Source organism: Lissotriton helveticus, chromosome 5_1 (assembly GCF_964261635.1).
Source record: "Lissotriton helveticus chromosome 5_1, aLisHel1.1, whole genome shotgun sequence".
NCBI classification, from domain to species: Eukaryota; Metazoa; Chordata; class Amphibia; order Caudata; family Salamandridae; genus Lissotriton; species Lissotriton helveticus.
The window spans coordinates 1320058870-1320130958 of record NC_136065.1 but is presented as its reverse complement, the minus strand read 5'-3'; the positions used below and the strand labels follow the sequence as shown (position 1 = coordinate 1320130958).

The 72089-nt window shown below is 46.0% G+C and overlaps 1 pseudogene; it reads right to left on the bottom strand.

The window, feature by feature from the left end:
* Positions 1-48494: 48494 nt before the first annotated feature.
* LOC144752654 (uncharacterized) lies at positions 48495-52016 on the bottom strand (annotated as a pseudogene).
* Positions 52017-72089: the final 20073 nt, after the last annotated feature.

The following is a 72089-nucleotide window of genomic DNA, read 5'->3' as shown; positions in this document are numbered from 1 at the left end:
TTTGTGGGACCAAATTGAATGCTCACCATACTAAATGATGGTATGCTCACCTCGTTCTTGAGGGGTGTCCCTACTGGCAAAGACAATACGCGCCCACACCGTACCGAAGTTACGATCACTGAGCAAAACAAGGGGGGGGGGGGAGAGGCAAAAGTAAGTAAGTAGCTGAGTGGCACCTGTAGCTCGCGCCGGAATAGTCCTAGAGTTACAGGGCACAAAAATCCTCCATGGGGCTTAATAAACACTTACGTTTTTGAGGGTGCTTCTGGAGCAGGCACGGAAGATACCCCTTAATTTTACACAATTGGACCTGCCTTGGCCTAACATTGTGAGTGGTACCTATATTTCTAATACCACCACCGTTCGTTAAGGAACCCTTTAGTATTCTGAAATACTGTCCCATCATGGTTCCTATCCTTATAATACATTAATATTTTCGTATTTTGAGTGGTCTACTAGCAGCTTATTACACTACACATGTTTTTGTTTTTTAGTGGGCCTGCGTATTCTGTAGGCTCTCACCTGGACTGCAAGACGTAGTCTGCGTTTATCATATTATTTTCCATTTAATTGAGAGCACGTATGGAACAGGAAGCTATCCACCTAGCCCAGGGACCTACATAGTGTCTCCCGGCTTTTTGCTCCTGTGAAACTAACACTCTGCGCATGTGCGGAGGATTAGTTATACGCTTTGTGCGCCAGCGCACCTAACTCGTGTATCCCGCGCAGACGCTGGTCTTGCAGTCACCGGAAGCTTTCTGGCAATATGCCGCATTCTGGGTGCATTCCTGCCCTATTTAACAAACACCGAGTTCCGGGCTTATTCTTCACTGGCCTCGGGACGTGCAGGTGCTCCCTTTGAAGCACCCTCAAAAACGTAAGTGTTTATTAAGCCCCATGGAGGATTTTTGTGCCCTGTAACTCTAGGACTATTCCGGCGCGAGCTACAGGTGCCACTCAGCTACTTACTTACTTTTGCCTCTCTCCCCCCCCTTGTTTTGCTCAGTGATCGTAACTTCGGTACGGTGTGGGCACGTATTGTCCTTGCCAGTAGGGACACCCCTCAAGAACGAGGTGAGCATACCATCATTTAGTATGGCGAGCATTCAATTTGGTCCCACGAATAACGAGCATTTGTTCTGGTCCCTGAATATTGTTACTACTATGTGTTCTAGGGGACAATTTTACTTGCATTAGGACCCCTACAGGCCATTCTACTAACGAGTCGTTAAGACTTTGTCCTTAGTATAGGGCGCCCTCACTTTATTCTATACGAACTGTGTTTATGGTATCTCGCGTGCTTAGTTTCCTGTTTTATCTCTTCTGTGTTGATAATGTGCACGCTAAGGTGGCACACGGTATGGCATCAAGTAGTTACTGGTGCACATATACATATATACATATATATCTGTGTCTTTCTTCTATTCTAGGTGTTACAGAAGCGGGACACTTATTGAAGATATAGCCTGTTCCAAGGTATATAATCTTTTTGCCCGCCATGTTAAATCCAGAGGGTTTTAACACATTTCACGTGCACATGTTGCTTTAAGCTTTTTGGTCCTGATGAAACGCCAACGACCACCCTGGCGATAAAGGCGTGAAACATGTCGACCTATGATACTTTGGGGTTAACATGCCTACAAAAACAAGCCATCACAGCTATAGGTACACCTATATGACAAACTGTTGCATATGTACCTTTTTACTACCCTTACCTTCACTTGGCACGCACTTTCCCTCTATCAACTATACCCCGCACACCCGCATGCACCATCCGGCTGTCCTAAAAGATCTCCGCCAAAGTGTCCCTGTATGGGGCCCGTAGGGAATTGCAGCGCCGGCCCTACGTGGAGCAAAATGGCCCGATGATGAAGCATGACATCCTATGGGTGTGTGAGGGCTACTATGGACAATATTGTCTCTTTTCACACCTAGTCTTTTCTTCCCCTCTTTTTCCTCTTACTTTAGACTGAATGGGTGACTTTTTGCATCCTGACGTTTCAGATGACTTTTTGCATCTCACGTCTAGGTACAGTGTCCTCTTTGTTGTTAAGATATTGGTTTGGGAGCACGGACACTGGACCTTCATATAGCTCCTTGGGTCTCCCTTTTTGTATTTATAAGTATTTGCACGGCGGATCAGCCGTAGACCCGTATGTATTTTTCTTCTTTCTTTTTTCTTTCTCTGGAGCAGGCACGCAAGATACCCCTTAATTTTACACAATTGGACCTGCCTTGGCCTAACATTGTGAGTGGTACCTATATTTCTAATACCACCACCGTTCGTTAAGGAACCCTTTAGTATTCTGAAATACTGTCCCATCATGGTTCCTATCCTTATAATACATTAATATTTTCGTATTTTGAGTGGTCTACTAGCAGCTTATTACACTACACATGTTTTTGTTTTTTAGTGGGCCTGCGTATTCTGTAGGCTCTCACCTGGACTGCAAGACGTGGTCTGCGTTTATCATATTATTTTCCATTTAATTGAGAGCACGTATGGAACAGGAAGCTATCCACCTAGCCCAGGGACCTACACAGTGTCTCCCGGCTTTTTGCTCCTGTGAAACTAACACTCTGCGCATGTGCGGAGGATTAGTTAAACGCTTTGTGCGCCAGCGCACCTAACTCGTGTATCCCGCGCAGACGCTGGTCTTGCAGTCACCGGAAGCTTTCTGGCAATATGCCGCATTCTGGGTGCATTCCTGCCCTATTTAACAAACACCGAGTTCCGGGCTTATTCTTCACTGGCCTCGGGACGTGCAGGTGCTCCCTTTGAAGCACCCTCAAAAACGTAAGTGTTTATTAAGCCCCATGGAGGATTTTTGTGCCCTGTAACTCTAGGACTATTCCGGCGCGAGCTACAGGTGCCACTCAGCTACTTACTTACTTTTGCCTCTCTCCCCCCCCCCTTGTTTTGCTCAGTGATCGTAACTTCGGTACGGTGTGGGCGCGTATTGTCCTTGCCAGTAGGGACACCCCTCAAGAACGAGGTGAGCATACCATCATTTAGTATGGCGAGCATTCAATTTGGTCCCACGAATAACGAGCATTTGTTCTGGTCCCTGAATATTGTTACTACTATGTGTTCTAGGGGACAATTTTACTTGCATTAGGACCCCTACAGGCCATTCTACTAACGAGTCGTTAAGACTTTGTCCTTAGTATAGGGCGCCCTCACTTTATTCTATACGAACTGTGTTTGTGGTATCTCGCGTGCTTAGTTTCCTGTTTTATCTCTTCTGTGTTGATAATGTGCACGCTAAGGTGGCACACGGTATGGCATCAAGTAGTTACTGGTGCACATATACATATATACATATATATCTGTGTCTTTCTTCTTTTCTAGGTGTTACAGAAGCGGGACACTTATTGAAGATATAGCCTGTTCCAAGGTATATAATCTTTTTGCCCGCCATGTTAAATCCAGAGGGTTTTAACACATTTCACGTGCACATGTTGCTTTAAGCTTTTTGGTCCTGATGAAACGCCAACGACCACCCTGGCGATAAAGGCGTGAAACATGTCGACCTATGATACTTTGGGGTTAACATGCCTACAAAAACAAGCCATCACAGCTATAGGTACACCTATATGACAAACTGTTGCATATGTACCTTTTTACTACCCTTACCTTCACTTGGCACGCACTTTCCCTCTATCAACTATACCCCGCACACCCGCATGCACCATCCGGCTGTCCTAAAAGATCTCCGCCAAAGTGTCCCTGTATGGGGCCCGTAGGGAATTGCAGCGCCGGCCCTACGTGGAGCAAAATGGCCCGATGATGAAGCATGACATCCTATGGGTGTGTGAGGGCTACTATGGACAATATTGTCTCTTTTCACACCTAGTCTTTTCTTCCCCTCTTTTTCCTCTTACTTTAGACTGAATGGGTGACTTTTTGCATCCTGACGTTTCAGATGACTTTTTGCATCTCACGTCTAGGTACAGTGTCCTCTTTGTTGTTGAGATATTGGTTTGGGAGCACGGACACTGGACCTTCATATAGCTCCTTGGGTCTCCCTTTTTGTATTTATAAGTATTTGCACGGCGGATCAGCCGTAGACCCGTATGTATTTTTCTTCTTTCTTTTTTCTTTCTCTGGAGCAGGCACGCAAGATACCCCTTAATTTTACACAATTGGACCTGCCTTGGCCTAACATTGTGAGTGGTACCTATATTCTAATACCACCACCGTTCGTTAAGGAACCCTTTAGTATTCTGAAATACTGTCCCATCATGGTTCCTATCCTTATAATACATTTAATATTTTCGTATTTTGAGTGGTCTACTAGCAGCTTATTACACTACACATGTTTTTGTTTTTTAGTGGGCCTGCGTATTCTGTAGGCTCTCACCTGGACTGCAAGACGTGGTCTGCGTTTATCATATTATTTTCCATTTAATTGAGAGCACGTATGGAACAGGAAGCTATCCACCTAGCCCAGGGACCTACATAGTGTCTCCCGGCTTTTTGCTCCTGTGAAACTAACACTCTGCGCATGTATGGAGGATTAGTAATACGCTTTGTGCGCCAGCGCACCTAACTCGTGTATCCCGCGCAGACGCTGGTCTTGCAGTCACCGGAAGCTTTCTGGCAATATGCCGCATTCTGGGTGCATTCCTGCCCTATTTAACAAACACCGAGTTCCGGGCTTATTCTTCACTGGCCTCGGGACGTGCAGGTGCTCCCTTTGAAGCACCCTCAAAAACGTAAGTGTTTATTAAGCCCCATGGAGTATTTTTGTGCCCTGTAACTCTAGGACTATTCCGGCGCGAGCTACAGGTGCCACTCAGCTACTTACTTACTTTTGCCTCTCTCCCCCCCCCTTGTTTTGCTCAGTGATCGTAACTTCGGTACGGTGTGGGCGCGTATTGTCCTTGCCAGTAGGGACACCCCTCAAGAACGAGGTGAGCATACCATCATTTAGTATGGCGAGCATTCAATTTGGTCCCACGAATAACGAGCATTTGTTCTGGTCCCTGAATATTGTTACTACTATGTGTTCTAGGGGACAATTTTACTTGCATTAGGACCCCTACAGGCCATTCTACTAACGAGTCGTTAAGACTTTGTCCTTAGTATAGGGCGCCCTCACTTTATTCTATACGAACTGTGTTTGTGGTATCTCGCGTGCTTAGTTTCCTGTTTTATCTCTTCTGTGTTGATAATGTGCACGCTAAGGTGGCACACGGTATGGCATCAAGTAGTTACTGGTGCACATATACATATATACATATATATCTGTGTCTTTCTTCTTTTCTAGGTGTTACAGAAGCTGGACACTTATTGAAGACATAGCCTGTTCCAAGGTATATAATCTTTTTGCCCGCCATGTTAAATCCAGAGGGTTTTAACACATTTCACGTGAACATGTTGCTTTAAGCTTTTTGGTCCTGATGAAACGCCAACGACCACCCTGGCGATAAAGGCGTGAAACATGTCGACCTATGATACTTTGGGGTTAACATGCCTACAAAAACAAGCCATCACAGCTATAGGTACACCTATATGACAAACTGTTGCATAGGTACCTTTTTACTACCCTTACCTTCACTTGGCACGCACTTTCCCTCTATCAACTATACCCCGCACACCCGCATGCACCATCCGGCTGTCCTAAAAGATCTCCGCCAAAGTGTCCCTGTATGGGGCCCGTAGGGAATTGCAGCGCCGGCCCTACGTGGAGCAAAATGGCCCGATGATGAAGCATGACATCCTATGGGTGTGTGAGGGCTACTATGGACAATATTGTCTCTTTTCACACCTAGTCTTTTCTTCCCCTCTTTTTCCTCTTACTTTAGACTGAATGGGTGACTTTTTGCATCCTGACGTTTCAGATGACTTTTTGCATCTCACGTCTAGGTACAGTGTCCTCTTTGTTGTTGAGATATTGGTTTGGGAGGACGGACACTGGACCTTCATATAGCTCCTTGGGTCTCCCTTTTTGTATTTATAAGTATTTGCACGGCGGATCAGCCGTAGACCCGTATGTATTTTTCTTCTTTCTTTTTTCTTTCTCTGGAGCAGGCACGCAAGATACCCCTTAATTTTACACAATTGGACCTGCCTTGGCCTAACATTGTGAGTGGTACCTATATTTCTAATACCACCACCGTTCGTTAAGGAACCCTTTAGTATTCTGAAATACTGTCCCATCATGGTTCCTATCCTTATAATACATTAATATTTTCGTATTTTGAGTGGTCTACTAGCAGCTTATTACACTACACATGTTTTTGTTTTTTAGTGGGCCTGCGTATTCTGTAGGCTCTCACCTGGACTGCAAGACGTGGTCTGCGTTTATCATATTATTTTCCATTTAATTGAGAGCACGTATGGAACAGGAAGCTATCCACCTAGCCCAGGGACCTACATAGTGTCTCCCGGCTTTTTGCTCCTGTGAAACTAACACTCTGCGCATGTGCGGAGGATTAGTTATACGCTTTGTGCGCCAGCGCACCTAACTCGTGTATCCCGCGCAGACGCTGGTCTTGCAGTCACCGGAAGCTTTCTGGCAATATGCCGCATTCTGGGTGCATTCCTGCCCTATTTAACAAACACCGAGTTCCGGGCTTATTCTTCACTGGCCTCGGGACGTGCAGGTGCTCCCTTTGAAGCACCCTCAAAAACGTAAGTGTTTATTAAGCCCCATGGAGGATTTTTGTGCCCTGTAACTCTAGGACTATTCCGGCGCGAGCTACAGGTGCCACTCAGCTACTTACTTACTTTTGCCTCTCTCCCCCCCCCTTGTTTTGCTCAGTGATCGTAACTTCGGTACGGTGTGGGCGCGTATTGTCTTTGCCAGTAGGGACACCCCTCAAGAACGAGGTGAGCATACCATCATTTAGTATGGCGAGCATTCAATTTGGTCCCACGAATAACGAGCATTTGTTCTGGTCCCTGAATATTGTTACTACTATGTGTTCTAGGGGACAATTTTACTTGCATTAGGACCCCTACAGGCCATTCTACTAACAAGTCGTTAAGACTTTGTCCTTAGTATAGGGCGCCCTCACTTTATTCTATACGAACTGTGTTTGTGGTATCTCGCGTGCTTAGTTTCCTGTTTTATCTCTTCTGTGTTGATAATGTGCACGCTAAGGTGGCACACGGTATGGCATCAAGTAGTTACTGGTGCACATATACATATATACATATATATCTGTGTCTTTCTTCTTTTCTAGGTGTTACAGAAGCGGGACACTTATTGAAGATATAGCCTGTTCCAAGGTATATAATCTTTTTGCCCGCCATGTTAAATCCAGAGGGTTTTAACACATTTCACGTGCACATGTTGCTTTAAGCTTTTTGGTCCTGATGAAATGCCAACGACCACCCTGGCGATAAAGGCGTGAAACATGTCGACCTATGATACTTTGGGGTTAACATGCCTACAAAAACAAGCCATCACAGCTATAGATACACCTATATGACAAACTGTTGCATATGTACCTTTTTACTACCCTTACCTTCACTTGGCACGCACTTTCCCTCTATCAACTATACCCCGCACACCCGCATGCACCATCCGGCTGTCCTAAAAGATCTCCGCCAAAGTGTCCCTGTATGGGGCCCATAGGGAATTGCAGCGCCGGCCCTACGTGGAGCAAAATGGCCCGATGATGAAGCATGACATCCTATGGGTGTGTGAGGGCTACTATGGACAATATTGTCTCTTTTCACACCTAGTCTTTTCTTCCCCTCTTTTTCCTCTTACTTTAGACTGAATGGGTGACTTTTTGCATCCTGACGTTTCAGAGGACTTTTTGCATCTCACGTCTAGGTACAGTGTCCTCTTTGTTGTTGAGATACCATGTTAAATAGCCTTTTTGTCGGGCTTTGCTATTCACAAGTGTGTGACAGTCTGCCAGGGGGTGTGTAGTCAGGCTTGAACGTGTCCACCTAGCAGCAGTCACAGTACCATCTGCTGTTACTAAAGGGAGACTGTTACAGCCATTTTTTTTATTTGCATACCGAAAAGCCACTGCACAGCCATAAGATGGCCTGTTTCATTATCACAGGTAAAATAGTATTAATGTTTTTGTATTGAAAATCCCAAGCATGGTTATGTAGGTCTGTCGATAACACAGTGACACATGTTTTTGTTTTAAAGTTGCCGTAATATTTATAGGTTCTAATCGTAACAATAGTAAGCAGAGGTAACATCATGTCTTACACTAATACATGAAGCACTGTGTAACTTACAATTTATAGTCCTTGTTAGCAGTGGAAACTTAAAAATGCACCTGGATGTTTTGCATATGCAATTTATGCCATGTCAGAAAGCAAGACCCTTATTATGGGTAGAGTACATCCAAATAGGTAATTGGTGTTATTTACTTAAAATTGTGGTACGGAATTTCCACTCGCAACAACGTGGTTTGTTTAAGATTGCATTTTTCAGGAAGGAGCCAGCTCCTAACACTAAATGAAGGTACATATGATGGATGAATGATGCTACGGTCCAGGAATGACCGCAGGAGGTGTAAGGCTCCTTTTTGGTTCTCCAGAGCAAAACAAGCTCTGTTGATTGTAAGCTCCACAATCCTGTGCACACAGAACACTACAGCATGGCATTTCACAACATTAGAGACAGATATTTATTTGCTGGAAATTGCGACCTTTCAAAGCACACAAACAACAGCTGTTATCACACAGTTCAGGGGTGCACAGTTGTAATGCCAGGATATCTATTTGGCATCGAGTAAAACAATTGTTTGCTGAAGGTACTTGTGAATGCATGATCTTAAAATATTTCTGTTCCCCTTTTCTACTTTACTAATCTTTCTTCCTTATCTTTAACCCCTTGCGTGCTGGTGACGGGGAACCACTCCGTCACCAGCCACGGACGGGCTGTGCTAATGACGGAGTGGTTCCGTCACGGCGTGGCCGCCCCGCTTGCGCGGCAGCGATTTTGCGCCGGCGCGGGCGTTCTAATGAGCGGGCGGGGCTGTGACGGAACTACTCCGTCACAAGCACAGCGCGCCCGTGGCTCGTGACGGAGTGGTTCCGTCACGAGCATGGCGGCGCGGCGCGGTCCCCCCTCCCCCCCAGCGCCACGGCGGAATTACCGCCGCGGCCAAGGGGTTAAAGCTACACTTGGGACCCAAGGGTGCAGTGTGGTTAAAAGGCTAGGACAATTGACTCTAAAGCGGTGAACCAGGTTCGAATCTGGTGGGAGGCTCATACACCCTGGGATTCTGGGCAAATAGCTTAATCTCCCCTTGTCTAAAAATTGATGTGTCTGTCTGCAATGCAACTGGTGCTCCTGTAAAGCGCTCTGAGACCTTCCAGTGGAGTTCCCACTACAGAAACCTGAACACACACAAAACAAGCATTGGCATAGCTAATAGGTCTCGCCTTTGGGACCTTTTTAGTGTTTAGGCATGCACTAGTTAATGTTGTTGCTGTAAGGATATTGTACTGCATAACTAAATACTTATAAGGTCCCAAAGGTGAGACCAATTGGCTATGCCAATGCTTTTTTCCCTAGAGATGGTTCTTCTTTCACCGCACTGAGCAGGAACGTTTCGTTCCTCATAGCCAAACTTTCAAATGGGGTGCGAGTCATGAAGGCTTGTTCTGTGAAAGTATTGCTTACTATTCAGGTGATAGGTGATAGCTGTGAGCAATCAGAGGTTTGGAGGACTACGTAGGGAGCACTCCACCAAAGCATAAAAAGTCTGTAGCTTTTCATATTCACTATTGATTTGTTTTTGTGCTTGTATCTATGCGCGTATGTCAAGGGTCCCCAATTACCACACTAACCGAGGCTTATGCTGAGGCAAACGTGAAAAACTGCCATAAAGAGAAAAGAAGAAATAAACATGGAGCTGCGCTAAACATGACTGAACGTTTATAATGGGTAATGCTTGTCTGTCTGTTATACTGCGGTGATGGCTGGAGTCTCAATTAAAAAGATGAAACCATATGCTCTGAAATCGGTAAATGATGTGCTCCTACTCCCTGTGGCTTCCCTTTTAACTTCTCCCTCCGTTCGCATAGCCCAGGATAATTCGCATTTTTGATGCTATGATTCATGGTGGTTCAGTTTGTCCCAGTCCTATATGCTCCCACTTTCTGTTCAATAGTTTTAACTATACCCAATATGCACCCTGATATCATGTTTCCTCTTCTTTCTAAGGCAATACTTGCTGCATGTAGCATGTAATAAAATCGTGGATAAGCACCCTAAGTATTGTAAATGGCAATGCCTTTTATTTATGTTTTGAAAACCTGCAAGCATTGTTCACGCACTGCTTGCAGGTTGTCAGAACGCATCAATAGAAGGCATGGCCATGTGCAATGCCAATAGTTCAAACTCTCACAAATGTGAGACCTATTGCATTGCAAATGCTTGTTTTAGGACGTGTGCCGTGAGTAAGGGGTATTTAAGGTTATGGGACGGGTAAGTTTACAGGGTAGTAAGGGGTATTTAGGTTTCAGGGGTGGTTAAGGGTAAGATATAGTATAGGGCTCTAGGGAGTCGAGGGTTCGGGACACAGGCCTAATGGGTCTTTTGCCTGTTATTACCACTTAAGCACTGCATCGCAAAAGCACATTACAGAACCCCTTTTGAAGCTGAAGATGAGATCTCTTGTGAAGACCAACAATGGCGGGACATTTTTAGGAAGCTCTTGCAGTTTACAGTCACATCGTACTGCTTCTGCCTAAGCATTTACAGATCTTCCTCCTTTTTTCCATGCTCCCTTCCCAGGTCTAGTCATACTTGACAGTGTTTCCTACCAGGCTCCAAAGGTTGCTTTCTGTCCTGCTCCTGTCAAAAAGCTCTAGCAATTTAGCACTAATTTCAAGCCCTTCTCTAACACAACTTGCCATCAGGCGTGCCTCCTGTGAGCAAAGGGCGGCTTCACATCAGCCCTGTGCCTCATGTGCTTTAAAGTGAAAGGGAGGTCTTTTCTATTGATGCAGTGCACGGCTTTCACATTGCTGATTCCAAGAGAGGTTGTTCAGTGCCTCTGAAAGTGCCGCTTTTATACACTTGCATCAAAGTAGAGAAGGAGAATGTTCCGATGTTGTGCTGTTGATCCAATCGTATCTCACTACATTTAATTATTCATATCCCTTTCAGATGAAAACATTCGTATTAGCGGCACGTGATGCAATCACATTGCCATCTACTGGGTTTAGTAGTTTACAGAACTTTACAACATTGCAGAGCTTGTGTGGTGAGAAGGCCAGTCTGTTGTGTGCCGCTGTTTCTTTCCGCATCTCCCCGTTTTGTCTCCTTCCCTCCCCCTCCTCTCTGATTCTCTTGATGCTAACTGCTGTAACTATGTATCCTGTAACTCCCTGTTTCAACTGATGTAGATACCTCCATCGGAGCCTGAGCAATCTTGTCTGATGCTCGGTGGAGCTGTCCTATACAAGTATAAGAGGAGTTTGGCCCTGGTTCTCCACCTCAGCCATCACCTACCCAGCCAGACATCTGACATTGTTTTCCTCGTCTCCCCGTTCGGTCCCCTTCCCTCCCCCTCCTCCCTCCTCTGTGATTGTCTGGATTCTAACTGATGTATCTATGTATCCTGTAACTCACTGATTCAACTGATGTAGAAACCTACTGCGGAGCCTGAGCAACCTTTGGCGCTGCCCGGTGGAGCTGTCCTATGCAGCTGTAGAGGAGTCTGGCCCCTTGGCCGTCACCTACCCAGCCTGACATCTGACATTGTTTTACTCGTCTCCCCATTCGATCTCCTCCCCCTCCTCCCTTCTCTGTGATTCTCTGGCTTCTAACTGATGTAACTGTGTATCATGTAACTCACTGATTCAACTGATGTAGATACCTACTGCGGAGACTGAGCAACCTTGGCCGATGCCCGGTGGAGCTGTCCTGTGCAGCTATAGAGGAGTCTGGCCCCTTGGCCGTCACCTACCCAGCCGGTCATCTGGCTTTGTCTTCCTCGTCTCCCCGTTCGTGTCTCCTTCCCTCCCCCTCCTCCTCCCTCTGTTTCTTTGATTCAAACTGTTGTATCTATGTAACCGGTAACTCGCTGACCCAACTCATATAACTATGTACCCTGTAACTCGCTGATCCTCATGTAAAGCACTCTGATACCTTCGGGTCTAGCCAGCGCTATATAAAACTTTGCAAATAAAATAAAAAATATCATCTTCAAAGCAATGGAAAAGTCGACCTCTTCAAGCTTTTGTTGGGTATGTTCAAACTATGTATAGGTGCAACATGAATATGGATGCAGCTATTAAAGAATTAGTTTGGTCTTACTGCAGAACACCACATGGGGTTACTGAAAAAAGTTCTTTTGAATTGATGCATGGAAGGAAAGCTGCAACAGAAATGTATCCCTTTTGGATGGTCATTATTTTGCTCATATTTTGATGCTTGTAAGGGTTGGATGTCTGCTCAACACAGGTCTGATTTGACAAACATTGGCAAAAGGAATGTTGGAAGAGAAAAAGTAAGCAGGGTGAACGTAGGAGATTGGGTGTGTGTAAAAAATCCTAATTTTATGAGTAAAGGTTTTTCAAAATTTTAAAGAGCCTAGGCTAGTGTTCGAATTGAGGAAAAATTAAGTCAAATTGACAGATGTGAGAACTGCTTGCATTGCTCCAGATCCCAGCCACCATAGAGATTGTTTTGCATTTAAATATTTGTCTGGAGGAAGTCTTAGGGGAAACACAAATGGAAATGTAAGAAGAACTGACTGCTATATGTGTGCTCCCAAGAAACTACAAGATTTTGTCTGCAAGTAAACCATGCTATTACATAATGATGAACTTTTTCCTTATTCTTCTTTTGTGCCATGCCTATGTATATAGTTTTCCTTTTTGATAAAGAACATGGGTGTTCCGACCTTTTTAGAACATTGTCAGCCATCAATGTGTTGTTTACACTTTAGTTGTAGTAATTGCAATGCTTTAGAAAAGGGGGAGAAGTGTGGTGATGTGTATTATGGAATGTAGCTATGTGATTGAATGCAGGTTGTCATCACAGCATTCCAAACATAGCAGTTGGTATCTGGCCCCTATTGAGAGAGGCACAGCATTCTACTCCTTGCATAAACTTCATCAACCCTTCATCGTTGTCCGCCTCTACCTCAAATCCCATGGTGCCCGATCCAGGTCAATGAAAAATCGACATTTGGGAAATGCCAGAACATTGACAAAGTAGTTGAGTAGATGTAGAAGGATAACCATTTTCGAAAGAGACTCTCTCCCCGCCAGAGCTGGTGGTAACAGCTGCCAAAGCTGCATCCGAGATTTGAGGCACATAGCAGCCTGTTGCAGGTTGCCCTCAAATGGGTCTTGCTGAATATAATAAAGCCGGACCCCGAGCTATCTAACCACTACTGGAGAACAAGTTAGTGCTTCCCCACCTTTCTTATTACCTGTGGTGTAGCATCATGACTAAGTGGGAAAAAGCATGATTTCCACCATTTACCGTAACCCCGCTCCTTGCTCAAACTCTCTGAATGCCACTGAGATGGGGGCCACATCGCTTGTTGTATTACAGCGATATAGCAGCACATCGTCTGCATATAGGGACACTACGTGACCTCTTCATTCAGTGGGATGCCACAGCATTGTCCAGCTAATTGTAGTCTTTGCCCTAAAGGCTCCATCGCTAGAGTAAATGGGATAGGTGAAAGAGGGCACCCCAGCTGTGTCTTACGACATATAGAATATAAGTTTGAGAATAGCTTCTCAACACACAGTCGTGAAGTAGGGTATGTATGCAATAGCTTTGTATAGATTACACTACATAGAAAAATCATCTAATATTGTTTGATGTATTAACCCTGGGACAAATCCATTGTGAATGGATCAGCGTAGGCAGCAATTGCACATAATGCTCTAGTAGTACCTTCCAGCTGATTTTAATATCTGCTCCCAATTTACCTACTGGCCTATACGAAGTAAGTTGAGTGAGATCTTTATCTGGTTTTAGCAGGGGAACTAGAAGGGACTCTCGAAGAGAAGTTGGAAGTGAGCCTGTGGTGAGAACCTCATTATAAATTTGTACTAATTTGGGGGCCTGGAGGGAGGAAAATTGATCATAGTATTCTAACAGTAATCCATCCAAGCCAGGGATCTTATTTCTGGCCACATTTTGTATTGCACTCTTCACTTCTTCCACAGTGATCAAGTCATCAGGCTCCTCTCGTACAATATGTATATGTGGGGGTATTTATAGAGCGTGCTGTTACTCCAACGAGCTCAGAGCTGAAAGGGTAGCAGCAGGGAAGGAAATGTTATGGGCATGAGTAGATCCAGGTTTTCAGTTTCTTCCGGAATAGAGGTGTTCATTCAATGTTTCTTAGATGGAAGGGCATTTGGTTCCAGAGGGCAGGTCCAAGGTAGGAGAGAGTCTTGCCCCCTGTCCTCAACTTTCTAACTCGGGGGGTGTTAGCTAGCAGGAGGTTGGAAGAACGGAGAGTTCTTCGTAGGGCATGAAATGAGATCTTGCGTTTGAGGTACTCTGGTCCTGTCCCAGAAAGGGCTTTCTGGGTAATGAGCAGGGTCTTAAAGATTACTCTTTTCCTTACTGGGAGCCAATGAAGACTCCTTAGATGGTGGGACACATGCACATTCCAGGGGAAGCACGAAGATGGTACAGGCTGCTGCATTATGGACAAGCTAAAGCCTGTCCGGCAAATACCTAGGCATGCCCAGATAGAGGCCATTCCCGTTATCCAGCTGGGATATAAACAGGGCTTGAATCACCTGTTGACTGGCAGCTCTCGACAGAAAAAAAAAAACGCAAGAGGCTTAACAGGGTAAAGCAGGTGCCTACCACAGCGTTGACTTGGCACGGAATAGCAACTGGTTGTCCACTATTAACCCCAGATTTTTCACTACCGAGTTGTTATTAGCTGTGGGGGCCGGCGCATCTGCTGGCCAGAAGACCTGCAGCGGTGTCTCAGTGCCCTTGCAGAAGAAGAGTAACTCTGTCTTCCCTGCATTACATTTCAGCTGATTCACAGCCAGCCACTTGAAAAACACTGAAAGGCAGGCACTGATTGACAAACCAGGACAGGGCTCGTTGGTCTTCCATGTAAACAACAGCTGAGTGTCATCTGCATAAGACACAATTTTGGCCCCCAGTGATTCTGCCAATGCGGCTAGGGGTGTGAGGAAGATGTTAAACAGGGTCGGACTCAAGGCCGAACACTGCGGGACCCCATCCTTCAGCTGACGCAAGGCGACAGAGTAGGGATGGCACCAGACCTCCTGCCTCCCTCCCCCTCGAGAAAGGATACCAGCCATTTTCAGGCCTGACCCCTGATGCCAATTGAGTGCAGCTGAGAAAGGAGCATCTGGTGCGAGACCGTACGAAAGCGGCTGATAGGTCTAACAAAACCAGCAACGTTCTCTCACCTATCTCCAGGCTCAGCTGAATGGAATCGATCACTTCGAAAAAGGCAGTTTCCGTACAATGGTTCGGTCGAAAGCCTGACTGGCTCAGGTAAAGTAGGCAGTTCATTTCAAGAAAGGAAGATAGCTGCTGATTCCTTGTTTCTCCAGGAGGTTTGAGAAGGCTGGAAGAAGGCAAATAGGCCAATAGTTGGCAGGGTCAGAGGGATTGGCGTGGGTCTTTTTTACCAAATGAATAACCTTTGCCTATATCCATTTAGTAGGAACCATAGCAGACGATAGAGTGGAGTTTAATAACTGGTTCATAGATGAATTTATGGCTTCTGCTCCAGGACCAGAATAGAGGCGGGGGCATGGTCCACTGGAGAACCAGATTTAAGGCTTTTTATGGCTCCCAGAGAATCTTCCAGGGAAATAGGGTCAAAAAAGTTCATAGAACAAATTACTGTTAAGGGCGGGGAGCAGTGATTAAGTGTTTCCTGATCATTGCCCACCTCTAAGGCAGGGCCTGATGTAACACCTCCCATCATGGTGGAGGGAGGCTAGCTAGGCTATTTTTCCTGGAAGAATGAGGTGAGTGTCTCACACCTTTCTCAGAGGGCGGTTTCTCATTGGAACCAACTTTGGGCACGGAGAAGGACTTCACAATTTTAAAAATGTCTCTCGAATGATTGCCTGCCCTTAGGATTTTGGCCTAAAAATAGACTTTTTTTGCTAACTTTACTTCTTTATAGTAGCTTCCGAGCACTAATTAATAGTCTGCTTTGGCTGCCGGACAGTAGTTTTTCCTCCATAATCTCTCTTTACGTTTACATACGAATTTAGATTCTTTTAGAGACAAAGTGAACAACGGGCTAGGCACTTTTGACCCCTGCTGTTTAGTACTACTTTTTGGAGCCAGAGCTAGGCAGGCACACTCAATCCAGCCCTCAACCAGGTCCACATCCTCGTTAATCATGCCAGTTAGTGAGGGTCTAGTGTCATTAGGCTTGATGCTCAGTGAGTCCGATTTGATTTTACTGAGGGCCCTTATCGTGCGGGGAAAGTTGCTCTCTTTGAAAGGGATGTTACTGTGTTTTGGCCATCTGAACCTTGGCATAAGATGGTTGGACCAGACCAAAGGAGAGGACGGGTCGGCATCAAGGGAAATCGACATGAATATTTCGTCTAGTGTATGCCAGGCCAAAAATGACGGGCCATAATGGTAGGCATAAGGCACATGGCTGTACAGCTCCCCATAAGTGCAAGGCTGTCCTTTAGCTGTTCACAGTCCATGTGTAAATTAAAATCACCCAACAGGATACAATGACTGTACCTAAGTGTCAGCAGGGATACCGCCTCACAAAGAACGGATACAAATCCTGCAGACATGCCCGGGGGTCTGTATAAAAGGCACCGGAAGTGATTCTTTAGGAGATAGAGAAAGGGTAAACCCCAGTATCTCTGCGGCCTCCATATTCACCTGGGGCACCTGGGTCAGGGTGTAGCAGTCTTTTTAAAAATAATGGAGGAGTCCGTGAGCCAGGTCTCAGTTAAGAACAGAGCATCAAAGTCTTCCTCCTCTAGAAGGTCATATACATCAATTGCATGCTTTGTGTGGGAGCGTGCATTAATTAATGCCACTTTAAATGGAGAGAGCTGCTCAAAGTGACATCGGGGGCAAGTTTATTAACCTTAAAAGTAAATTTACAGGAGGTACATGAGTCTACAGATGGACCTTGAGTATCCAAGTTCAGCAATGTACAACTAGGGGTAATATTAAGAGCATGGAGTTGTGATGCGCTATAAGGATGACGATGCTTACCAGTTGTGCTCAATTGGGCATAGTGGGTGGCACTGAATGCTTCCGGGAAGCTGATGGGCCCAGACAGGCTTGCCTTTGGCACTCCTTTGCAGTGCCAGCAATGTTGTTTTGCATCTGACAATGAGTGGCAGGTTGAATCATCTGATGGATAGCGATTGTCCTCATTCGTGACCTCCTCTTCTGCAGCTTTCAAGTCCTGATTCAATTCCTTGAAAACTCCATCTATATTCTGCATACAAAAACCCCTGGTTACCTCCTTGAAGGAATCCCATTCTATGGCATTTGTTTGTTGCAGTAGCGTGATTCTCTGCAAAGTAGTTGATAATATGTATGCACTTTGCCCTCTCGAAAACCTTTTACCTTGTGAGAATCGCCAGGAAGGAAAAGAGGGATGTGGCGTGCCACATCTAATGTTTACAAAGTCAATCAATCAATCAAAGTATTTAGTGGAGAGCGTGATCAGGGATCAACCACCCTAGAAAACCAGAGTGCACAATCTGGGGATAAATTCTGGAGAACACAGGAAACTGTCTAGTCTAACATATAGGTCATGTGGGGCCAAGTAATTTGAACAGAGATACAAGCCTGAATTATGAGATCTCAATGCATCTAAAAGGGACCACTGCTGAGTCCATTGAGTGAACTGTTGTGAATACTGACGGACTGGGGCACAGTGACGGGGAGGGTGCGAGTGATCCAGGAAAAAATCTAAGACGTTATTAAAGTCCACCCACCAACCCCCAATATCCACCCATTGCGCAAGGATTCTGGACAATGTAGTCTAAAAGCCTCTTTGCTCTGAGTTTGGTGCATCTATACATCCCAAAAGAGCTGGTTGGCCATCTAGATGGCCTTCTTCAAACACAAATCTACTTTCCCTGTCAAGCTCCATTTGGAGACACCGATAGGGTGTTTCTGGATGGATCTATATTAAGGCGCCCCTTGTATAAGAGGAGTATACTGTACCATAAACCTGGCCCCCCCTAGTGTTTACTGAGCCACTGAAGTTCACGTCAATGAGATGAGTCTCTTGCGAAAAACAAATATGCGCCTGATGCCGTTTAATATATGGATATATGGAATATTAATGGTGTGCCGAGTGCAGTACCGACAAATTTGGGGCCAAAAACCTAGTACTATGCAGACGAGCAATGATGCCATTACCTGTAGGGTAAACAACCCCCCTCCACACCCTTCGTCCCATCCACCCCCTTGTGTTTGTTCATGAGTGTGATTCTGTTTTGGTTGTGTCTTATAGGGAATAACTGTGGGATTTAACCAACAGCAATCTTACACAAACCAGAGCCTGGAGTTAATAGCTGCATGCCCAAACATGTTTACTAAAAGCCTGCTCTCAAAATTGAGGAACTGACAATTCACTGTGTTCACTGTGTAGTGATGAAACTCAGAGGGAGAGTGGCGACCTGCAGATCTGCAAACTAAATCCTATTACATGCACATGTGTATGCATTAATACAGTATACCCAACAGGATATGTTATGTAGGCCCATGAAACTTAGGAAATTGAGTATTATAGCTAGTCTTCTGCCGTTTGCGGTGCAACAATTGGGCCAATCAGAAGACCCCATTGTTCCGTTCCTGCAGAAGTTATGTCGTCATCACTTGTAGCTGAACCTGAGTCTAAGCTGTGTGAGGTCGAGGCACAAAGCAAGGCATAAGCAGCTTCCAAAGCAGATATTTGGCTCTGTTGCCACTCATTTGAGAAGGGTAATTATGTAGTATCCCTGGGCTTATTGCGAGTACCATTTCCACATCAACCACAACACGGTGTTTGAATGCTAATCCTAGGCGGGCAGCAGCACCCCCTGAAGTGAGCCTCCATTCAATATTAAGCTGACTCTGCATCCAAAAGAAGTGAATACATTGTATAAATATAATTCGCGAATTCGCCAGGAGCCTTAAAGGAAACATTTAGGTCTTGAAGACATAATTTCACTGGGACATAAGAAGAGCGCTTCTGCTGGGTTAACAGTGTATAATAAGGGAAAATAGACACAACTGTTCTCATACTTGATGGGAGCAGTATGTCTAGCCACTTGTAATATTGCATCCCTGTCTTTATAGTAATGCATTTTAGTGAGTATTGGACGTGGAGGTGCCCCTGTTCGGGGCCTGAGAGCAGGTACTCTGTGTGCGCTTTCAGTAGAAAACCGAGGTGAAAGTGTCAGTGCCTGAGTAAAAGTCTTCACCCATTCTTCCAGAAAATCAATCATATTACGAGATCCTTCTGAACACGACGGCATGCCCACTACTCTGATGTTGTTTTTGCAGTCTCTTCCTTCAGCATCCTCCGCCCGATACTCCAGTGGTTGTATTCTATCCTGCAGGTCATGAGTGATCTTAACTTGGTCTGCTAGCCCCGGCACTATGCCTGAGATATTACGTTCAGTTGCTGTGAACCTACAAGCTAACTTTCATTGATCTTCTTGAAGGGGGGTCAAATGACGTCCGTGAGGACTCTACAGCCTGCAATATTACATCCAACTTATCAGTAGAATCTTGCACTTATTGGCCTTCTGCAGATCCCTGGTTGCAACGGTCTGGTAAATGTAACATAATGCTGGGGATGGGGGGCAGGACTGGCACCTATGTGCTTTAATTCTATCAATGGTGTATGATTTTTGGATGTTGTGTATATGGAAACTGATCCTTACAATAATGCCAGCGGTAACAGCGGGTGACTTGTGCTACAAACAGCTGGTCTACTGTTATGTGTTTATGTGCTACAGGACGTTGTGCACAATCTTGTGTAATTTTTACTATGAAATAAAGTGGTATGCTGTTCCTACTGGACGGTACAGGTAGATCTGTATATGGAGAAATACTGTGCTCACTACCGCAGGAGAAAATTTCCTCCATAAGGAAAAAGGCCCTCACACATTCAGTCAGCAAGGTATCTTGCTTCATCATTGGGTCTGCTCCTAATCGGGTCGGAACTGCAATACCCGATCGGCGCCCATGATGGGGCCTTTTAGTAGAGATCTTTTTTCCTGGCCGTTGGGTGCAGTGTGTGTGAGGGCCCTAGTGAGTGTAGATGTAAAAAACGAGTGAAGTTAAAACAAGAAGTAGAGGTCCACTCAGAACAATTTAATGAATGTGGCCCATTCCTGATTAAAACAAAAATTGTGCGCACCCCTGCTATAAGGTTACAGGGTACCGCGCTGTGAAGTCAGGCCAACATCTTTCCTAAAAAGTGGTACCTGCAGTTCTAGAACATCAACCTGTAAAAAGAAAGGATCATAGAGTTTACTGTGTTATTGTAAAACAGCATCTCATACTAAAATCATTGACTGTACAATACTTCAAAAGTGGCATGCAACACACAAGAGTGTCTGCGACCATGCATCTGGTGATTGAATACATAACAACAGTAACCGAGAGATCATTGTGTGCTGCACACATGTGTGATCTCACCCCATTTGGGTCAAACTGTGCGGTAACGTGCTCCGGCAGGTGGTTGGCACTGAATAGTGCAGTGTCCTAGAAAATGGAAATGTGTAAATGTTTGTACACTGGAAATCAACACTTATTAGGCAGTAAGTTTCCAGTAGCTAGGGACCGGGTGGTACAGTTCCTTTAAAAACAACAACAACAAGCGGCAAAATCGAGTATAGATAGGCGTGATGACAGTGCGCTCTCGCCTAGTTGGTCCATGTAGGTTTCATGCAGTCGTCCCCTGACCTGATGTCTTGTTCCAAAGGCAGGATGTCTAATCAGGCCACAGAGGGACACTGCAGATCCCTCCTGGTTGCCATCAATTACTCCATGCGCATCAGTCATACCGCATGCGAGCGTCGCTAATGGGTGTTCAGGTACTTATTGGTCAAAGCAGGTCTACAGCTGTCCCCACCCGATAGCCATCGTGCATCTCACTACAGTGATTGCCTGGGACACGTTGGTCGTGGGGGCCAGCTCAGGAATAGCGTATCCCACCGAATGCCAATGTGTCATGCTTGGGCACCCAGTTCACAAACCCGCACCCCATGCATTCACAAGCTGGAGTTTAGTTAGGATCCCATCGCCACGGTCGGTCATGGATCCTGTGTCTTGTACTCATGTGTCTTCACTATTTTGGAGGCGATAGACCTACCTACTCTGCCGGTCCTGGGAGGTACTAGCCAGCCTGGATGCGGCATAGTTATAGTTCCGGTGATTGTCAGGAAGGGGCGGGTTCCACCAGCTCTATTTGAAGAGAACGCTGGTGCGCTAACCTAATACTATACCGGGCGCCATGTTAGACCTAGCGAGCAAAATGTAACGCTCGTATTTATAAGAAGATCAATGTGCTGCCTGAGATGTTGGGCTCTAAATCCACCATGTCTGTCACTGAAAACTCGGGTACAGATGCTGAGCGCTGATATGTGATGTAAGAATCCCCTCCAGTGTTCAGCTGCAAATGTGTGGTTATGGGCGCCATATTTGACAGGTCAAGTATGCCATAATAATTCATATTGAAGCCCACACACAGGTTTGTTATCAATATAGTGATGATTTTAGCTGTGGCGTTCCGGTGGCAAAATCGATTTAATAGACATGTCAGGACAATCAAAACAAATCAAAATTGAGCCCAACCACAAGTTGGTTGCCAACCTGGTTATGACATCAGCCACAGTGATGAGTATACTAGGTAGACTTATACTGGGGTCAAGGCATTGTTGTTCATATAGTTAATAAACCCCAAGGAATGTCCTCATTCAATCCTTCCTTATCTGAGGCTAGCCTCAACACCCATCTTTGTTCAATACAGAACAGTGTCTTTTTGTTCATGCCAGGGTGTGCTTCTAGAACGACCCAGCGTAGGGAGTCAAGAGAATGGTTGTGGTGCTCAAAATGTGTTGTCATCTTTGTGTTTGTTTTGTGGCACCTAAAGTTGCTACGGTGTTCCGTGTTCCGCGTTCTCACTGGTCTAGTGGTCATCCCTACATACAGGAGTCCACACGGACAGGTCAACACATAGATACAGTTGGTAGTGTTGCAATTAGTATGTCTCTGGAATTTTCATTTGAACCCATTAATAAATGTTATCTCTTTTGTGACCTTTGTGAGTGGGCAGACTGAGCAGGATCAACAAGAGTGGTGTCCCACAACTGGTGGTAGGTCCCACAAGGATCTCTGTACATTAGTGTGCTGAAATGTAGGTCTGGTATGTATGAGCATGTCCTTGAGATTGCTTGTACATTTGAAAGCAAATCTGGGCGCAAGGAGATTAAGAGTACTAGTATTTAGAATGCCCCAGTGTTTCTTGATGACACTTTTCACCCAATTAGAGTCAGGGGTAAAGGTGGTTACACATGTGAGCGAGTCACAGGGATATTTTTGTCTATTCTCCAGAAGGGTTTCTCGGTTGTTAGTCCTAGTCCTTTTCAGAGAGAGCGAGATGTCGCGTTTGGGGTATTCTCTTCTACGTAAATCTGCTGCTAGGGTATTGGACTCCTTTTGGAAATCCACCACGAGCTGCAGTTCCTTCTAATACGGGTGAACTGTCCGAAAGGTAAGTTTTGTTTCAAGACTCTTGGGTGGTGGCTGCTAAATAACAACAGGCTGTACCTATCAGTCGATTTTCGATACAGAGTAGTGGTGATGTGTCCTCTCTCTAACCTCACCAATAGGTCTAGGAAAGGTATGTTGGTTTCTGAGATGGTACTCGTGAATTTCAAACAGGGGTTCAAGGTGTTAGTCCACTCACCGAACTCCTCACACCTTACACCATTCCCTTTCCTTAGAATCAAGATGTCATCGATTAATTGTTTCCAAAGAAGCACATTCACCAGCTAGGGGTTATTAGGATACTGAATCTCCCTTTCCTCAAACACTGACATGTACATACATGCCACGCTGGGCGCGAAGGTGCTGCCCATAGAGGTGCCCTGTGTTTGATTGTAGAGTTGTTTATTATACCCAAAAAACTTCTCTGTCAACGCCAAGGTGGCACACTTGAGTATGAAAGCTACTGGAGTGTGTGAGTCCCACTCTATCCAGCCTCAATCACCTCTAAAGTCGCTCTCTGTGGGATATTGGTGTAGAGGGCCTCAACATCCAGGGTTACTAGAAGATTAACTTCCTCTGGATGTTGAACCCCCTCGAGTAACTTGAGGACATCAGTAGTGTATTTCACAAATGATGGGGTGGCCCTCACCAAAGGTTGAAGAAAATGGTCGCAAAACCTCGACAGTGGTTCGAGGATAGACCCGATCCATGAAACAATAGGTCTACCGGGGACCAAGGGGACCCCCTTATGCATTTTAGGCAAGGTGTAAAAGTATGGGGTCTTAGGATCTTTCGTAATGCGGAAATCTGCCTCCTTTTTGGTGATCCAACCTTCAGTCTCAGCAGAAACAACCATGGTGGAAATAATGGTGGTGAGTCACGGAGTAGGGTCATCTCCTATGGGTGTGTAATACCTCCGTGTTGGACTTGGCCCTTTTGGCAAGTTCACCCCTAAACTTTTTGCCTTAAGTTCTGACATGGTGGTAGTGATTTTAGGCCTCTGGGCACTTTAGCACTGTGGCCCAGTGTAAAGTACGTGCACGCTTTGAGTGCGTGTAGTGAGATTGGCCTGCCCTCCCATAGGAACGCATAGGGGATATGTGTGTCCATGGTAATTCCTGGTATGAGAGGAGTGCAGGGGCGAGTTTAGTATATATGAACTCGTGAGTATTAATGCTGCGCAATGGTGTGCGCAGATTTATGGTGACTGGTGGAGAAATGCCACTTTTAGAAGTTGGCATTTCTGTGTACTGTGTGTCTGCCTGACTGATGTGAATTGCATGTCTGGCTTGTGATTGACAGGATCCGAGAGGTGTGGGTGGCTACAGGAGACAGGGGGAGCCAGCCCAGTGGTGAATAGAGAGATCTGCATGTAGATGGGAGGGAGGAGTTGCACCTTCGAACTGAATAGGGCTGTGCCTTCCCTCCACAATGCTGGCTCCACCCCCTGTAGTGCGTCTAATCCCTGAGCCCCCACCTGACAAAGGAGAGAGGAGCCGAGCAAAACAAAGTGCTCCAAAGCCCCCCTAACCCAGTTCTGACTAGTATCCCCCAAGACCTGTGCTGTGACACAAAGAGATTTACTAGAATAAATATAGGGGCTGTGAACCCATGAAAATGTTCATTGTTCCTGTTCTGTTCCTGACGGAGGGGGCTAGCTGCTGCTGGGGCCCAGGAGGGACCGCCATGGGGGCTGCCTCCCTGCTGGAGGGCCCTGTGAGCTGGCCCCTGGGCCCAGCTCTGCCCTGGGCACCTCTCATGGACTTTTCCTAGGGAGACCTCCAGGACCTTTACTGCAGGGCTTTTTGCCTACTCCTGGCACTTGATGAGCCCTTTTTCTCTTTCCCCAGAGCGCTTCTATTTTTAGACTGGCAGCGCCAAGCTGCGATTGTTCCTTTTGCGATGGCAGCCTGGAGCTGCGTCATCCTGCGTAGGGATTCCCTTGCATCGCTGCATTTAATTGTTCCCTAGCGGGTGCCTTCCCCGCTTTCTGTTTTTACCTTGTGAGGGAACCAACCCTCATTGCCGCATTGTGTATTATTTGCTGGCGGGTGCCCACCCCACTTACTTTCATAATGAAGACCGGAGCGGGATCCCACCCCGCCGGTCTGTGACGCCCTGCGTGAGGCCGCCGCCACCAAAGAACACTGACGGCCGCCGCACTGCACACGGCGACCCGGAAGTCAGGCAGTCAAAGCCTGGTTGCAGGCGGGGCTTTGCGGCATCATTTCCGCTTCTCCTGCGCTGCCCAGGAAAGAAGCGAGGCACGAGGAGAAGCCAGCGGTAGCCCTCTGTAGCCTTGCGGGCTCCACATCCAAGCCCCGGGTCCCAGGAGGGGGCCCGGGTGAAGAAAGAAGTGCTGGCCGGATTCAAGGCAGGGTTCTCATGAGCAGAGAGAGCCCCACCAGTTCCTGACCTGACCCGAAGACCTGCGAGACCCCAAAGGAAGCTACGGTGAGTATTAGGGGCTTGTACGGGAGTCTGAGCGGTCCCTCCAGGAGAGCGGCCGCTCCACCGCTGTTGTCCTAAGTGCCTACCAGGGCCCAGAGGGGCCATGCTTTTATTGTTTGAGGGCATTTCTGGCCATTTTGCTACAGCTGCCCCGTTTAGCTAGAGGGCAGCTGCAATTCTTATCGGGGCATATTTGGTTAAGAATAGCCCTTGTGATCCAACGCTTGGGGGACTGGTGGTGGCACCAGAAGAGCTCCCCGATGCACATTGTCGGTGTCTGGAGCAGTGTAGGGGTCATATGGTTTTTAGAGCAAAAGTGGGACTTGAGATGCACGTTTAGTGCAAGTGCTTGTTTTTGCTAGCCATCTTTCCCAGCTGCCCTGCGAGAGCGCAGGCAGCTGCAACGTTTGGGGGGTATTTGTGGACTATAATGAAAAGAGAAAGGAGTGAGGTACACTCCTGTCCTGCCCCAGCACTTTGCACACTGTTGCTCTGCTGCAGTGGCAGCTTTAGCCCTGACTTTATGGACAGAGGGTACAGAGAATGCCCAGGTCTACGATTCCTTCAGCTGCGCAGCACTTAGTGGCAGCTGCACCGTTTAGGTTTGCGCAATGGCACAATTGGATTTCGCTGCATAGGCAGCAGCCCTGACATTCAGGACACCGGGCATTTGAGCCCCTTTGAGATGGGCAGTTGGCCAGGGGGACTGGGAGGTAAATCGGTATTCCAGGCAATTAATGTGATTACTGCCTCTACTATGGTTTTTATTAGGATACTATGCGCTAAATGTGATTTATGTGGTGCTAGGAAATGTGATTCATGGAGTACGATTTATGCATCCTGCTTTATACCTCTAAATGTGTTTTTTATGATTATTAGGTTGTTTTGCATATTATGGTTTATGCTAGTGAGATTATGTTCTACTGTGAGATGTATACCCCTAATGTGAGTTATGCTTAGGAGGTTAGGGTCTAATGCCTTTAGACTTATGAGAGGATTGCATAATGTGTTTATGCTGGTGAGGTTGGTGCAGAATGTAATTTGCGCCTAATGTGATACTGTGCATAATGTAGTTTATGTTACAGGATGATTCTAAGTACAGTGATTACCAGTGATTACTGGTTGTACGTTTATGATATGTTTTACTTTTACTAAGTTCACTTTGTGATGGTTCTGACAGTGGTCCAGTGGGCTCTGTCAGGTGTATATAATCCCTTGTAAATATGACCAAGTGCCAGGTTGCCCCATGTATATTATGTGTTTACAATTCTAATGTGTTATGAGAATACAAAGGCTATTTTGTACATAACCTTGTGTGGAGTTCCTTTTGTAGGGTGCCTGGGATGTTGTTGCTGTGTGCGTGTGCAAATGCTTTACACATGGCCTCTGGGATAAGCCTGACTGCTCTTGCCAAGCTACCAAGGGGGTGAGCAGGGGTGAACTTTGGAGTGTAACTCTCTTGGCCTGACTAGAGTGGTGGTCTCTGCTTGGCTTTGGCGCAAGCCTTAGCCAACCAGAGATCCCATTTCTAACACTCCGGTTGTTCAATTGTCGTAGGCACTCCGCATCAAAGTCAACAGTAGACATAATGACTGTCACCTCACCCTTATCAGCCTGCTAAATGGTGATTGTTGGGTCATCCGCCAGAGCCCTGAAGGCTGACAGTTTGTTTGAGGATAGATTGTGGAAAGATGCAGGTGTGGTCTTACTGTTAAGATCTTTTAGCACAGCCTGCTCAAAGGTCAGAACCTCATGTGGTACCATCCCACTATTGGGTGTAAAAGTGGAAGGTTTGTGTAGTCCAGAGTCTCCCTCTGGTATAGTCGTTTTTTGTTGAAAAAAGGCTTTTAGATCTATTTTGCGGCAGAAGCCTTGGATCTCACAGGTGCCGCAAAATTTGTCAGTCTTGGGGTGGGTACAAAGTCCAGCCCCTTCTGTAATACAATCTCTTCTATGAGTGTCAAAATCCTAGAGGAGAGATTGAGGATTGATTTCTCTTGCTACTTGTCTGGCTCCTCGTCTCCACTCAGTGTGTCATTTGTTCCTGCCACTGTATTTTCTCTTGATGACCTCTTCTGCGCCCTTTTCCTTTGCCTCAACCTCTGTCTAAAAAAGGGGGTTCGTTACCTTGTTGGAAGAAGGGCGGAGGCCCCTGATGGTATATCTGGTACTGCGAAATTTGGAGTCCCTGGTATGATGGCATGTTATAAGTGGGATACATTGGGCGTGTGTTATATCTCAAGTTTTTGCTGTTCCAGCTCCCTTTTTTGGAGTTGCTATTAGATGAGGAACCTCTTCTTGATGGGTTAGAGCTCTCATCAGATGAGTAGCTCGCACCTTGTGCGGTATAGTCTGCCTTCAAATAGGGATAAACCTTCTCCTTGTCGAACTTTTGTATGTCTTTCTAGAGTTTGGAGATTTTCTGTTACATCAGGTACTCCCTATTATCTGCAATCTCGGCATTAATTTATGCTAGTTTGTTCTTGAACGCAGTCGTTTGGACAGTCACTTTAATTGCCCCATCTGCTGTCTGAATTCTTATCAGCAAGGCATCTGCAATCCTTTTAGCAGTATTAATGATGAGGATGAGCCAGTCACTAGTGCATTTCCATGCTACTAGGGACCACTCTTTCCTAAAAATAGCATCCTCTAAAAACAGACGTGGGAAATTATTAACCCTCAAGCCATTCAGGGCTATATTAGCCCGTAGATACTCGGTCATCATGTCACCATGTAGAGCTATTTTGAGCCACTCGCATTTCATGGTTGAGAGGGAAGTCCATTCATCAGACTGGTTGCCAGAAGCTGAACTGCCATCAGTCCGCAGCAATGATGGAGTTCTAAGAATCTCTGTTGCTATATCATTGCCAAAACTGAGCCCCTGGTACTCATCCATCTTGGTAATATGGAGGTACCAGTTGCCTCAACACAGACCTAGGAAAATATTATTTCCTCTGTCTTGGAGTGGGCCAGGAGAACCAATGGTATCTTCCTGGAAACCTGAAATAATGAGTCCCACCGGGTCAAACACAGCTATTAGGTCAAGTAGGATAAGAACAGCTAGCTCTGCCGCCCCTGTCAATTTGCCATCGGATTTCCTCCATGGCCATGACTAATGCAGACTCAGTGAAATGGCCAGAGAGAAAGCCATGTTGAGTGCTGTCAGGTAGATTATTAGAGTCCAGGTAATCGCTAAGTTCTGAGTTTATAGCTTTCTCAAGAATCTTAGCAACCAGAGGCAGGCATGAAATAGGTTAGTAACTTAATACGCCACATAGGTCGAGGGAGGGTTACTTTAGAAAAGGTCTAATGCAAGCTTTCATCCAAGCTAACGGGAAGACTCCTGACCTCATAATATTGTTTAAGAGGGGGGCGAGTAGCAAGCTGATTTGGTTTGAGATACCATGGATGATGTCGGCAGGCATGGATTATCCCGGGAGCCTGACTTGATGGTCAGTAGGAGATCATAAACTGAGTCCGCTATTTGGGTGCTTTTTGGACAATTAGGGGAAAAGATTTGGACCTGGGAGATCAGGTGTAACTTGTGCTTGGCCAAGGGAGGGCTGTGGTTCTTGAGGTATTCACTTTTGTCCGCAAACTATTGTTATTATCTTTGTTCCGGAGCCAATGTTGACAGACTATAAGGCTCACTTAGTCATATGTACCCCTAGTCCCATGTACCACGCAGAGCTTCCCCTGGTCACTGGATAGCATGTGCTAGGAGCAGGATAAGGGATTTTTGGCAAAGTCATAATTTTCCCTCTATCATTTTTTCTAAAAGGGTTTCTCAGTGCCACCGGTTTCTTAACACCATTGGTATCTGAAAGGTTGGCCGCTTGGACCGCTGGGCATGATACAAAAGGTACGCTTGGCTATTCTTGTGATGATGTGGTGCTGTTAATTACTGAAAACTTTGTTTTGTCTTAAGGACTGTGTTTTTGTCGATGATCCAATTTTTCATATGAGGGTGCTGCTATTTCTAACAAACTGTATTTGATGCCAAGAGTCACTATCATTCAGATACTGTTTTTACTGACAATTGCACTTTTTCTATATTGCAACCCTTCTTATGCATAATTTGTTTTGATGAAATTTTCACGTTGAATTGTTGATACATGTGTAGATAGCGCTGAGCTCATAGTAACTTAATTCTAAGCAGTAGCCTTGTGTATATTTGCCCCATGATTAGATCAAAACCAAAGATTCCCTAAAACAAAGAAGCTGAGGTACTTTGTCCACTAAAACTACCAAAGCTATCATGGAGTCACCATTAAAACACATGCAAACCAGGTTTCCCACACAGGCTAAAACATGTAATATGTTTTTCTAAGAATGACACTCACATTAATTTCCCTGGCCAAAGGAGGGAACTTTTGAGACTAATGCAAATAAACACATGAGAATGCACATTCAAACCAAATACAGTGGTCAAAAGAAATACAGGAGAGAGGCATTCTTAGACCTATAGGCCCTCTTCAAGGAAGCCCAGACCGACAGTCCTACCCTATAGATAACAAGCAAGGCATCAGATCCTTCCATAACATATGCAAATAGAAGGTGCTCTTGCCGGCTCTCACCAAATTGGGATATTCAAATCCACCAATAGCAGAAACCGGTGGGCCCCATACTCACCAACAAACAGTGAGGCCCAGGCATGAGAGACTAACAGGCCAACAGGCCCAGACAATCCCAGTGCAACCACAGTCCAGTGCGAGGACTCCCAGATGTTAAACCCTCCGTCTGTCGCATCCGACACATAGAACCCCAGCGGCACGTAGAACACGCAATTCCACTGGTTCATACAAACACCCATGAGTGACAGGGAAATTTGTGGTGGTTCTAGACAGTGATACAGCTAGCAAGAGTGAGGAAGGGGGCCTCAGTCCCTCGGGATCTAACGGTGAGGGTAGGGCTACAGAATTTGCTCACATAGCCATGGAAACAACAGAGAGTGGATTTGAATGCAAAATAAATCGACCTGAAAAGAACAGCGCATAGCTCAGAGCAAAGGCGTTGATCTAGACAGGATGTGGAAGAAAGACATGAGTTAAGGAGGGAGGGAAAAAAGAGCTTGCACCCAGGAAGGACAGTGAGAAAACAGAGCAGTGCGCCCCACACCTGAGGAGAGCGGGATTAGTGCAGGGCACTGATCGGGGAAGGATGAGAGGTAGAAGTAGATGAGAGCCTTCTGGCTGGGATTTGCACCTCAACACATTTTCAATGTAAGAGAGGGCTGACCAGGAAATAAGAGACCAAGATAGCCTGTTGCTGACCGAACCAAGACGTAGGAAAAAAAAGAAGGCACCTTTGTGCGCACACATGGGGAGCAGCGACGAAGACGTACACTGCTTCACCCAAATGCACGGGATAGATAGACTGACGGCAAGGGAGGTAGTGGCCACCGAGGCAGGTGAGATCTTTTCACAGGCATTCTGCCACCTGCTAGCCTGCTGGACCGAGGGAAAAGAGCATAATGATAGACTGTGGCCACAGGAGGGATCCTCGGAACCATAGGAGATGGCCATAGTGGAAGATTGCATCTGAAATGGAGCAGAAGACCTCAAGTTGAACTTCTGCTACATGCAGAAATGCCTAAAGAAGATGGGAACGTCATGTTAGGGAGAAACCAGTAGAGCTACACAAAGTGAGAATGTACCCACTACTACAGAATGGCACTTCAGGGACCATCTATGTGCCATGGGCTTAGATGGATAAAGAAGTGCTAAGGACAAAGTTACCCCCATTAATGGATGAAGCGGGAAAATGGATCTCATGTTTTGAAAAGAACACAGTGGAAATCAACCTAGCAGTAGGCGATATCAAAATTCTTCTAAATAGTCTTATCGGAGAGCAGACTAACATGGTATTCACCCAAGCTCACATCCCAGCAACAGAGATCGATGGGCCAGGGCCAGCCACCATAAAATCCTCATCCACAAAACCAAGCCCAGGGAAACCTGAATGCACCTTACATCCAGCTGCAAAGAGATAAGTCAGCCGCCCCACCACCGCAACAGGGATGAGGTAGTTGGACAATCACGTGGCAACTGCAACCTCAGACAGGGAACTTGGTCTAATAGGGACCAGGGCCACAGCCCCAGAGGGGGGAAAGAGACACTGGGGAGGTAATGCCCTCACACAAACTCAGAGCCCAAATGTGCAATAAGATAAACCCCCAGAGTAAATACCACCCATTCACCCACATTCCCATAAAATAACTGCATAAAAACAAAAAGAAGGACCAACAAGACAACGCTGGGAATACAAACTTTTCCTTGCATCTGGGGAGTAGGTCTGCTGAATGTGTTCTTTCAATCAGGTATTTTTACTAAATATCACCATTAAGGGCACCTTCCGGAACCAAGGCCACACTGTACTGCTGATACCCCAGGGTGGAGTTGGCTGGTCACACCCCAGGTGGAGGGCAGCCTGACGAGTGTGTGGGGTGGCTCCATGACAAAGTACTTAAAAACAGGCACCCTGGTCCCCGCATCCAAAATCGAATCAAAAGGGGTTCCAATAACCAAATCGAAAGGCCCCCATTCTTGGACATCCAGCCTGGGACCTAAATTCCTTCATGTCTTGGAGTCCCAACGCCGTTCCCAAAAAATAGAAGGCTCCAACCCAATGGAGGCCCCCTTTCAGTTCTAAAATGACGCTGTCCTCAAGTGATGGGAGCCAGGATTCCTGCGCGGTTGGTATAGTGAAGGCTCCACAACGTCCAGAGCACACTCACAAGAACCAATAAGTTGCAAGGTGCCTGTATTGTGTCAAATCAGACAGGAAGTTTGCCGGGTTAGCCAGACATCCCAGAATCGCGAGGCAGACCCGGTTTGACCAGGGTTCTGGGCTTTGGCCCCGGGCTCCCCATCTTCCTATGATTCCAGTGGTGCTTTCTTTTCTTTCCTTCTGGTTTTTCAAATCTCCAAAGTCTGGTCACCGTTGCCCCTCCAAAATACCGACTAGCGCATGGCTGCAAGTTAGAAGTCCAGAGCCTCAAGCCATGAACAGCAGATCCAAATTCAGTGTAAGATGTGATCCAAGGGAGAGGGGGGTGCCTGGGAGAGGGGAGTATCGAAATTCCATCACAGTGCCAGGTGAGAGTAGAATGCAAAATGCGCTTACCCTCTTATCAGGCCTAGCAATTAACCATTCTACCAGGCCTCACATACACCATCCAGAGAAAGCAGTAAGCCCTGACCTGGAACACCACAAGATGGAATGTTCAGGGGTATATTGTGGCCATTAAACAACTTTCTGACCCCCTTTGCCTCATGATAAGTGAGATAGCAGAACATCCGAGATCTAGGGAAGCGGCCAGAAACCAGCAAAAGGAGCCCAAAGGAACTGCATCATTAACTTTTTGATTGAACTGGTAAATGAGAAAACCTAATCATTAGAGGGTCATAGACACCTTCCCATGATTCATATCCAAGATCTGCAATGTTCAATAACAAGTTATGTATTATTGCACTTTTATGAACCCTCTCTCTATTTTGGGTGCTGCCGCACCTATTCACTGGTAAAGAACAGCCCTAACAAATGGAGTCTATCCAAAAACTGTCACAGCATTTGTGCACGGATCACTTCCATGTCACTTACAATTACACCTACCCAAAGACTAGCATTCCACATGCACTACAGAACGCCATTTTACACAACACGTGGTTTCGGCACATGACCGCCATGGGCTCTAAGACATCAGCCAGATCGTGTTATGTCTGTTAACCGATACCGTATGCAGTAGGCACAGACGGGACACCATAGGGGAGGATACTGTTTGGCCCAAGACTTCACACAAAAGAGATTTACAGCAAAACCCCCAACTCAATGCTCATGCATCCATTTGTGGTCCAAGGGTGGCCCTTAGCATATCTGGGGCAGGCTTCCTTAACGACAAGTGGACCCTAGACATGGAGTTCCTGTGTAGTGCCATCCAGCTCGATGATACCAAGGGAAATGAGTCTCATAAGAGATTGTTGAACAAAACCATAAACATCCAAATTCAGGAAATCTGGGATACTAAGGTGGGTGGATACACTTGGCGAGAAGGGAAAGGGCAATGCCTAGTTGTACGGAAAAATACACAGTATTCCTTGTGTTTCAGAGTTAAAGGAATGTTTCCACTAGGCATGAATGAAAACTGTGGCATGCTCGTGCACATTCTGGATATGCAATGGGGCTGATGGATATGTACTGGCAGTGTAGAGAGTTTGCCTACACTCAGCTCGTCCCCAGATGGCACAGACTTTGTTCCTTCGTAACCATATACACCCCAACCCTTGTCATTCCTGGAAAGAACTAACTGATCTGTACCACCACCCACTAAGGAAGAAGACAGCCTTGCTGCATCAGGCTCATGAAAAAAAGAACTGAGGATTATTTTGGCTGGGCTCAGCACAAGAACTTTCCAGACGAATTCAGACTGTTCTCAGACACACAAGTATCACCAGTAGAGTCCATACAATTCTTCACCATGCAGACGAAAGGTAATGCCCGCTGGCCCCAAATAACCAGATGAGAAATGCTTCAAATTATGAACAGCACTGAGCTTGGCCTTAATTCGATCAAGGAAGAGCTGAGAGCAATCCGCCCCATGGCGATTTATCATCGATAGGTGTTAGACGTAATGACAGCGATGTAGAGAGGGCTGTATGCCTAGATTGGTGTATCTTGCTGCACGTTTATCTTCGAAACAACATGGATAATGGGACATTGACTTTTGCCATCCATGGACTGCACAGTTTACAAAGAGACATGTGTGAAGAAGGAGGTGCCCCTGAGCAGGTGTGGTTCTCGAATTGGTTCTCCTGGCTCCCCGGTAGGTTTCCAGATTGTGCATGTCGTTGTTGCCAGTTTTCATTGTGTTATTGTTTTTGTGGTGTTTCCGTGCAGTAGGGGATTTCATGCTGTGAAAACACAGTCCGCAAATTGGGTAGAATGCAAGTAACTAGGAAAGTAGTGATTGTCAATAGCAAGCTTAAAGAACAACAGTCTCCCAATAATCTAACTGTCATGAAGTATGGGTTAGATAGTGTAGTTGAAAATTAGACTAGAGGGGGGAATGTTAATATTGAGAAAGTCGATGTCAATATGAATACTGATACATTCATGTATAAAAACAAAATCAGATCTTTATTGACAAATTCACCCGTTATGACCTCCACGTCAACCTGACTCTGAAATACGTAGTCAGGCAAGCTCTGAGACCCAGGCCCTAGGTCACTGATAGACCGGTCACAGGTGGGGTGGCACGTAGCCGGCAGAAAAAAAGCAACAAGGAAACCCCAGGTCAATCCCACAGATAGGCGCATCGACTCCACAGTGGTCCAGGGAGACTGGTCCCATAAAGTGCACATGGCCGGAGAGAGGTACGCGTGTCCCAAAACACCATAAAGTCAGATGCTACATGAATTAGGATCACAGAGCCAATCAAGGCACAGCACACACAGTACACACCATGATCACATGCTTCCACTGACGGACATCTGGACAGGTTACCCCAGGGCCGGCCTTAGGCATGTGCATGCTGTGCACCTGTACAGGGCCGCCAAACCCCAGGGGCCGCCACGCCAATAAATATCCTTAATATAACAATCCTCTGAGGATGGATACATATTTGCATGGCGGCCCAAGTGGCAGGGATTTGGTGGCCTCCGGCTCTGTTCCACTTCCAAACACCCTGACCCCCCCTCTTCACCGGCCTCCGCACCTCTTCCATGGCCTCCTCTTCCGGGGCCCCCTACCTACGCTCCCTGCCCAGGGCCGCCATGAGCCTAGAGCCTCCCCTGGTTACCCACTGGCCATATTGTGTCTATGTATGGTGGAGGCCCACCTAGATTCCTCATCAAATACATTAATTTATGGCTCCAAAGACAGAAGTTTACATTCCTTACCAAAAAAAGATTGCTGAAACTGTCTATGGCGTTCACTGAATTGTATAAAGACCCATGTCAGATTGATTGCAAGTTGAGGCAGTCCTCAGACCCATGCCTGTGACGGTTCTACCTGGGGCACTGTTTAATTAAATGAACTGTTCCTGTTTTGCCATATGCCTCTTGTTGATTTTCAGTGTATTTCATATTTAAGCAACAGTCTCAAAATGAGCAATTCTGTATTTTGGTATCACACTATGACCCGGAACTTTTTAATGATGAATGCGGGTTAGACGGAGGTCTTGCTATTTGAAAAAGCCGATAAAATATGGTCAGAAGACTGGTGGCCAGCCTCCCTTGGTCCATGCCCCTCACCTAAACCCTCCGTCAGGAACCTTGGGGTAATAAACGATAATAAGCTGTCCATGTCTGACCATATAAGTAAAGTAGTGCGAACTGGTTTTGGCCTTATGCGTAATCTGAGGAAAATCTTTAAATGGATACCCCTCTCAGCTCGCATGCCCCTAGTACAAGGACTCATTATCAGCAGGATTGATTATGGAAACGCACTTCTGTCCTCAATAAATATCACTCTCCTGGCTCGCCTACAGGTCCTTCAGAACACCGCTGCAAGGCTGGTGCTGGACATGCCGTCCCGCACCCCATCACTGCCTTGTTTAAAGACCTTGCACTGGCTTCCAATACAAAAGCGTGTTAAGTTCAAACTATGCTGCCTGGTCCATAAATCCGTCAATGGACACGGTCCAGCATACTTAGAACGCAAGCTAAAGGCCCACAAACCAGCAAGAACGCTTTGATCTTCTGGCAAATCTTTTCTCACCATCCGAGGGTACGCACAGCCAGAAATGGCGACAGGGCATTTAGCAAGACAGCCCCTGAAACCTGGAACTCTCTTCCCCTCCAGATAAGGACAGAATCCGATTACCTTAGGTTTCGTAGACAACTAAAAACCTGGCTTTTTTAGCCCTGCCTATCTGCTATGTGGGTCTCCAGCTGGGAGCTTTTTCTTTCCGCAAGCGCTCTGAGACATTTGGGTGATTTATGCGCTATACAAATGCAAATAAACTAAACTAAACTAAACACTAAAATTAGCAACCAAATAGCCTTTCATACATACGAAAAAGCTATTTTGTCGCTAACCAGTTAGATTGAGATTGTCGAAAAGCTAAACCTATGTACATCTGGCCCTAAATTTCGAGACCAATGGTAATTTCACCAAAAATTGAGTGATACACTTTGTCACAAATACAGAAGTATAGACAGTGTAAAATACCCATAGTTATGTTTTTGGGCAATCCCTCAAATATGCTTATCTCCTGGGATTTTTCTCTGGGGTTGTCTTGCTGGGAAAGTCAAAGTGACAAAGTCAGGTTCTGGGCAGACAGCACTGTTTTATCCTTGTGAGGTTGATCCTGGTCAATGGTTTGGGTGGCATTTGCCTTGCCGTTTTGTATTACTGGATGAATGGTTACCACAAAATCATAGGAGATAAAAAAGACATCGCAAACATGCTTGACAAGCACTCACATATTTACCAGTTTGTAAAGGTAATAGATATCAGTGGTCAGTTATAATTGTAATCTTAAATTGAGCCTCTTAGACATAGTGGCACCATTCTGTGAAGGCCGCTTGTTCAGTAATTTTATAACTGTGTTCACTTGGAGAAAGATGGGAAAAAAATAGAACACAATGGGATGTAATTCATATATGTCATGAGGGCATAAGTATCCGTTCCAATTGCTTCATTAAAGACATCAACTTCCCCAATAAAATGTTGCACAGGAGATTAATGGATTAAATCTGGAGCAGTTTCAATAGAGCCAATGAGCCAGAAAGACATGGAATAAAACATCTGTAGGAGTTAGCGAAGCATATAAAACTGTGCACTGGCTTCATAGTGGTGGGAACTAGCCATTTCATTACGGTCTTGATTTTCTATGGCTCAACAAATATATTGGAGATGAGTCTGGCACTTTTCGATTTTGGTGTATGGCCTAATGTTAGGATGTGAATTGCCAACGGCCAGTAGTTCCATGTGTTAGCCTGCCCTGAGTGTATGACTGCGCGTATCCAGATTTTGATTTTTGGACTAGATGTCATGCTGCTCCAGTGTGAGCACATAGGCCTTATCCAGTCCCTGACTATGAGAGATCCTGCACTTGCCCTGTGGTCATACCAAGCATGACCCCATTCTAAACAGAGACCACTGTCATTGGGTTTAGAATGTAGCGGTGGGGGCAGCATGTCATGTTTCCTTTAGCGTGACCAGTATTTTTTATCTGAATCACTGGAGTGTAGACCTACAGTCCCAATGGTGTAAAACTCTGCTTTTTATGCATTTTCTGAGTGCTTTGCGCTAGCATCCAGAGCACACGTTAGGTGTGTTGATATGTGTAGTACATGGATCGTATATGTGAGTGAGCCAGAGTATTGATACTATTTTTTATGTCCCTAGCCTGCCCTTGCATAAAACTGTGCTCACAGACAATGGAAAGTATTGCTCACCTTCCTGTAGCTGGAGGGAGGAGATATCAACACTGAAGTTCGGGGAATGGGGACTGGGCTCCTTTAGATATTCTATGAGGCATTTTGGTTAGCAATTCTTGCTGATTAGTCTTTCAGGACATGTATGGGTAGCGGAGAGAGGTGGGTCTAAATACTCTGTTGCGAAAGATGAGGAAGCAATTCGGTGAGGCTGGCTTTGTGTATTTCACTGATTACCCCTTAGTTGGACTTATGACAGCCAGGTGCTGCAATTTCAGACCTCTTTGTGCCTCTGTGGCCCTCGCCACTTTGGCGGAAATCTAACTATGGCAAAGTATAGGGATCATGTAAAAAGTTTAATAAACGTTATTAAAAAAAATTGTAAAAACATTTTTATGTTAACTTTTAATGTAAATTAATTGTATATGCTTCTTTAAATGTAGAACGAAACATAGCACATACTACAGCACTATTGACCTAATTTAAATTAAATATGGAATTTTGAAGCAAGACCACTGACTCACTGTCAGTAGAACTGCTCTCCCACCCTCGCAGCTCCACCATTAAGAGAGGCCCTCTGTGAGCCCCTGCACTCCCGTAGAGCTGGTGTTCGACGCCCTCCTTGTCTGCCTTCTGCCCCCTTCATCCTCTCCTTCTGCTTCGTGTCACCCTCTAGCTTCTTCACCCTTCCGGCTCTTCTTTCACTTTTTCTCTGATTCCTGCTCCATTTTCACCCTTCAGCCTCTTGACCCTTCACGCTTTTCTCCTCTTTTTCTCTGTCTTCTGCTCCGTTTCTCTCTTTATTCCTTTTTTCTCTGTATTTCACTTTTGCTTTCTTTTTCTTGCTCTTTTGGCCTCCTTTTCACCAGTTTTTCCAACTGCTGCTGCCCCTGCGGCGCTCCCCCCAGTGCGACCAGCCCGATCCAGTTCCTCTCCCAGCCGTCAGCCCCCCGTCTACTACTGAATGGCGGCCGCTGCGCAGTCGTGCAGCGGGCATGCACAGAGGGTACGCGCTAGCGCGCCAAAGGCAAGCCTGTCTGCACCCGTCCGCGACCTGACTGCGGCCAGCGCCAGGAACCCTGAACCTCTGCCCGCCAACGCTTCAACCCAGCAGCACTCCATGCACTCAACCCAGGCCCCAATAACAACTGCAAGCTGGCATCACCAGCCGACACCCATGGACCCTTCAGCTGTCACCGCTGCAAGCACACCTGCAATGCCGCCAAGAGCACGGATCCAGCACAACCCGAACCGAAGACCCTGCAATGCATCCTCCTCAACATCCGATCCCTCCACAACATGCCACCGAAATCTGGGACCGCCTCGACAGCACCACCCCAGACGTAGCGTTCTTCACCGAAACTTGGACCAACACCACCTCGGGAGCGGATATCGCCATCCCCCAAAGATACAAGAACTCCAGGAAGGACTGCCCACCTGCCCGGGAGGAGGAATCGCCATTGTCCACAAATCCACCCCCCCGCCTGAGCACACTCCCCGATGAGCACACAGACCTGATGGAACACCTTCACTTCAAGATACTGGCCAGCCCCACGGCCACCCTTCGAGGAACCCTCATTTACCGCCCCTGGACACCGCGGACCCTTCGCCAGCTCAATCATGGACATCATATCCCCGCAGGCCATCACATCCACCAACTAAACCTGCTGGGGGACCTCAACTTCCACCTCGACAACCAACTGGACCCCAACACCGCATCCCTTTTGGATAACCTCCACCACACTGGACTTCGCCAGATCGTGACCGAGCCCACACACTCAGCAGGACACACCCTCGACCCAGTCTTCACCACAGGAAACTCCATCACCTTCAGCCACACCACTAAACTCCCCTCGACGGCCCATCGTTGCGTCCACTTCACCTTCAGAAAACCCACCATCCACAGACACTGGCACCTGCTCACAAGAAGAAACTGGACCAAAATCACCGATGACCAGCTCACCTCCTTACTCAGCAACTCCACCCCAACCATCACGGAAAACGACGACCCCAATACCACAGCTCAAACACTCCGTAGATGGATCTCGGACAGCGCCAACACCATAGCCCCCCTCAAGAAAAACAACAATACCCGTGCCAAGAAAGCCAGATGGTTCACCCCCGAACTTCGAGAGTCCAGACACACTTGCTGCCACCTCGAAAAGGCCCGGAGGAACACCAAATCCACAGAAGCCGACGACAACTTCATAGCCGCCACCAACGCTCACCACCAACTCTTCGGAGAAATGAGGAAAAAAGCGATTGAAGACATAATCTCCACCCACGCACACAACAGCAAGGAACTCTTCAACATCATCAAGGAGTTCACCCAACCCACTAGCGAGGGTCACAAGACCTCTGCGACAAACTCAGCACCTTATTCCACCACAAAATCAAGATCATCTACAACTTCGATGAAGACAACCAACACACTGAACCCTCATCAACCACCCCGACATCCGGAAACCAGACATTGAAACTGGACAGCCCTCACCACCAAAGACACGCTGAAAACAATGAAGTCAATCCATTCAGGGGCCCTCACAGACCCTTGCCCCCACCACATCTTCAACAGAGCCACCAACACCATCGCACCCATGCTCCGCCACACCATCAACAGCTCTCTGGCGACCGCCTTGTTCCCTGACGACTGGAAACACGCCGAGGTCAACCCCTCCTGAAGGAACCCTCAGCAGACCCCCCCCCGGCCTTAAGAACTACAGACTCATCTTCCTGCTCCCATTTCCAGCGAAAGTCATCGAGAAAGCCATCAACAGCCAACTCGCCACATTCATCGAAGAGAACAACATCCTCGACTCCTCCCAATCCGGCTTCAGAAAAACCACAGTACGGAAACCGCCCTCCTTGCCGCAACAAATGATATCCGCACCCGGGTAGATAAAGGAGAAACAGTAGCCCTCATCCTCCTCGACCTCTCAGCGGCGTTCGACACAGTCTCTCACCACACCCTAATACGCAGACTCCTCAACGCAGTGATCCAGGACAAGGCCCTCGAATGGATCCGCTCCTTCCTCTCTGGCAGAACGCAGCGGGTCAGACTCCCCACTTTCTTCTTGGACCCTCCACCTACCACCTGCGGAGTCCCCCAGGGCTCCTCCCTCAGTCCGACGCTCTCCAACGTCTACATGGCTCCACTCGCAACCATCGTCAGAACCTACGGACTCAACATTGTGTCGTATGCAGACGATACCCAACTCATCCTCTCTCTATCCAACAAACCTAACAACGCCAGACACAACTTTCGAGAAGGCATGGAAGCCATCGCCAAAAGGATGAAAACCAGCTGCCTACAACTAAACACCAACAAAACAGAATTGCTCATCATGGGCCCAAGCCTCGATGCCTCGAGCGACACCTGGTGGCCCCCTGCCCTCGGACACCCGCCAACCCCCATGGACCATGCACGCAACCTGAGAATCATCCTGGACTCCGAGCTCAAAATGGACCACCAGACCAACTCTGTCTCATCTTCCTGCTTCCACACCCTCCTCCTCCTATGTAAGACCTTCAAATGGATCCACCTCGAACACAGAAAGATCTTCACTCACGCCCTGGTCACCAGCAGACTCGACTACGGCAACAAACTCTACGCCGGAATAAACAAAAATCTGACCGCAAGCAACAGAACATCCAGAACGCCTCCGCAAGACTGGTTCTCAACCTGCCAAAACACTGCCACATCTTCCAGCACCTACGCACACTCCACTGGCTCCCCGTCGAGGCGAGAATCACCTTCAAGATGCTCACCCACGCACACAAGGTCCTCCATGGCACCGGACCAGCATACCTGAACAGCCTACTCAAATTCCACGCACCCAAAGGACCCTACGATCAGCCCAGCTATCCTACGTTGTGGTCCCTGCACCAGCAAGACCAGATCGGGAGGTCGCTCCTTCTCCTTCCCCGCGGCCAAAGCCTGGAACGCCCTGCCGCTCCGCCTCAGACAGACAACATCGCTCCCCATCTTCGCAAGAAACCTCAAAACCTGGCTCTTCAATAGACCCCCCTCCTTGATGGAATAGATCCTGCCCCCCACCCTACCCCCAGTGCCTTGAGACCCTTACTGCTGAGTAGTCGCACTTAACAAACCCCTGATTGATTGATTGAATTTAAAAAGCTATCATTAAATTACAATTATTTTTTAAGAATCAATTTAAAAATTCTGACCTCAATGAAAGTTTATATTTATTTGTTCTGTATCAAAAATGACAAAATTGTATTTATTGAATTAATTTAAATGAATTAAATTCGTTTCTAAAACATTAAAGTTACATTTAGTTTTAAATATAATAAAGGTAGGCTGTCCTGTTTTCAGTTTCTATTTTTGGTCAATTCTGGTGGGGTTTTTTCATTGTTTTCAATATTTTAAAAAACAGTTGTTATCAGTGGTTACACATTTTCACGCCACTAAAAACAACTGAAAAAGTGTTTTTCCGGTGTTTATGGAACGTTTCGCTTTTATCATTGCTTGCTTTCTGCACTGAAAGAACATGATATAGAGACAGTGTACGTATAGTGTATATGAGGTCCAAAGAGATCTCCTACAGGGAATCACTTCAGCTCGGGTATCAATTTTGACAGGTCATCACACTAATGTTTTATATACGTAGCTGAATCACTACAAATACAAACAATATCACTCCAATCTTTGTTGAACTTGGAAAGAACCTTTGTTGCAGAGCATAACAAGTGACACTGCGTTCCATGTTTTCCAAAAGTCTGGTGTCATGTTTTCACCACTATCCCAGATGCTTGGTGATATATATACTTGTCACTATACCTTGCAATTAATGTTTAACTAAACCTAAAACGTGAAACTAAACCCTGCATCTTTAGATCAAAGGCCATAAAACTGAAAAAAGGAAAAGGAAAAAGAAACAATATTTTAGTGGCATCGCTAAAGAACAAAACTCAAGCAGAATAATGTTAGCCAGTCTTTCTTACTGCTAGCTTGTATAACAAAGTTACATTTTATTGACCCCTTCAGTAAGAACAAAATGACTCTTTCACTTTCTTTTTCCTTTCTTTGAATGGCATTTAGTTTGTGGTTGTGCAGGTGTTTTTCCAGTGTTTATATGTTTTCACCGGTGAGGGCTATTTTTCTTTCAGTGGGGTTTTATCAGTTATTATAGGCTTAAACCTAAAACCCCACAGCCTAAATAAAGGTAATAAAATAGTGTACCATAAACTATATGTTCAGTATTTATATTTACCTAGTTTATCTGTAAATTATATATATATATATATATACATATATATATATATAGATCAGGTGTGTGTGCAGCACAGAAGCCCTGTGTAAACTAGCTCAGGAGGCCAGTAAACAAAGGTTCCTAGCTAGAAGATATAGGGAAAGCATTTTAGATGCGGCAATGACGAAAGCAAATGCCCTATCCCGAGAGGCCGCCCTGGTTCATAAAAAGATGCTGAAACCCACTGTCAATGAGAACAAGCAACCAACCAGATTGATCTGGACCTTTAACAGGCAGCATGGGGCTTTGAGAAAAATTGTGAACAAACACTGGGATCTAGTAAGATTTGATCCGGTTATTGGAGAGCATATGCTAAAGAAACCTGCGATCACATTCAGGAAAGCATACTCTGTGCAGGATGCATTAGTAAAATCTAGTCCTGAAGTGATTGCGCCAAAAAATTGGCTTACAGCCAGCAAAGGTTTCAGGAAGTGCTCTAGCTGCAAGGCTTGTTTACACGGAGTCAGTAAGACCGAGTATATTACTCCATTTTCTCCTATGCCCCGTAAAATCACAAAACAGCTAACCTGTAAGAGTGAGTACGTGGTATATGTGCTGGAGTACCCGTGTGGCCTGCAATATGTTGGGAGTACCAAATTGCAGCTCCACAAGAGGGTGCTCCAGCACATAAGAGCCATCAATACAAGTGATACCACGTACCCAGTTGCTAGGCATTTTAGGGAGTGTCATGGTAACAACAGTGCACTCCTTAGATATTATGCGATTGACACAGTGGGTCCTCTGAGAAGAGGCGGTGACAGGGAGGGCATCCTCAGAGCTCTAGAGACTAAATACATACTAGAATTGAACAGTAAGACCCCTTGGGGTCTGAATTCTACGGAAGATCTTTATACTTGTCTATAAAAATGTCCCCCTATGTAGCTCATTGGGCCTCAAATATATAGCGCACCCTCTTTTTTGCCTTATTACTCCATCATGCCTAGTACAGGTTCCTATGACAGTCTCTGACTATACGTCCTAACCAAAATAGTATTTTCAGCAGGGTGGGTCGTAGCTTGTCCAATTCTATTCTGGTTCCTGGTATTATATCAGATCACCAACATCAAATGTGTAGGTTGGGAGCAGCCTACAATAACACCACAAATCATTTGTATGTTTTTTAACTTTTTGTATTTTTCATTCATTCGCTTATCACGCATGAAATTGGATATAGTAAGTATGTTTATTAGATTTTTCTGAAAACTCAGGCACATTAAGGAGAAAAGCAGATGTATTGTTTGTATTTATACAGTTATTGAATGGTGGGGATACACATCTGATGATAGCATGCTGACCATGTGCCAGAATGTGTGGATTAGCTGGTGGCAGCTGATTGTTCATTTATGGTACATGGGCCTATCCGTAAATTATGTTATTTGCATTTACCTTGAAAATATTATCAGGGAATGAGTTTCCAAACTATAATTTTTCATGTCTTAAATTGTTAATGATATGAATCAAAACGAATTTAACTAACTATACATGTGTCATCTAAATTGGAATGATGTGTCTAGTTATTGGGATTATCCCAATATGTGCCTTGACAAGTCTGTCTTCTATGGTGTTTTCCTATTCACGCTGCTGACCAATCAAATGTTTTAAAATTCAAGCACTTGCACTTTAAATTTTGTCCACGCTCGCCATTGCGTCATGTGACCAAGGCCTCTGTGCAGGCCGAAACGTTATGCTGGCGAAGGTGCTATTAAAATAACAAGCTCACCTGATTCCTGGGTCTCGTGTTCTTTGATGTGTTGGCGTTCCGGGGATTGCGGACCTGACCTACGGTTTTGAACTTCTTGATCATATATATATGTATATATATGTTTTTTTTAAGTCGAAATAAATGTATTTATTTTAACATTAATTACTGTAGAGTCCCTGTCTCCATTATTAACTATGGGAGGGTGTTGCAGTATTTGTGGTTGGAGTTTACATTTCATGGCTTCTGATACAGCAAAGAAATCGAGTAAAATGTTATCAGTTGTTTCCAGCAGCAGTGCCCCCCATTTGGAATAATACAATATAACTCATGTAAATACTGCTGAAGAAACACCAGTTCTATGCAACATGCATTGAGGTTCAATTTATGTGTGGAAACTGTCTCTCTAGGAAAATATGGGACGATTGGTGTAAAAGATATAAAAATACTAACATTAATCAATATACAACATTTTGGAGCCCTCCTCCCTTTCCTACCATTTTGTATGAATGCACATGCTATAAATAGTTTATAAGTGGAATGATGAGTGCCGCTCAGCTCTTTGCAAACCATGTATTTCAAACATTTCCGAATTTAGAAAAGAGTTTGATTTGCTGCAACATCTTCAAATAGGTGCAGATCTGGGACTATTTCAGAAGGAATGAAAATTGAAATATATATGTCTAGATAGGCCTGATCTGTTAGTGCTTGTATATTTAGATAATATTAAAATTATTGTTTTAGAATTTATGGTGTACTGTCCACCTCAAGGGAGTATGATTTAGTATGTTTAGCGGCAAGATGGTCAGCAAAGCTCAGGACAACTATTAATTCATATGAAATTGAACAAGCATTTACAAGGGCTTGCTGACAGCTAATATCGGCTAGACTTAAATTTAAAAATGTAAAACTGTTTGTGTGTTACATTATAAGCTATCCAAACGGCCGCGGTGCGGGACGGAGAATGCATACATCATAAGTAAGTTTGCTAGCTGCCCAGTGCTGTATGAATATTGGTTGGAAAGTGCTGTTTGTTTATATCAAAGGTTTAATACCGCTGTTGAGCCCAATGTCTACAACATTATGTTGAGTACTAAACTGAGTGTGCCTCACTGATATCGTTTTTATTGATATTGTCAAAGCCAGACTATGTATTGCCAGAGAGTGAATAAGTCCATTTCCACCTTGGATGAGCAATTGGTGGGCCCTTATGTGCCAGGAACTACGAAACTGAATCTGTCATTTTAAGGGTAAAAGGAAAAATGGGCCCAAAAGATTATCTGAAACATGGGAGCAATTATTTTGGGTATATACAGTGGCGTAGCTAGAGCTTTTACCGCCCAGGGCAGTCCCTGAGTTTGCCGCCCAGTGACAGCCAGTGCAGGTAAGAGCAGGGGAGGGAGTCGATAGACCATAACGAGGGGAAATACAAATTTAAAAAAAAGAAAAAACGTACTTTGCACTCGCCGAAATAGCTCACCTCATCTGCCGCCCCACAAAAAGCGACGCCTGGGACGGACCGCCCCCTAGCTACCCCACGAATATACGTAAGTAGTCTGTTATTGGTTTATGATATTACCAGTTGTCATAAGTTGTGTGATAATTTTATCTCCCTATTAGCAAGCTGTCGCTAACAGCAGTTAGCGACAGCTTGTAGGCGATAGCGAGCGGTTTGGGGCCCACTTTGCATGTCAGCGATATTTATCGCTAATGACATGCAAAGTGGGCGTACCCAACCTGTTAGCGACTGAAAGCAATCGCTAACATCGCTATCGCCTATTATCAACGCAGGCGTAACAATGGAAATATTCACGCTAAGCGCGAATATCTCCAAAACCTAATGCCTGCTCAGACCAGTTCTTAGCCTGTATATCCAATGGGAGGTGGATATTCAGGGTAAGACCCTGTTAGCGATAATGCCTGAATATCGCTGGATTACCAGCGATATTCATGCATTTCGCCGCTATCGCCGGAAATTTGATCCCTTTAGAGATAAACGTTGCTAATAGCACATTATCTCTGCGATAAAATCCGGCGATGCGCGGCGATAAAAAATATGTTGCTAAGCTTATTTAGCAATAAATATCGCTTGTTGTTGATAATATGCCCCTAAAATTCTATTCTCAAAGCCATTGGAACTACCAATAGAGCATGCCTTGTGAACGTGTCCACCTCAATGAAAAATCCCTATGCCACATGCAAACACGTTCCTTCCTTCTTCCTCACCACCCTCCTAAACTTGATTTTAACACTCCTAATACACGTCATAACTTTGCGGAAGACTTCATCTTGCGGTAAATCTGATTATCATCCATTTTCCGAACAAAGGAGTCACTGGACTCCTCACATACTCTTTACCTTCCCCCATCTCCTCATACAAACCCTTGACATATTAAATCAACAGTAATTGCAACAGATAATGTGCACAGCTCGTAGAACTTTGAACTGACATGTAGCTACCTGGGTTTGTCACTTTAGCAGCAACTCTGCCAGTAATCACTGCGATTAATGGCCAGTGGTCTGCCATTCCCCACAGAGTAGACCTAAAAGATGCACACCTGACTAGCATGCTAAAGCATCACTCATTAATAGAGTTTGGGACCTCTGTGCCCCTCAAAGCTCTATGTGCACGTACTTCTGCTTTCCAATTGCTGATCTGCATAACCAGTGATAGAAGTGGGCGGCAACGGAAGGGCACGGCGTGCCCCTACTTCTAAAAAATTGTTCAGTCCGTTCCCCTACTTCTTGCTTTCAAAAAAGCGTCCCGGGACGGCAAGAATAGTCCAACTTTAAAATGATAACTTTTTTCTTTCCGCTTCCAGGGGCTGCTCGCACTTCTCTGTTGAAGTCCAGAGGCTGCAGCAGCCCCCGCCCCCCCCTGAGCTCGCGCAGGCCGAGGGCAGGCCATTGTCATTCCGATTGAGGCAGATTAGCCCCTTTAGAATGACAATGCGCCCGCCCTCTGCCTTTAACATATCAAGTGCCCCTGAGATCGGAGTTGATTAGTGAGGAGCTTTCCCCAAGCAGAGTACTGTGGGATACTTGACACCTTTGTCAATGTTGTACAAGGAGTGAAGTGAACTGGGCAGGAGCAGTGACCACAGTGACCGGACAGAAGAGGCGACAGGAAAGGAGAGGTACTAGGGCAGGAGAGGTGTCAGGGCAGTAGAATTGACAGGGCATCTCTCATCTTGAAACATTCTGTTTTTGACATACACTAATACATCATGTTGAAAACGTGACTCCTTATCCTCATGTAAATAGGGTATCTGTCATTTGTTTGACCGTGGTCAAACCTAGGTTAGATAAAATGTTATTCTTCTGCAACAGTAGGATCCTTTCAGAGCGATAAAATATATCAGGTGATACTAATCTTTATCCAAGACACTTTTGTGGTATGCAAATACCATATCTAGGGTGGGATTCATCCCTGTTTCCTAAAGTAACAAAACATCCCTGGTATGTTTAGCATCAAATCTTGATACTAAGGTCATGGAGGTCATCACACATCCAGAGTGTTCATTTGGATTTATTTGGTCGAACCACCGGCTCTATACATTTTGAACTTTTTTCTTTTCTGTTATGTCCTCCTTGCATAAATTCTCCTTCAACTCATTCCTCAAGCACTCCAAGCACTAAATGGCTGCTTGGGTGGGCATACATTTTAAGCATTATCTTGTGGACTTTAAGTCCTACTAAACTATCAATGAAACCATTAAGGAAATAACTCCAGGCAATCTCGTTATTCGAGGCCTCACTATTGATTATTCCCAATACTTTCATTGCATAGACTTAGGTCATCATCTAGTGCATAGGCATCAGTTTTGGTATGAACACACATTCTTGAGCACCACTGTTGATAGTTTCACCTAGAGTCTACAGAGGAGACACTAATAATGAGCCTTTTACATCTAAGGTGCTCCCTATATAAACTGCAAAAAACTGCAGTCTGTTTGCAAACGCATACTAGGTAATAGAAGTTAATCTACCTAGAAAGATACACACATATACATGATTTTTAAACGTCACCTGGCATTTTATTGGCACTGCACATTGCATTTTTATATAAAAGGTAAAATACAAACGGTGAAGGCTGCACAGAGGTTGTGCACTTCACTGGTTGTCAGTGCATGAAGATGAAGATATGAATACATTCATTGCTGGGTGATATGGAGTGGATCATGTATACAACATAAAAAACATCACTAAATTACTCATAAGTAAATGTAGGGGTCTATGCACATGATTAGAGACTGGCCAGACCACCCCCAAATGATTTAAAGCTGCAAGGATGTGAAGTTCTGCTTTAGCCACAGCGGATTGGTGCATCAGCGCTCACAATAATCTCGGCCACTTGCACCCCAATATATTCCCCCTTTACATCTTGAACATTGATGGTGTCATCCTCAAAGATAGTTCTCATTTTTCCTGTCCAGGGTATGTCAGCAGTGTACCGCGTTCCTATGACAAAGTATTCCACAGAGTACTTAGGCCTAGCTTCAAGTTTGGCATTAATACTGTCAGTCCTTGATTCCATCCGCCTACCTGCGGTCCCCACAGTGAAAGTGGTGGTGACAGAAGTGGAAACAGACATGTCTCCAAGACCTGGGATGCCTGCACTTACCTCAACGGAAACTCCTATCTCAATGGAAGATTCAAAGCTCCAGCTAGATTCAGTTTCAATAGTAAAGGACAACTGCCTTTCAGCATAAACAGGTGGGCTATCTTTGGGAGCAGCACAGTTCTGCACTTTAGTTCTGGCACTCAATTCTAAGGGCTCCGTTCTCAATATTTTCTTATCATTGAAGTTATATTTAATATCATAAAGGACTACTTTTTGGTGGGCTTACTATTATGGACTAAAACGTACTTGCTCTTCAGCACGTATGCTGGGATATCCATGTCCCCGTGCCTTTTAATACCAGACATAGCATTGAGGGTTTGACCTTCTGGATTTATTGGAGATGCTTTCCAGATGCTGACATCATCCCTTGCCCCACTTCCACCATCATTCCAAACCCAGGTCCACTGTGCCGGAGTTACATACTCTGCTTTAACACAGCGGAAGTCATCAGCAGAAGGAGCTGCATAGTTCCCTGTAGCTGCATAGCCAAGGGCTACATAACCGGATGGACACACAGGACGCCAAATGGCACCATCCCTATTAGCTCCCGAACCCCTATCTGTCCAAACCTGGACAAAGGAGGTAGGCTTCACCAGAGTTCCTGCCTTAATCTCCTTTGCATATACTCCAGATGGCTTATTGTAATTATCAATGGCGGTGTGGCCCAGGCTGCAGCAGTGGTCAGCTTTCCAGAAGGAGACATCTCGCGCTGCTCCACTCCCTAGAAAACAAGACAAATACACATGAGTCCAATGCTCACACATCCCTACTCATACTGCAAACGTCCTTTATGTAAGTCCTGGCTGTTTTAAGAAGCTTCTCTTCCATATTTTAAGGCTTCCAAACCTTTTAATTACCGTTAAAGATCACATAATTCCTCCTTCATTGTGTAATTTTGCCAGTATGTCAACAAGGATTGTAAGCAATAGGAACTCACAACAGGGGTACGACTTGTGAACCTCAAATTTAGGAGTTGATCTTTAATTTTTTTTTTTTAAATGAAATGGTAAATAAGGGTCAAGAGGTAAGAAACGCTCAGAGTGTGCATACCTAGTAGACCATAACTGTCAAATACAGTTGCTCATTATTTGTGTCAAACCACAAGTTTGTAAAAACCTCACTTGACACATTTATCTTCATTTCACCTTTGGACCTGTGTTGTTTTTTGTTTTCCCTTTGTCTAAACAGTGAATTATCCTCTCTTGGTGGAAACACACTTGCAGATGGCCTAGAGGCCCGCAGCATATCTTCTCATTTAAATTTCACATATTTAGAATAAAGTAATGCATAAACAACTCTCATTCAGACCTAATACATGAGAACCTTGCCCAACTTGTCTGTGCACCCCTCCATAACTCCTCTAAAGGGAGCATGCATTCTCGTCCCAGGACATAAAAATATGCAATACTATTCTCATCAGACTATCTAACTGACGTGTTAGAATTCTTTCTTTTCCATCTAATGTTTACACAATTCTTAATTTGTTTACTTGCCTTCAACCTCTTTGTTTTGTATTCTCTTTAATCTTTTAAGACGGGCTCTCTTCTTGGGATGAGAAGGCTCTTTGAAATATGTGTTTACAATCATTCATCCTTGGGTTAGTGAGAATTTTATGATTTGCTCTGATGTGCCTTTCCTGCTCTACAGCCAAACGCACAATTCATGCCCCAGATGGGAGCCATTTTTAAACATAGACTGTCTCGCAGTGCAGCTAGAAGTAGCCTAGGGAGCAAGCATTGTCAAATGAAGATAATGGTAGCACCAACTCCAGGAGGCTTGTGTGGGCTAAAGCAGATCCATAAACTTGCATTAGAATTTGACTTAGTTATCCCTTCATCTAAGCGACAGATGAAATGAAAATGGTCTAAAGTACTGAACCACAACAGTATAAATAAAATGAAAGTAGTGGGAGGTTGTGCCCACCTCTGAAGGTGTTAGTTACAAGATGGCAGATCCCACTGAAATTCACAAGGGCAACTTATCTTGGAAGATTTGCTTTATGGAGACAAGCTGGAGAGTTAGCAGATATGCATATTGAATATGTGGAGTGGACTAACTTGGAACCTTGGGGAAGTGGGACGGTATGCACTCATAAAGATATTTAACATCAGTAAACACTCTTCTGAAAAACTGTCTATCTTTGGCACTTCTACTTATCTGTGTTAGACACTTTGATGAAGCGGCGAGCAGGAAAGAACAGCCCCCTTCATCACAGATAAAATATCAGCACACTGTATAAAAGAGCTTCAATGGTCACAAAAGAAAAGACCATCAGCTTCCTCAATGTCTGCTGTGAGACAAATACTGCATCAAAATCTTAAAACACACACAAACACGCTGATATATATACTTATTCTTATAGGATAGACTGCTTGACTAGATGCTAGTTACAGAGTGCAGTTTTATGCGAATAATAGGCCCACCAAACGAATCAAAGGGCAAAACCTCTGGCCAAACTGATGCCTCTGAAAGGACTGGGAACACATTATTCATGTGTCAACATTTTCTAACACGTGACTGGCTCTTCACTAACCATAGGAGGCAATCGGGGTCAGCAGAACGTCAGAAAATTCCCAACGTCCCTATATGCAAGCCCTCATCTGCTGTATTTAATCTGTGCAATGACCAAGGATTTATAGTGACCTTAAACACCTGCATCTTACCTTTGTCATCCCAGATGTTGACCATGTCTTGTGTCTGATAAAGAACCAGAGCAATGTCTGCAGAGTCGCCTTGTGAAGGGATTGTTATTTTATCAGATTTCAGGATGTAGGGAGTATCCGACGGTCTGTTATAGTTGCTTACGGATAGGAAGGACTCAGAAGTTAAACCTTTAAATGGAAAACATAGACGATGCAGGTTAATTTCTAATCGTTCAACTTTGTCCCCAAAATGCTGACAGTTACAGAACATTCCTCATTTGCCTAGAATAGGCAAGATGTTATTGTGTGGGCCAACTTTGAAGCAAAGGAAAGACACTGAAGTCATTATGGGAAGAATACTACTTTATCACCCACAAACTTTGTAAGTGCTATACCAGTTCTGAATGGCTGGTGGGCTGACTAGAACTGTCACTGTTGGTGAATAAAACCTGGTCTCGACTGGCAGGAATATATGACTACTTTTACTTTGCAGAAGCGCTGTGGATTGGGGAGATGTCTGCTTAACAGGGCTGGACTGGGAACTAAACAGCAACTCTGGTAAGTATGATCAAATCATACTAGACTGCACAAAGCAAGCAAACGAATATAGATTTCTAAGTACCATTCTACAAAAATGGCAAAGCAAGAATATCAGCAAAAGGAATATCCAGAAAGTTAGTAAAATGAGCTAAATATAGGTTGACTATTCTTTAAAAAAAATGACAAACTATTAGAGTTTTTTCATTTCAAAGCAAGCAACATAAGGTACACAATCAAGGTTAATATTACTCTGTCAGGAGTTCACATGTACTGTCAATAATCATGGCCATTACCAGTCCCATTCTCCACTACTGTTCCCCTTTACATAGAAGACACATTTTCATTAGGCCTTGTCGGCTGTCCGATCGCCCGGTTCACAGTCCAAAGACCTTGGCTCCCAAAGTACAAATCCAGGAAGCTACCCCAATATTGATAACATTACCTCCGGGTCTTTTTAGATTTGGTATATTTTACTCCACATATATGTATCTTCCCCATCCCCGTCCAAGTCTAATTCTCTAAAATTGGAGCTGTATCACTGACAAGGACAGGAGCAGCGCTCTCAAAACCCACTGACCCGAACACAACACAGTACCCAAAAGCCATCAAGAGTTTCAATAATTGGATTACGTCCTGTGTTGACTCCCTGCCCCAACCCCAACCCAGCAATACAACACGATCTAGATCCCGATCCCAGGCTAGTTGTTACACGGAGTAAGGAACTCAGACTGATGAAAATCCACAACATACAACTGAAGCACAAATGGATATTGAGCCAAGATAATGTAGACAGGAGCATGTTCTGATGTGCCATGAGAAGCTACTAACAAATGATAAGGACCACAAAATGCACAGCTCTAGCATATCGCATCAATGCCAACACCAACAGAAGCAATAATATCTTTGCCATGGTGAAGAATTTCACCTCACCAGTGGCCTCTTCCATCTCGATGACATTCTTGAAGGACCTCTGCCACAATATTCCTCAATTCTTAAGCAACAAAATCACTGCCATTTACTGCAACTTCAACCCACACCTGGACACAACACACCTTGCTAAATGCCTCCAGATCTTAGGCAGAAAACCTGTGCTAACCTCATTGCCAATAATCACCCCGGAAGAAATTGCTGTCACCATGAAATCCAGCAACACAGGGGCCCAGTCAGACTGCTACCCTCCCCTCACCTACTACAGAGAACTGAAACCCATTAGGACCAGGATAACGGTCATTCTGAATGCCTTCACCGCTTCTGCAACCTTCCCAAGTGCTTGGAAATTTGCAGCTGTACTCCCATTGTTGAAAAGACCCTCAGAGGACCCTTCAACGTACACCAACAATAGACTGATCTTACTGCAACTATTTCTGGCCATGATCTTAGAGAAAATCTTCAACAGACACATCACCAAATATCTCAGTGGCCACTAACACCTCAATACCACTCAGTCTGTTTTCAGACCTTAACACAGCATAGACATTGCCCTCATCACTGCCAGGGTAACATCCACATGACTCTGGATAGAGGAGACATAGAAGCCCTCCTCTTTCTGGACCTCACTGTCTCCCACCCCATCCTCATCCAACGCATACACGGCATCGTATTTGAAGGACACGCACTCTGATGGATCTGCTCCGTCCTGACTGGAAAGAGCCAGTCAATCAGCCTGGCACCGTACACCTCAGACACTAGCGACCTCTTCTATGAGGTTCCGCAAGGATCCTACATAATCCAGACCCTCTTCAACACATACATGATCCCTCTAGTCAGCATCATCCACTCTCACAACATTAAGTCCCCGCCTTCACCAATGACTCACAACTCATTCTCTCCCTCCCAGACAAGACACCCAGTACCCAGATCAAGTTCAATGCCTGCATACGTGCTACACACATGAGCCTCCTCAGTTCTTGAATTCCACAAATAGTTGAAGATCTGTTTTTTTAAGGAGCCCCACTAGCCATAATTTTGCCTCATATATGTTCAGCACCAGGATGCCTTACCAGGCAATAGTGTGCTCTGCACAACTGTATACCATTACATGAGATACATTGACAATATGAATATATCTAAGGTATGTAGATGTGAAGTAAAGATAAGCAAGTATTTATATACCCATTTATTCTTATTTTCATAGTGGTCGATATTCTGACATACAAACCTCCAACTTCAAAGAAAGTTTTGAAAATGTGCAGCTGATCAATGCATGTTAAAACACACATTTTTTTAACACAATGTTAAAAGAGCATTTTGCAACAATTCTAGAGAGAAACTAAGTGATCAACTCCAAAGGAAAAGACAGTAAACTATGAATATTCCTTTAAGGAATTTCTGAGCATGACAACAATATGTTTCCTCTCCTCCATTTGACATGCAGCTTGTAAGTGGGAAACTGCATGGGCACAAGAAGGAGCACACTCTCTGCCCAAAGTGCCAAGGGAGCTCTTATTTATTTCTTTAAAAAAATATAAGATTGCATCAAATGTAGTTCCATGAAAGAAGGCCTCTATGTTAAAAAATGAAAAAGCTTAATTGCACCTAAGGTAATGGTAATTTTAAGTTCATATACATTTTTATTAGCACTTATTTTCACCCGCACAACTAGTACAGACTTCTGTGTGGTAAGAATTTTTTTGAAAACCTTGGAAACAAAAAAAGAAACTATCCCTTCCCCCTGCACTCAAACATTGCTTCCTCCTATGAACCCCCTCACCTTATAATGTGCCTCCTGTCCAAGCAGCAAGTCTTTTGAGTTCATGACTGCGCAGCCCTATGTTGTTAAATCATAGAATAATAACTATCTAATTTGGAGCCATCCAAAATGTTCAGGGCTTTTAGGCTCTTGAGGCAAGTGAGTTTTTTACAGTCATTACTAAAGAAGTCTAGCAAGCATCCCTATTGTTTGGAAAAGTCTCTTTCCATTCCCATTGTTGCTGTGGAGAGCTACTCCATGCCCAGGTTCAACCATAGTTACTCCAGACATTTATTCTCCAAAGGTAGTTGTTGTGGCCCCCAGAAAACCAGGATGACTGTTTGGCAGCTGTGCTCTCGCGGCTGATGGGAGTGCAGGGCTGGACATTGGTAGACTTGTGTATACTGGGTCTGTCCACCTTACTCAAAAAGACTAAAGTGATGCAGCGCTTTGTCAGCCTTTCACTGCTCCTGGCCAAATGATTCATTATGCAGCGCTAGGAATCTCCATGGGCTCCTAGAATAGGTCCTTGGGGGAGGAGGTGCTGGCGGTGGGGCACAGTCGAAGGTGAAGCACTAATCTATTTTGATTGGAATGTCCTACTCAAACAGTTTCGAGTACAAGTATCTGAGAAATCATGGGGATGGGGTAAACTCTACTAGTCCACTGGCATCAATAAGGTTCACATGGGAAATCTTAGAACTAAGGGTGATGCTGATAGACACATATGAGACCGTGCAAGTGCTGTCGTTTCAGTGCTGTGTCCATATCCCTATGGGGGATTACCCTCCCTTCCCTGATATTGAACTATTCCTGCATATATTAGTTGGGAGGCACTTACTCAGACATGCTGACACCTTCTGGGTTACATTGGACCCTTTAAGCGCCCTGTTGTTTAATTATTGATCAACATCAGGACCACCCAAACTTGTTTGGGGGTGGTTAAGGGAGTTTTGGGATTATTATATATTCCCCTCTCTTTTGTCATTATCATCATATGCCTATGATTGCTGTTTTGTACAAGACTTAAGATGCTTCCCTTTTTCCACTTATCCATACCTGCAACCAAATCTGTATCACCAGAATGACTTGTATAATGACAAATACTAATTATTGCTGTAAATTGTGTTACACAGTAAAATCAATGAAAATGTTTTAAAAAGAAATTATAAATAAGAGATAGGAGATAAGGCGACCTCAGTTAGAATTCTGATGCTGGATGTGCTAGATATGTCTCAGTGATATCACTTCGGGGCATTTGGCTAGAGCAGATCCAATGAAAGCCACCACATTTGTCAATACCAGAGCACAAAAGTTTGTCAATCTGGGACAAGACTAGAGCACATCAGTTAGTGATCCCTCTTCCCCACATCCCCTCCAGAATGCCGCGCTCTTCCCACTTCCCATTTTCGCCAGTCACATCGGAGTATAATGTGATGCATATAGTATGTTCAGTAGGGTTTCGCTGCCCCCTGCTTCAGAGGCAAAATTGTTAGCTTGTTCCAATATTTCCCCTCATTGCTTCTGGTCTAATGTTATACACTGTCCCTTTTCCCAAGAGCGCTGGGATGGGAATGTATCTTTCCCTGCTTAACAATCATGTTAGAAATGGGGTCTCTAGTTGGCAGAGGTATGCACCCTGTCCAAGTAGGGACCACCACTCAAGTGAGGGTAAATCAGATACACATCCTATATTAACTTGCGCTTACCCTCTGGAAGCTTGGCACAACTTAAGAGGCAATGTGTAAAGTATTTGTGCACACTTTAATTTCAGTAACGCAGTGAAAACACCACACATAGACTCCATATAAGTTTAACAAAATAGAGAATATTAATCTCATTAAAACAAAACCAAAACAAAAAAAACCAATAAGTAGAAGTCGAGATATTAATTTTTAAAGATTAAAGGCAAAAACAGTTCTTAAAAGCCAATAATGGTCATCAAGTTGGCACTTCGTCAAAGTTAGTTTTCTCCCACAATTAGGCCGATGCACCAGTTTTGAAGCAAAACAGCTGCAGAGCCCACTTCTGAGGCCTAAGACTGGAGGGTGACACATCAGGCAAGGGTAGGACTAACAGATGGCTGTGTCCAGCATCACAAGCTGAGTGTCAAGAAGTCTCTTGTGTCCCTGAGACTTCTGAAAATATGAGGCAAGCCAGCAAGACCTTGGAGGATCTTGGGCTCAAGGATGTAGAGAACAGGTTCCAGTCCTTCTCACACCCAGGCAAGAGGCAGCAGGCAGCAGGCAAACACAGCAGTGCAAGATGCAAAGTGTCAGTTCCTCCTGTAGCATAGCAGGCAGCATGCCAACACAGCAGAGCAAGTAGCTAAGTGGCATTCCCTCCTACATCAGAGCAGCTCTTCTTCCAAGCAGAATGTCCTTGGGTCCAGTAGAGTTCTGGTGGTGTCAGGGGGCCAGTACTTATACCCAAATGTACCTGTAAAGTAGGGGAGAAATCAAAGAGGCATTTGAAGATCACAAGGACCCTACCTTTCCTGCTCTGGTTCCAGACACACTACAGGGGGTTACGCAGCTCTTTGTGTGGGGACAGGAACAGCCCTTTTCAGGTGCAAGTGTCCGCTCTTCTATCCTACTCTACCTCAGGAAGGCCCTTCAGTCTCGTGATGAGTCATCAGGATGCAAATGTCACCCCCAGCTCCCTTTGTGTGACTGTCTGGAAGGTCTTCACAAAACCCAGCTGTAACACTAGCCCAAATGTTTATTCAGAGAAAGGCAGAGGCACAGTATGGTTCACATAAGAATGTGTCAACTTTTTAAAAGTGTCATTTTCAGACTTACAATCTGAAATCCAACTTCACCATCAGTTGTGATCTCAAATTGTGAGTCCAGAGACACCAAACCCCCAAATTTCTATCTCCTGCCAATTGGAAATGATCCATAAAAGATGTTTAAGGCAATCCCAATGTTAACCTAGGGGAGAGATAGGCCTTGCAGTAGTGAAAAATGAACTCAGCAGTCTTTCACTACCGGGACATGTAAACGTTAAATATGCATGTCCTACCTTTTAAATACACTGCACCCTGCCCATGGGGCTGCCTAAGGCCTACCTTACAGGTGACGTAAATGTAATAAAAGGGATGGTTTGGACCTGGCAAGTAGGTTAGTTTGCCAGGTTGAAGTTGCAGTTTAAAACTACACACACTGGTTCTGCAATGGCAAGCCCGAGCCATGTTTCAAGGGCTTTGAGTTGGTGGCACAATCAGTGCTGCAGACTCACTAGTAGCATTTAATTTGCAGGCCCTGGGCACATATAGTGCACTTTACTAGGGACGTATAAGTAAATTAAATACAGCAATTGTGGATAAACCAATGTTGCCATGTTTGGAGTACAGATCATATTCACTTTAGCACTAAATCCAGAGCCAACTGACTCAACGCACACAAACCTGCGATTATCACGTATTTTCGAACAAGCTGGAAAAAAATTTAATTGAAAAAGTCTAAATGAACTTTACCTTCCATGATGAAATCCTTAGTTTTAACATAGGTATTATGGCATTCACTATTTAAAACTACTGTGTTTTTTAGTTTTATCAACATGGTTTTATCAATTTGGGATAGATACTATGCCATATGTTGTCTAAAATCACTGGAGTGTGTGGAAGGAGGAGGACAAAACAGCACTGATTTGGCAGGTCATTGAGTGTGAGGAGTCCATGAGTTCATGTGTGGTCCGTGAGTGCGGGAGGCATTTGAACGCTGTGGGCCACTAAGCGTTATCCCATGTGGAGGGGGAGGGGCACAGGGTGAGGACTTCAGTCTTGTCTGAGTTAAGCTTGAGGCAGCTGTCCTTCATCCAGGCGGCGACTTCCTTCATCTCGTTGTCAAAGTTGCTCTTTGCGGCTGTGGGTTTGTCTGTGAGGGAGAGAATCATCTGGGTGTCGTTGGCGTAGGAGATGATGTTGATTCTGTGGCTTCTGAAGATGGCAGCATGTGGGGCCATGTAAATGTTGAAAAGGGTGGGACTCTGCAGCATATCTCTGTGGGTTCTGAGTTGAACTGTTGAAATCTAACTTTCTCCTTTCTGCCGGTGAGGAAGGGGTGTATCTATTCCAGGGCTTTGTCCTGGATGCTGGAGTTGTGGAGTCTTGTGCAGAGGGTGTGGTGGGAGACAGTGTAGAAGGCAGCTGAGAGGTCCAGGAGGATGAGTGAAGCAGTCTCACCTTGGTCAAGGAGGGCATGGATGTCCTCTGTAGCAGCGAGGAGTGCGGTCTCAGTGCTGTTGTTGCTTCTGAAGCCCAATTCGGAGAGTTCGATGACGTGGAGCTGGGAAAGGGAGCAGGGAGATGGGTCTGTAGATCTTGAGGTCTGTTGGTCCTACAGAAAGTTTCTTCAGCAGGGGGTTGATCTCTGCAGGCTTCCAGTCATCCGGGAAGATTGTGGACTTGATGAAACAGTTGATGGTGTGGCAGAGTTCAGGTGCAATGGAGATGCCGGTTTTATTGAAGATGTGGTGAGGGCAGGGATCAGAGGGGGATCCGGAGTGGATGCTCTTTATGATTCGGAGGGTGTCGTCAGAGGTGAGGGTAGTCCAGTTGGTCGAGGTCTGCTTGGGTCTGGAGCCATTGGGTGCGATGCCTTTGGGTTGGGGAGTCTTGGATTGTGAAGCTGCCGGAGATCTCCTTGATCTTGCAGTGGGAGAAGGAGGTGAGGTTGTCCCATAGGTCTTGATCCGGGGGTATGTCTGCTGTCTCTGAGCTGAGTTTAGCAATTCTTTGACCACGGTGAAGAGTTCTTTGCTGTTGTGTTCATTGGTGTTGATGCATTTCTCAATGTCTGATTTCTTGTTGTTTTGATGAGGCTGTGGTATGCGGTGAAGAGAGAATTTGAAAGTTGCGTCGTCTGCCATGATCTTGCTGCTCCTCCATCTTTTCTCGAGTCTTTTGCAGGGGCGCCTGGACTATTGGATGGCGAAAGAGAACCAGTTGGCTGTATTGGAGGTCTGCTTGCCTGAGGGTTACTTGAGTTGGGCCAGAGTGTTAGTGCAGTCAAGATATCCACGGGTGGATGTTGCGTGCTGAGGTGTTAGCTTCCGTGGATGTCTGTGTTGCGGTTCTGCTGAGGGGAGTGGTGAGCTGGTCTTCAATGACCTTGTTCCAGCTTCTGCAAGGATTGTGGTGGGTTTGGTGAAGGAGAAGTGGACGCAGTAGTGGTAGGTCCAGTGTGGCTCGTAGGTGTGGCTGACAGAAATGTTAATTGCGGAGAAGATGGGGTAGTCGAGTGTGTGTCCTGCTTAGTGGGTTGGTGTTGTGACCAGTTAATGTGGCCAACTGCCCATGTGAATGTAGTTAACTGCTGTAGTTGCTTGACTACAGCTTTGGGCGTTGAGATACTTAGAGTATCTAAGTTCTCCATGACAGCAGGGAGAGAGCCCTGGGGGTGTATGATGGAAAAGAGGATGTCATCTACAAACATAGCCAGTTTAATTTCCTGGGTGCCAAATTTAATGTCTGTAATGTTGGGATTGGCTCCTATGCACTAGGTTCCAGCGTCAGAGCAAATAGGAGGGGAAACAGTGGGCACCCCTGCCTCATACCTTGAACAATTATCACTGACTGTGGATGGAGCCCTTTAACATGTATCCTGGCCATGGGCTCCCCGTACTCTAGCAGACATCATTTGTTGAAGCCTTACAGCAGACCCATCATTCTCAATGTGCCAGCCATAAGCTCCCAGTCTACACTGTTGATGCTTGTTCCGAGTCCAGGGTGACCAAGAGTGACAACCTAGTCCCAGTTGACCTAATATCCAGAAAGTGTAAGGCCTTTTAGGTATTGTCCCCCACCTGTCAGTCGAGAATAAAGGTCGACTTGTCATGATGAACCAGTTTCCTCATCAGCACCTGCAAATGCATCGCTGTGAAAAATTTTACATCGACTTTGATCCCAATTCCTTAGATTCTTTATCTGGCTTAAGGATCAAAGAGATGGTAGACTCCGCCATAGAGGGGGTCAACTGGCCCTCTCTGATCGTTTCTTGTTAGACCTAGTGTGGCAGAGGGAGAAGTGAAGGCGTAAAGCATCTGCAGAAGGTATCTGTTAAGCCATCCGGACTTGGAACCCTTGAAGGGTGAAATTTGCATATTGCTAGGCGGAACTTCTACTTTGAGATAGGTTTTTTCAGGCTTTCCCTATTTGCCTGCTTTCAGTTTAGATAGCGTGACTCCTGCTGGATGAGTGGCTCAGCTCTGCGGATCAGTAAGCTCTGTCAAAGAAAGTTGCGAGTAATACTCGTGAAAGCATCTAGCCTTTTCAGCATCATGGGTAGATACTCATGGATTTAACACTGGAGATTAGGTTTTGGGCCTGGTGTAATTTGAGGAGGTTAGCAAAAAGTTTGCCAAATTTATTGTCCCCATACAATCATATTATTAACTTGGGCTAAAGGATTTGCCACTCTATCCAATCAAATTGCAAAGCCCTAATCTGGCCTTGCACTATACAAATTTTTCTCCAGAGTTTTTGAGAATGGGTGTAAGTCTGTTCCAGCACTGAGCTCATCGATAAGCTTTATTATCAGTGCCGTGAGTAGTTTGCTTAAGCAGACCCCTTCAGAAAAACATAATACCGGTATGTTCAAATATGATACTCTTGTTCCTTTTTTATCTCTTTAAATGTTCCTAAAGACAGGTTGTAAAATCTCTGAAACATAAGGCACCTAAAAAAATGTACTCTCAAAGGATACAGCTCTAGAAAGGCTGGCTTGGTCGTATAAGGTCCAGTCTCTGCATGATTTCTAACTTTATACAAAACACAGCATGCCAGATTTGACTTAAACACACACTTCCCTTGTCCTTTCAACATGTCTTGGTTTCATTTATGCATTACCAAACCACAACACATATAAAACACTATTTTCCGATTTACAGAAGTAGCCTTCTATATTAGAAGAGCAGTGCATGCTTCTACTCCACTAGCATGGTGCCATCAACTGCTTCATTTTAATTCAGTTATCCTTATAGAAAGTCAGCACTTTAGAGCTCTGTGCTAAAACTTGCAACAGAAGTAAAATGATATAGTAGGTCTGCTGAGATCTATCAACAAACTCTATCAGATTTGTTCCCAAATGCAGCAACAAAGTTCCAAAGTTCGCCTTGATAGTGTGCCCATTTCTACATCCACTTAGGCACCTACCCAAAAATCACTGCGGGTTATGGTATGTGACCAGCATTGTGCTGGAAACTAAAGACAAAGCAGATGAGCTCAATCATTGGATCATGTCTGGCCAGGTGGTACTTTCTCGCTTCTACCATATGCCTCAGACTAGTATACATCAATATATAATCTACAAATACTGTTTTCGCTTTTCCTGCAGGAATATATCCATTTTTGTCCTTCTCAAATGTTGAATCTGCACCACACTGTTCAAATGAAGAAAGCACTTCAAAAATGGGATCCTGACACGTTTAAATTCCAGTTGACTAATTACAAATGTTATCTACTGCTTGCAGTTTCAGTATATGGGTTTTAGACATTCTCTCTACAGCTGCTTTGCCGGCGTTGGCTTTTTGCCCAGCTTTGATCAGTTATTAGTCTTGAACAGCGACTATAGGGTTTAGCTATTATTTATATTTAACATAATATTTCTAAAACATTTCTGCCAAATTTATAAACGTATAGCTGAAAGTCCAAAACACAATATAGTGCCACAAAGTTTCCATTTTGCACCCTAGGTCTGCAGTGAAGATTTATTTACCACGAGATGTAGCTGGGAAGTGTAGAAACCTGTTTAAGAATCTCACTGGCAACAAAGCAGATTTTGTGGTGGAAACACTACAACACAACATTCAAATTGTGCAAAAGGCCACTTTATTGGGAGTAAACTAAGCTAACCCACAGAACCAGCGACTGAGCTGCACAAGCTAACATGTCCTAAACATCATCCTAACATTTTACTCCTAATTTTATTTACTCCATTGATTTTATCGACATTTTCACCAGACACTCCCTCTACTTGTTGGTCTTGCTCATGTCCTATTGCAGATTTAAAGCATATGCTATGTGATTGTCCCCCTATACTGTTTTGGAAACTTGTTTGGTCTCAAATTCAAAAGATTTTTCAATTTTGAATCCCTTTCTCCATTACTCACATCTTTCTAGGTTCTCTTTCTCCTATTTATCCTCAACCTTCACAACATTACATACTCATTGACCTTTTGATAGCTATTGCCTTTAATCTCATCACTTCCAGTTGGAAACAGGCTAATAATGTTACATTTCGCTCTTGGTGGAATTTGGCTTGCTTTCATCACCGTCTTGACACTAATTATTTTTCTCCCATCTCCCTGGCAATCAAAAGAGATCTCCTTTGGCTACCTTTGGTAAATTACTTATCCTTAATTGCCCCCTCAATCACCACCTCTTATACCAGATCAAATGAAGTACGGTAACCACCTTGATTCCCCCAATGCCTTTTATTATTTCTCTAATTGATTATCATTTACTTTTTATTTATTTATTTTATTTTATTTATTTATTTATTTATTTAATTTATATAGCGCGTTATAACCACCGGGGTCTCTAAGCGCTGTTTGTCCAGATTACGTAGTGGGGGTTCGGCATTTACTTGATCTTAACACAGCGCCTAAAGGCTACTCCATGCTTGCCTAAACAGAGTGGTTTTTAACTTTTTCCTGAAGGATAACAAGTTGCCTTCCTTCCTTAGTTCTGGGGCCAATTTGTTCCATAGAGCAGGAAGCGTGTTGGAGAAGGCACGTCCTCCCACCGTGGCCAGTTTAAAGCGGGATTGGGACAAGAGAGTAGCGTCCGACGAACGCAAAGTCCTGCTCGGTGTATAAGGGGACAGGCGAGATTTCAGGTATCTCGGTGCATTACCATACAACGCCTTATGTACGATGCACAAACCTTTAAAAACAACCCTCTGCCGAATCGGGAGCCAATGTAGCTCCTGCATCAGTGGGGAAGAGTGGGCAGTCCTAGGTTTCTTGTAAATCAGCCGAGCTGCGTCGTTCATAACCCCCTGTAGCATATCCAACCATATTTGGTATATTGTATATTTTCTTCATTTTTCAGATATTGTTATGCTTACGATGTTCTTTCTATATGCATAATTTGATTATATTTCTCATTTAGTCTCATATGCTTTGTGTTTCTTATAATTTCTTTTTTCATTGTATAATTTGTATGGCTTTATCATCTTGACTGTTTTTTTCACTTTTTTGTTCTTTAATAAACTCAAACTTAAAAAAAAACATTTTACTCCTGACCCTTCCCTCTCACATAACAGTTTTCCACCCCGACATACCGAACACCTGTTTCCCCCGAACAATTCTGACTTGTAACATCCCTTTTTTTTTGTTCAAATCTGTTTTTATTAATTTTTTTTGCTTTGCATTACAAATTCTGAAAAGGCAACGCATCACTTCGAGAGCCATCGATACCTTACTCCGTCCAGCCCTGATACAGGCATGTCCTTCAATTTGAGCGCTGAACAGGATATACATGGCTATACCCCCACAAATACTGGACCCGGACAAGTCCTCCAAAGCCGACTATGTCACGTAGAATGAGGGTTACAGTACAGTAAGTGCATCGTCTCATCAGCATGTGTTACAGAGTCTCTTCCATTCTTGCCTCAGATTCAATTGAACAGTTGTTATGGTTAGAACTAACAAAAATAAACAAACCATGGCAGCATTAACACCTTGGCTGCTTGAGTTATTTTCCTCCTGTGCTGGGCCATAATGATAATGGGTGTGGTCATGACGAGCTCAGCTCGTCATGAGCACCCTAGAGGTATACCTCATGACGAGCTGAGCTCGTCATGAGCATCAAAGGTGTTAACCGGCATCAGTGTAATCATCCCGTCCCATGCCCCCCACCACCCCCTGTGTCCCATCTCCTGACATCAGCTTTATACGAGTTTCCCCTCTATTAGCTGTGGCTATGCCCACCCCGGGCATTACGTGGAGTGCGTACAAGTATCTAATGGTACTACCAACTACTGGTGGGATGCTAAGTCTCCAGTGCACAGTCTCATCAGCTGTCCTCCAGCTGCCCCCCCCAGACTATCCCCCCGGTCTGTTGCAGGGTCTGGAGTAGTCCCCCCACTGGATGGCTATGGGCTCTTTTCTCAGTCCCATCGTTTCTTCCCTCACTATAGTTAGTTCCTCCGCTGTGGCTAAAGCAAAAAGTGAGTATCACCATGCGTGTATGTGTGGCGGATCCCGTGCTTTCCACTGCTTTGTAAGTAGGCACTTGGCAACCACCAGTCCCAGGTCAAGGAACCTAGATGTAACTTTTGTGGTCGGGGTCCTATGGAACTGATGTAAGAGGTAAGTGGGCCATTCAAAGGGGATGTTGCGCCCTGTGCATGTATGCAACCACTCACTGACTGCCCCCCAATAGGTGTGCAGCTCGGGACAGTCCCAGAGCATATGTATCTATCCCGCTCAAAGCAACGCGGACATACCGCATCATCGCGGTGGAAGTATCTGTTAATCAGCTCAGGGGTAAGATATGATCTGTGGACTATAAACAGCTGTATCTGTCTAAAACGCACATTTCTGGGCTCTTCAACACTTTTTCCCATTCCCTGTCTCCCAGCTGGCGCCCCAGATCTGTCTCCCACTTGCGGCGGAGTGGGTCGAGGCTGATCGCTGCGCGTGTTCGGAGTGGCGCCGCAAACCAGCGAATAAAATGCCGGCCTTGTCCCATAACATAGGTGCTGGCTCGGTTCCATAGTCATGTCCCCCCATTTGGCAGTTAGCGTTGCGATCAGCGATCTATGTCTCAAGAAGTGCCCCAGTGGCAGCCCTGTGTTCTCAGTGAGGGATTCAAATGGTAGGACTTCTCCGTCCTGATATAGATCTCCCAATGTCTGCAAGTCCGCTCCGTGCCAGTCCCGGAGCTCCGCGTGTGTTAGTACTCCAGGTCTGGCGGGGGATCCCTCTATAGGTATTGCTGGCGCATAGGGGGTGTGCATTCTGGTGAGGTAGAGGCTGCGGCGGTAGCATTTATATGTGACCGCTAGAAGGAGTGGCCTCAGCCCAGTGACCTTAGTGGCTGGGTGGAAAAGCCTAGTGATTTGCTCCAGCAAGTAGGGAGTGAGTGTAGTTGCCGTGTCGTCTCTGTCCCTTTCAAGCCAGCGGGAGACCCACTGTAATTGTGCGGCCAAGTAGTAGTGCACAAAGCAGGGCGCAGCAAGACCCCCCTGGTCCGTCGGCAGGTACAGTTCTGCCAATGCTAGTCTATATCTGGCGTTCCCACAAAAGAAATCCCTGAGCAACCCAGCAAGTGTGGTGAAAAAAGATGCTGGGATATACAGAGGGAGATTAGCAAAATAATACAGGAGGCGAGGTAAGATCACCATCTTGGATAGTGCCACTCTACCAGCGACCGACAACGGGAGTGTATTCCAGAAGAGTACCTGCGCTTTGTTTGCCGTCAAGGCCTGTCCCAGATTCAAGTCAAATAGCTCTTTTGGTGCCCTCTCTCCACTCCACCCTCGTGCCATATAACGTGTACCCCGGGTCTCCGCTTCCCTCCCCAAAGGCGAAGATGCACAACTTGCCAGCATTCACTCGGAGTCCCGAAATAGCCTCGAACTCCTGCAGGGTATCCGCCAGCTGTACCGGTATATTCTCTATGTCTTTTACGTAGATCAAGAGATCGTCCGTATATAGAGACACTTGGTGCACCGCTTCACCCAGGGGTATTCCATCCCCCAGCGTCACAACGTAGCACTGCTGCTAAGGGCTCAATTACCAGGGCGAACAGTAGGGGCGATAGCGGACACCCCTGTCTGGTGCCCCTGCGTATTGGAATGGCATCGGACATGTAGGGCCCCAACTGAACTCTGACAGTTGGATTCTTGTACAGGAGGCCAACCATCTGTAGGAATCCGGGACCCAACTCATATCTTGCTGGTACTGCAGCTAGGTAGCTCCATTCGAGACAATCAATGGCCTTTTCTAGGTCCAGCACAAGACACCCCTCTCTGGGCCCCGTCCCTACACTATCCAATGCTACCCTAAAAAACCTTCGCAGATTTAGCGATGTGCTGCGTTTTGGTACAAACCCGTTTTGGTCACTGTGAACCAGCTCAGGGACCACCAACGCCAGCCGGACTGACAAACACCTTGGCGAATATCTTATAGTCTGTGTTGAGTAAAGCCAGAGGTCTATAGGATCCCAGGGCTGTGGGGTCCCTATCAGCATAGACTGAATTGCCTCTCCGAGTTCGTCTAAGGTAAGAGGACTGTTGAGCGACTCCTGGTGTGCTGCTGATTCTATGGGCAGCCGGACAGGCTCCAGGAATCTTTCCAGCTCTGGGCCTTGGCAACGTCTCCTCAAGCAGTATAATTGTGCATAGTGCTCCACCATCACAACATGAATCTCGCGTTGTGTGTACACCAGATTCCCTCCTGGCATACAAATGGCTCCAATTGGGGAGTGTCGACCTTCCTGCTTCAGCAACCAAGCTAAGAGGCGGCCCACTCTATCTGCTGTAGCATGCGTTCGAGCAGTGTGAGCGGCGTAGTTGAGGCAGCGCAACTGCTCCATAAGCTCCGCGTGCTGGGCCTGTAGGTATTCCAGGTGGTCTGAGTTTTTGCCCCCTCCCTCGCCCTCACGCTCGTATTGGAGTAGCTGCGATTCTAGGCGGGTGAGTGACAGAGACAGATGCCTGCGGATGTTCCAAGTGGACCCCAGACAGTGACCTCTAGTCGCTATTTTATGGGTATCCCATTCCACCAGAGCATTGCTCGCTGTACCTTCATTAAGTTCAAAGTGTGTGAGGACAACCGTTCTGAGAGATGCACGGAATTCTTGATCCTCTAGTGCAGCAGGCTGTAGGCGCCATGTGGGGAAGGGGGGACGACCAGCTTCCCAGGTGAGCTGAATGCACAAGGGGTTATGGTCGGAGTGCGTCCGGCCTAGATATTCCGACATTTCTACCAGGTGCAATAGAGAATGTGAGCCCACTACCCTGTCCAAGCGTACATGCAATTCATGCAGGGCAAAGTAGTAGGAGTAGATACGTTCGTGGGGTGGAGGGTGCACCAGATATCTATCAGTGCCCAGTGTGATAGCCAGTCCATGAGCGTCTGCACGTTTGACACAGCTGGTGTCCTTCGAACGGGGGGGAAGGATCTGTGAATATTGATGGTGAGTACCGAGTTAAAGTCTCCACCCAGCATCCAGGGGAGTCCCGCGTGAGGTGTCAACACCAAGGACAACTAGATATGATGGCTGTTTGAAGTTTGGGGCATATATTGACCCTAGTAATATTGCCTGGCTGTTAAGGGTCTCCTTTACCAGAGTGTATCTGCCATCGGGGTCTGTCATCACGTCCTCACAGACAAATGGAAGGCCCGCAATCACCCAAACAATCGTGCCTCGCGCATGCGCGGAGTGCACCGTGCCATACACCTGTCCCCTCCAACGCCTGCGCAGTCAGTCAAGTTCCTGTTGTGTTGTGTGCGTTTCCTGTAGTAAGGCGATTCCAGCAGAGTGCCTCTGGAGGTAAGCAAATATAGAGTAACGCTGCGCTGGTGTGTGCATGCCGGGGATGTTCCATGTAACTATATTAGCCCATGTCATTGCTGTTGCATTTGATCTCAAGGGTCGGTCGTCATGGGTGGAGTGCTCTGTGGTGTACGGCGGCTAAGGACATGCACGAATGCTCCGAATTGCTGCAACCAAAACAGTGATTTAACAGGGAACCACATAACAATTACGGGGAACACTGCAGAGCGGTCGTCCAGAATTCTGCTACAACTCTAAAATACAGGCTAAGTCAGCACGTTGCCTTAGGGGTCACATGCACAGTTAGTGTGTTGCTGCGAGTATATCCCTCCATGTTCTCGTATTTTTTGAGCCATCTAGGTAAATGCTCAGAGAAGTGTGAGAGTTCGGGCAGCCCAAGTTGTGGTGACCTCCCATGCATGCCCTCCCCTTACAACAACACACAGATTTTGGCTGGGTATGTGTGTAACAACAACCGCACGGTCACCCAGGGGGGCAGGTGTCATCAGCGATACTGCTGGCCCTCCCATCTCTGCAACCCACGGTAGGACACACCACTATTCAGTTATGAGTATACTTGCATAAGCGTCCAGCAGCAGGGTTCAGCCTGTTAGTTCATTATCCTATGATACCATTGGCAGTTTGCGGCGTCACCACTGGTAGATCTGGGTCGTCAGATATCTCAGTTGACGGTGAGGAGGAGCCACTGACCACCGGGGTGTCTCTCGTACACATGTCTAATTGCTCCTTGGCACGAGAAGATCCAATGGTAGCGACCGCTGCCAGGACGTCTCTTCGCTCCCTCCCATTGTCTTCGGGGCTCGGGGTTGCCTTCTCCGAATTCACGTTATGTTGCGGACCTTGGCGTCTGTTCCTCCTGCCATTTGGGTTACTGCTGTCCGGGTCCGCGGGTCTCGCTCCCGTTCAACGCCCAGTCTCTTCCGGCCAGAACCAGACCTCCGCTGGTGCTTCACTGCCGTATAGTTACTTCTGCGGTGTTGCACCAGGGCGGTGTAGTCTGAAAAAAGCATAACTTGGCAGCCACTTACTCTGAGATCATTCATTTTGCGTGTTTCTCGTAGCACCTTGTCCCCATCTCTATAGTTGAGTATTTTGAAGATGAACGGGCGCTGCCTGGCCCCTGGCTGGGGTTTCTGTGCCGGCACACGGTGTGCTCTCTCCACCATGAACTGCGGTGACAGTGTGCCTTGGGGCAGTAGGTTGCTAAGCCAATGCTCCGTGTATTGTTCTGGGTTCCCGCCTTCCTCACCCTCTGGCAGCCCCACCACGCGGATGTTGTTGCAGCGGGAGTTCCCTTCCGCATCCTCTGCTCGATCTTTCAGGGCATGTATGCGGTTTATCATGTCTTCCAGGACAGCTGTGTGATTTCGAGTGATGGGCTGTAGATCTCTAAACATGTGGCCCTGTTCCGTGACCTTCTCAGCCAGTTTACGGTGGTCCGCATGCAGCAGTGTGAAGTCTGTGGTGACTTTATCTATTCGGGTCTCCTGAGAGGTTCTGGTGTGCTCCAATGTCGCGCCTATTTACTTCACCACAGAGAGCACTGACTCCATCTTGGCTGCCAGGGTTGTGGTCGCGGGCTCCATCTCATCCTCTACTTCTGTGTGTACAGGGTCCAGGCTACTTGCACGTTGAGATCCTTGCTGCAGTTTGGCGCGCATTTGGCCCATCACTAATTTGTGCACCGTGGGCATTCACAGGGGACTTGTAACGTTGTATGTCTCCCAGCGCCAGTCGTGCTATCAACGGTCAACTGTTCTCTAGGGTGGCGGGTTCGCAAGTCTGTATGTGTCTGGGTTCGCCTCATAGAGCCAAGCGTCAGGGCTTGCAGCAGGGCAGCAGCTCGCAACTCCTGTCAGTCACCAGGTGCCTTTGCTGGGTCTTTCCACGCAAATACCCCGTCACCGCCGCGCTAGGGTCAGCAGGACGTGCACGTCAGCGCCGCCTATGCTGTTCTATGCATCCACGTATGGGCCTCAGCCCGTGTCTCCGTCCGTAGCAACACCGGATAGGGTGACGCGAATACTGCTCATTCTGTGCTTGGCACCTTCCTCGTTAGTGCGTCACCCCCGCGCTCCCCAGGCCTCAGCCGTAGGGGCTGTGCACATGTCGCAGAATGTATCCGTCGGGCCTCTCATCCCAGAAAGCATGACTCTCCACCCATAGGCCTGCACAACTTTCTGCGCCTCTGTGGCTGGCCAGTTCCGGCATGCTTCCTTCGCCTCCTCAAATGTGTCAGGCATGGTATGCCTTGTGCTACATCCTAGGGGCCCCGTCGTGCCTCACTGACATCACCCAACAAACACCTAACATCCCTGATTGGGGAGCTGTCTCCTCAACACGGGCTCTGCGCTCGCCACAGCACCTGGCCGCTCGGCTTTCACTGTATGTTGGTTCTCTGTCCCGAGGGCCTTTACTCTGTCATTATACTGTGTGCCCACTCTCTACATGATCACCGTAGGGCCACGCTTCTGATCACCGGTCCCAACAGGGTCACACTGCCTGCTCCTCACTGCACCTCACTATTGCCAGACCGCAGCCTGCATGAAATGGCGCCGATTGTAAAATGGCGTCCAGTTCGGTACGACCTCCACTGTCAGGCTCCCACGCCGCTCGTGCCTCAGCTGCCACCTCTAGCTCAACCCACGGTGCAGAACCTGGGATGCCGCGCTTCTTCTTAAGGGGCCTCCCGCTCACTCGGAATGTTCGCAATATAGAGTTCTCCAAGCGTATGCACAGGCTGCCACGCCGAGGTCGCCTCCCACAGCGGGGTCTCGGCGGGATGCAGCACCTCTCTGCTAGCGGTAGGGCATTGCACCAGTAACCGCATATTTCGGCGTGGGGCCGCCACAGGGCCGCAGCTCTCACCAGTTGAGCTCCTCACCCTGGCTCCGCTACGTGACAGGCAGGACCGAACGACGCTCTGCACTCCAGCCAGCTCCCAGGCACCTTCAGTCAGCCCCGGGGGGTCAGCGTGTCACCTACGTCCCCCGGGGGCCCGTCGGCACCTCCGCAGGCAGTCCTCAACCCCGCTGGGACTCACCGCCAGCTGCGACCGCAGGGCGTAGCGAGTCCGGCCGCTCCCCGGTGTCAGCCCTGCAGTGGCCTCCTCTGCACAGCTCCTGCCCGGTCCCGTGCCCGTCGTGGGCCGCACTTCGTCTCTGGCCACAAGCCGCACTTCTACCTGGTGAGTTGGCGCTTCGCTGGTTGTATCAGCTGCCTTCATGAACTGTGCTCCGGTCCAGCTGATTTTGGGCGTTGATGGCACCGTGTCAGGATCAGTAGGGCGGATAATTAGGGGTGTCGGCCAGGGCTCTAAAGAGTCGCGTCCGCCATGGCAGCTGGCTGGCCACGCCCCCCACTTGTAACACCCCTTTTGATTTAACTTTCTCATGTGCTCTCCTTTCTATTGCCTGCTAATTTATCAATAGCCTAGCCTTGAATCTCTTGGACTAGACCTTCGCTTTTGTTTTCGTTTCTTCCTCCCTCTTTTCCTCCTTCCTCTGTCACCCTTTTTCTTGCTTCGCAATCTCTCCATTCTTTGAGCCATCTCTACAACCAGACAATCCCTCTCCAGAGGTGTT